The sequence below is a fragment of the Scyliorhinus torazame genome, chromosome 5 (assembly GCF_047496885.1).
Source record: "Scyliorhinus torazame isolate Kashiwa2021f chromosome 5, sScyTor2.1, whole genome shotgun sequence".
NCBI lineage: Eukaryota > Metazoa > Chordata > Chondrichthyes > Carcharhiniformes > Scyliorhinidae > Scyliorhinus > Scyliorhinus torazame.
Window position 1 is genome coordinate 112,052,893 of NC_092711.1, and position 72,089 is coordinate 112,124,981.

Below are 72,089 nucleotides of genomic sequence, written 5' to 3' on the forward strand. Positions count from 1 at the left end.
ATCTTTTACCTATACTAGTTGTATTTGAAATACTTGGCTTCTACAACCTTCCCATTATCATTGAGTTCCAAGTACCTTTCAATACACCTCCTCACCCTTAAACACACCCCCTCATCTGCCAATAATCCCATGTCCATTCTCCAGGGTGGACGCTGTTCTTTTTCCTCCCCTATCTCCAGGTCCACCCAATGTGGAGCGTGATCCGAAATAGCTATAGCTGTGTACTCCGTCCCCGTCACCTTCGGGATCAGTGCCCTTCCCAAAACAAAAAAGTCTATCTGTGAATAAACTTTGTGGACATAGGAGAAAAATGTAGACTCCTTACTCCTAGGTCTACTAAATCTCCTGGGGTCTACTCCTCCCAACTGCTCCATAAAGTCCTTAAGCACCCTAGCTGCAGCCGGCCTCCTTCCGGTCCTGGACCTCGATCTGTCCAGCCCTGGGTCCAGCACCGTATTAAAATCTCCACCCATTACCAACTTCCCCACCTCTAGGTCCGGGATACGTCCTAACATACGCCTCATAAAGTTGGCATCATCCCAGTTCGGGGCATATACGTTCACGAAGACCACCGCCTCCCCTTGCAATTTGCCACTCACCATCACGTATCTGCCCCCACTATCCGCCACTATGGTCTTTGCCTCAAACATTACCCGCTTCCCCACGAGTATAGCCACCCCCCTGTTTTTTGCGTCTAGCCCCGAATGAAACACCTGCCCCACCCATCCTTTGCGTAGTCTGACCTGGTCTATCAGTTTCAGATGCGTCTCCTGCAGCATAACCACATCTGCCTTAAGTTTCTTTGGGTGTGCGAGTACCCGTGCCCTCTTTATCGGCCCGTTCAGCCCTCTCACATTCCACGTGATCAGCCGGGTTGGGGGGCTCTTTACACCCGCCCCCCCCCCCTGTCGACTAGCCATCTCCTTTTTCAATCCAGCTCCTCACCCGGTTCCCATGTAGCCGTATCACCCCCCAACGGCGCCCTCCCGCCCCGACCACCCCACCCCATACCAGCTTCCCCTTCTCCCTAGCAGCAGCAACACAGTTAACCTCCCCACCCCCCCTTCTCCCTAGCAGCAGCAACCCAGTTAACCCCCCCCCACCCCGCTAGATCCCTCACTAGCGTAATTGCACCCCCCATGTTGCTCCCAGAAGTCAGCAAACTCTGGCCGACCTCGGCTTCCCCCCCGTGACCTCGGCTCCCACTGTGCGAGGCCCCCTCCTTCCTGCTTCCCTGTTTCCGCCATGATTACCATAGCGCGGGAAGAAAGCCCGCGCTTCCCATTTGGCCCCGCCCCCAATGGCCGGCGCCCCCAGCTCCTCATCCTCCCCCCCTCCCCCACGACATGGGGAAGAGAGAAAAGTTACAGGGTCGCAGGATTAACAACTTGGGAAATCATCTCTTCCCCCTTTTCCCCCCCTCTTCACCCCACATATTCGCCCCACCACTTTGTCCCAAACGTTCTTTTTCTAGCCCGCTTATTCCAGTTTCTCCTCGACAATAAATGTCCACGCCTCTTCTGCCGTTTCAAAGTAGTGGTGTTTCCCTTGATGTGTGACCCACAGTCTTGCCGGCTGCAGCATTCCAAATTTAACTTTCCTTTTGTGCAGCACCGCCTTGGCCCGATTAAAGCTTGCCCTCCTTCTCGCCACCTCCGCACTCCAATCTTGATATATGCGGATCACCGCGTTCTCCCACCTACTGCTCCGAGTTTTCTTTGCCCATCTGAGGACCATCTCTCTGTCCTTATATCGGAGAAATCTCACCACTATGGCTCGAGGAATTTCTCCAGCCCTCGGTCTTCGTGCCATAACTCGATAGGCTCCCTCCACCTCCAACGGGCCCGTCGGGGCCTCCGATCCCATTAACGAGTGCAGCATCGTGCTCACATATGCCCCGACGTCCGCCCCTTGTACACCTTCGGGAAGACCAAGAATCCTTAAATTCTTCCTCCTCGCATTATTCTCCAGCACTTCCAGCCTTTCCACACACCTTTTGTGTTGTATCTCGTGCATCTCTGTCTTCGCCACCAGGCCCTGTACGTCGTCCTCATTCTCAACAGCCTTTGCCTTCATGACCCGAAGCTCCTGCTCCTGGGTCTTTTGCTCCTCCTTTAGCCCTTCAATCGCCTGTAATATCGGGGCCAACAGCTCCTTCTTCATCTCCTTTTTAAGTTCTTCCACGCAACGCCGCAGGAACTCTTGTTGGTCAGGGCCCCATATTAAACTGCCTCCTTCCGACGCCATCTTGCTTTGTGCCTGCCTTCCTGGCCGCTGCTCTAGAGGATCCACCGCAATCCGGCCACTTTCCTCTCCTTTTTCCATCCGTGTCCAGGGGGGAATCCCTTCTGGCTTACCGCACAGTGTTTTTAGCCGTTACAATTGCCGCTGGGGCTCCTATCAAGAGCCCAAAAGTCCTTTCCACCGGGAGCTGCCGAAACGTGCGACTTAGCTGGTCATCGCCGCACCCGGAACTCAAGACTAATCCAGTTTGATGGACAAGTTGTCTCCATTCTGAACAATGGGGAACAAGCTCCTCCCACTCATTGAAACATCGCCCCGACAAAGATGACAAACGCGCATGCGCCCCGATTCACATCCAATAAAGATGGCGGCCGTTAACCCGAGCCGAAGATGAGGAGCTACAGCTCCGCTCGGTACAAACGGGGTCCCGTAAACCTTTCCGAGATTTGCGATTTCAACAACTTTACACAACGTTTCCGCCCACTCCCGCGATCTCTCGCTCCCTCCATATTGTTAAACGCCTCTCACCAATTTCTGATCAGAAAAAATCGTCCTTCTGCATCGCCATTACCCACACTGCGCATGCTTCAATCACAACAGGCCCGCCCCTCATTCACTCCGATTGGTTGGAGGACGAGCTGCTCCCGGTCGGTCCTCCAGCCCCGCGCCTCCTCTTTCTATTGGTCCGGATCTGCCGTCAATCACCCGGGCATTCTGAGGCAGATTTCAGGCTGACTCGCTGATTGTTCAATAATCCCAGGTTAAAGTCCAACATGTTTGTTTCAAACACTAGCTTTCGGAGCACTGCTCCTTCCTCAGGTTCTTCATGTTGAACTTTAACCTGGTGTTGTAAGACTTCGTCCTGTGCTCACCCTCGTCCAACGCCGCCATCTCCACATCATGTTCAATAATCATAGAGGTACAATCATAGAATTTACAGCGCCGAAGGAGGCCATTAGGCCCATCGAGTCTGCAACGGCTCTTGGAAAGAGCACCCTACTTAAACCCACACCTCCACCCTATCCCTGTAACCCATCAACCCCATCTAACATAAGGGCAATTTAGCATGGCCAATCCACCTAACCTGCACATCTTTGGACTGTGGGAGGAAACCGGAGCACCCGGAGGAAGCCCACGCAGACACGGGGAGAACGGGCAGACTCCGCACAGGCAGTGACACTTTTGTTGGGAGTCGCTGATTTTGGTCTTTTATTTTGACTGGACCACATGCTTGGGGAAAGCAAGAGAGGAAAGAAGGTTCAATAGAAACTAGAATGATCTGTTGTGAATTTCTATCCCATTCTTACAGTGATCAGTTTTGTAACCTTTTTCAGGCATTAGAACGGGAGGATTGGCAGCCTGGCAACTCGAACCAAATATAACATCGAGATCTGACAGTCACTCAATTCATTAGGATCTAAATATCACAAACTGTCAATGTGCTTGTCTGTTCTGACTGTGGGAAGAGATTTCAAACATCAGTGTGACTGGAAAAGCCCCGAGACACACACACACCTGAGTGAGTGTTCCAGTGAACTGACTGTGGAACCATTTACACAACCTGAAAAATCATCTTGTTTCCTCTTGTGGGAGAGTCTAGTACCAGAGGGCATAAGCTAAGCATAAAGGGTCTCAAATTTAGGACAGAGATGAGGAGACATTTCTTTTCTCAGAGGGTAGTGAATCTGTGGAATTCTTTAGCTGGCATTCTGCCTCTGGAGTTTACAAAAAAAATGGCTAAGCTAAAGGTGTCTTAACCCGGGTAGGCCGCTTGGTGGCGCAGTGGTTCTTTCGCTGAGGGACCTTGAGTTCAGACACATCCCAGACAGGACTGGTGAGAAATATCTGTCTGGGAAAGGGGAGAAAACTGTGTAATCGGGGAAATGGGGCAGTGCCGATGGACCTTAGAGAAAGGAGTTCAGCAAAGCCTTACTTTCTTCATTTTTCATTCAATATTTATTAAAATTTCAGAGAAAATATTACACAAAAATTTATTTTGAAGTTAACAAAAGGGAACATAACGATTGAGGGTCACAGTAAGAACAGAACACATGCCCTCTGAGCTGCCAACTGTATGTACAACTGTAACAGACACCAGAAAGAGAGGACAGGAGCTCAACATAAAGGGAAGGCAACAGTTGCAAATAAGGTACGAGATAAGTTACTTATTTAGGCATAACATTTCGGGACATGATTAGCTACAATTACATAACAGCCAAAATTATCTCGTACATTTTAAACTGAAAACCGAAATACTGCCCATGATTGTCTCAGTTACAGATGCAGAATAATAAACTGAGAGAATTTTACTGTTAGAGTCACCAAGAGGAGATATTGTATTTGTGTCACACACAGATCATAATAAACAGCTGGGGAAAATCTACAGCGTCCGAAAGTCAACCGATCACTTGATCTGTAAAAGAGAGAGAAAATTATGAAGCAGATGTTTATGATCGGGGACATTGATGTTAGAGTTTTTAATCAATCAAACATTTAGAGATTTTTGAAACGGCTTCCGTCAGTTTGAAGTGTGAGTGGATTGAATCTTCTCACCTTCACCAGAGTGACTGCAGCGCTGTAGGAAATGCTCAGGAAGAACAGGGTGATGAATGTGGAAGCGGTTGTCCAGATGTTCCCGTTATCATCCTCATCGTCTTCAGTCCAGGTGTGGTCTGTGGTATCTACGAGGATAGAGCCGAATAAATATAATTAGATTGTTTATTAATCCAGGATATATTTTTAATATTCTCGTTTCATTTTCTCCCGCTGCTAATTGAGTCTTTAATATATTTGTCATTGTATATCTACTGTTGAGTTCGTGACACTCAGAAATCGATCTGTGTTACTTAATTTTTCCAATTAAGGGGCAATTTGGCGTGGCCAATACACCTACCCTGCACATCTTTGGGTTGTGGGGGTGAGACCCACGGGTCACGGGGAGAATGTGCAAACTCCACTGGGACAAAGACCCACGAGTGGGATCCAACCCAGGTCCTTGACGCTGTGAGGCAGCAGTGCTAACCATTGCGTCACCGTGCCGCCCTTGCCTGCCGTTTGTGTTTGTTCTTTTTCTTTTGTGTCTGTGTAGATGCGAAATTCGTGTTTAGCTTTACTCTTCTTTTGTCTGTCCCGATGTCTTCATAAGTGTCATTGTGTGTGTTCATGTGTCAGTTAGCATTGATCACTGTATTTGTACGTCAGCGCCTGCATGTGAACTTTGTTTATCTTCTGTCAATGTGTACATATGAGTGTTTTACTGTGTGTGTTTGTGTGTTGAAGTCTATGTTTATATATTAATGCCTGTGTTAATATAAGTTTATACTTCCCTGCCCAGTAATAAAAGTGTGTCTTTTTGTGTTCAACATGCATGTCAGTGTCTTAATGTTTGTGTCTGGATAAGTGCGTTTGTGTGTGTGTGTTTGTTGATGTGTGTCGAACGAGGCCATTCGGCCCATTGAGTCTGCACCGACCCCCAGAAAGAGCATCCGACCGGTGCATGCCCCTCCCTAACCCCAGTACCCCGTAACCCCACCTAACGTTGTGGGCACCAAGGGGTAATATAGCATGGCCAATCCACCTAATCTGCACCTCCTTGGACTGTGGCAGGAAACCGGAGCACGCGGAGGAAACACGGACACGGGACAACGTGGAAACCCTACACCGACAATCACCCGAGGCTGGAATTGAACCCAGGTTTATGGTGCTGTGAGGCAGCAGTGCTATTTATGCGTTGATGGTTGTTTCTATCTATTGATGTGTATTGATGACTCTATGTGTATTCTTGTGTGTTCGTGTTAATGTGTGTACGAGTCTGCTAATATGTGTCTACGTGAGCCCATTAGTGTGTCAATGTGGATTATTGTCTCTGTTTGAATGGACATATTTCTGTCATCTGAAATTATGCTAATGTACATGTTATTGGTTACATTTGTGTTTCATATTCTACTGTCAGCCTGCTTGTCTGGTTTTATATGTTTGTGTATCTGTGTGGACATGTGGGGTTGTATGTGTCTGTTTGTGTAGCCGCTTGTGTGTGTGGATTTCTGTGTGGATGTGCCCGTGTGTCTGTGTGTGTATAAACATGTGCTTTTTTGTGTTTATGTGCATGTTTGTGAATTTTTGCGCACGTTTAGATTAGTGTCTGATTGGCTGAAGCTGCCCCCACCCTAATTGCTGAGAGGCAGTTATCTGGCAGTCACCTGAGGCCTGTTAAGGGGCACAAAGGTACACATTGCTTTCTTCTCTTTGAAGTTTTAGTGTGAGTCATCCTAAAGTCTGTATAAGACAGACAGAAAGTGCACATTAGTAAGCATTGCGCAGGTCAAGGACACACAGCCTGAGTGAGAGAGATACAGACCGAGTGAGAATTTGGTAATTTGGTGCAGTGAGGTAATTCAGTGAAGAGTGGGAGAAGGTGCTTTTTCCCTACTGTTTTGTTCTCTCTCTTTCTTCGGGCCTAATTTCGGGAGCCGTTCGGAGGAGGAGGAGCAGTCTCTGTGAGTATAAAAACCTAACGGTAACTTCCTGTTTTCCAGTAGTTTTTTTTTTCCAAAAGTGACGTCAGAGGGAAGCTGTGATCTGAGTGGTTGATAGCAAATCTGCCCCAAACTAAAAAAAAAAAACACAGCTAAACTCATAAACTTAAATTAAACTAATTAATTAATTAGCTGGTCAGGTGATGTGCTTGAGCTGCTTGATGTGGGAGCTGGCAGATCCCATTGCGAGCTGCAGCGACCACATCTGCAGTAAGTGTTGGCTGCTCGAAGAGCTCCGGCTCAGAGTTGATGAGCTGGAGTCTGAGCTTCAAACACTGAGGCACATCCGGGAGGGAGAGACTTACCTGGACACTGTGTTTCAGGAGGCAGTCACACCTGTCAGAGTAAGTAGTTTAAATCCTGCCAGTGGCCAGGGACAGCAGGGTGTGACTGCAAGTCAGGCAGGTAAAGGGAACCAGCAGTCAGGAACTCAGGAGCCTCAGCCCTTGACTCTGTCCAACAGGTATGAGGCACTTGCTCCCTGTGTGGATGGCGAACAGGGCTGCAGGAAGGATGAGTCAGCTGACCAAGGCACCATGGTTCAACAGGCCATTCAAGGGGAGGGAGCAAATAGGCTAGTTGTAGGGGATTCTATTATCAGGGGGATAGATAGTATCCTTTGTGAGCAGGATAAAGAGTCCCGCATGGTATGTTGCCTGCCCGGTGCTAGGGTGCGGGACATCTCTGACCAGCTTGAAAGGATACTGGAGAGGGAGGGGGAGGATCCAGTTGTTGTGGTCCATGTCAGTACCAACAACATAGGCAAGTCTAGGAAAGAGGACCTGTTTAGAGATTATAGAGATTATAAAGAGCTTGGATTCAAATTAAAAAACAGGTCCTCAAGGGTCATAATCTCCGGATTACTGCCCGAGCCACGTGCAAATTGGCATAGGGAGGCAAGAAAAAGGGAAGTTAACATGTGGCTGAAAGAGTGGTGTGGGAAAGAGGGGTTCCTTTTCATGGGACACTGGCATCAGTTTTGGGACAGGGGGGACCTATACCGTTGGGATGGTCTCCACCTGAACCGAGCTGGGACCAGTGTTCTGGCGAAAAGAATAAATAGGGTGGTCAATAGCACTTTAAACTAAAGATTGGGGGGGAAGGGAAAGTTAGGGAACCAAGAGGTGAAGTAATCAGTGGGAAGCGTAGCTGCTTAGGAATACAAAAAAGCACGAAAAGACAAAACTCAGGAGAGGTTACGATAGTCCCCATCCCACAAAATATGACAGTGTATGGAAAGGCTCAGTAAACCAAGGTCCACCACACTAAGAAAACAAAAAGGGACGGTCAATAGAGAATTAAAGGTGCTATATTTAAATGCGCGCAGTGTACGGAACAAGGTAGATGAGCTTGTGGCGCAGATTGTGACTGGCAGGTATGATGTGGTAGGCATCACAGAGACATGGTTGCAGGGTGTTCAGGCCTGGCATTTAAACATCCAGGGATTCACAACCTATCGAATAGACAGGGAGGGGGGCAGAGGGGGAGGGGTTGCCTTGTTAATTAGGAATGAAATTAAATCAATAGCACTAAATGACAGAGGGTCAGATGATGTGGAGTCTGTGTGGGTAGAGTTGAGGAACCACAAAGGCAAAAAAGAAGGTAGAATCAGATGTAAAGGTGTTACAGTTAAATAAAGGTAACTACAGGGGCATGAGTGAGGAACTGACGAAAATCGAATGGGAGCAGAGCCTAGTGGGAAAGACAGTAGAACAGCAATGGCAGGAGTTTCTGGGAGTAATTGAGGACACAGTACAGAGGTTCATCCCAAAGAAAAGAAAGGTTATCAGAGGGGGGATTAGGCAGCCATGGCTGACAAAGGAAGTTAGGGAATGCATCAAAGCAAAAGAGAAAGCCTATAATGTGGCAAAGAGTAGTGGGAAGTCAGAATATTGGGAAGGCTACAAAAACAAACAGAGGATAACAAAGAGAGAAATAAGGAAAGAGAGGATCAAATATGAAGGTAGGCTAGCCAGTAACATTAGGAATGATAGTAAAAGTTTCTTTAAATACATTAAAACCAAACGGGAGGCAAAAGTAGACATTGGGCCGCTCCAAAATGACGCTGGTAATCTAGTGATGGGAGACAAGGAAATAGCTGAGGAACTAAATAAGTATTTTGCGTCAGTCTTCACAGTAGAAGACATGAGTAATGTCCCACCAATTCCGGAGGGTCAGGGGGCAGAGTTGAATATGGTAGCCATCACAAAGGAGAAAGTGCTAGAGAAACTAAGAGGTCTAAAAATTGATAAATCTCCGGGCCCAGATGGACTACATCCTAGAGTTCTAAATGAGATAGCTGAAGAAATAGTGGAGGCGTTAGTTATGATCTTTCAAAAGTCACTGGAGTCCGGGAAAGTCCCAGAGGATTGGAAAATTGCTGTTGTAACCCCCCTGTTCAAGAACGGAACAAGGAAAAAGATGGAAAATTATAGGCCAATTAGCCTAACCTCGGTTGTTGGCAAGATTCTAGAATCCATTGTTAAGGATGAGATTTCTAAATTCTTGGAAGTGCAGGGTCAGATTAGGACAAGTCAGCATGGATTTAGTAAGGGGCGGTCGTGCCTGACAAACCTGTTAGAGTTCTTTGAAGAGATAACAAATAGGTTAGACCAAGGAGAGCCAATGGATGTTATCTATCTTGACTTCCAAAAGGCCTTTGATAAGGTGCCTCACGGGAGACTGCTGAGTAAAATAAGGGCCCATGGTATTCGAGGCAAGGTACTAACAGGGATTGACGATTGGCTGTCAGGCAGAAGGCAGAGAGTTGGGATAAAAGGTTCTTTTTCGGAATGGCAACCGGTGACGAGTGGTGTCCCGCAGGGTTCAGTGTTGGGGCCACAGCTGTTCTCTTTATATATTAACGATCTAGATGACGGGACTGGGGGCATTATGGCTAAGTTTGCCGATGATACAAAGATAGGTGGAGGGGCAGGTAGTATGGAGGAGGTGGGGAGGCTGCAGAAAGATTTAGACAGTTTAGGAGAGTGGTCCAAGAAATGGCTGATGAAATTCAACGTGGGCAAGTGCGAAGTCTTGCACTTTGGAAAAAAGAATAGAGGCATGGACTATTTTCTAAACGGTGACAAAATTCATAATGCTGAAGTGCAAAGGGACTTGGGAGTCCTAGTCCAGGATTTTCTAAAGGTAAACTTGCAGGTTGAGTCCGTAATTAAGAAAGCAAATGCAATGTTGTCATTCATCTCAAGAGGCTTGGAATATAAAAGCAGGGATGTACTTCTGAAGCTTTATAAAGCATTAGTTAGGCCCCATTTAGAATACTGTGAGCAACTTTGGGCCCCACACCTCAGGAAGGACATACTGGCACTGGAGCGGGTCCAGCGGAGATTCACACGGATGATCCCAGGAATGGTAGGCCTAACATACGATGAACGTCTGAGGATCCTGGGATTGTATTCATTGGAGTTTAGGAGGTTGAGGGGAGATCTAATAGAAACTTACAAGATAATGAATGGCTTAGATAGGGTGGATGTTGGGAAGTTGTTTCCATTAGCAGGGGAGACTAGGACCCGGGGGCACAGCCTTAGAATAAAAGGGAGTCACTTTAGAACAGAGATGAGGAGAAATTTCTTCAGCCAGAGAGTGGTGGGTCTGTGGAATTCATTGCCACAGAGGGCGGTGGAGGCCGGGACGTTGAGTGTCTTTAAGACAGAAGTTGATAAATTCTTGATTTCTCAAGGAATTAAGGGCTATGGAGAGAGAGCGGGTAAATGGAGTTGAAATCTGCCATGATTGAATGGCGGAGTGGACTCGATGGGCCGAATGGCCTTACTTCCGCTCCTATGTCTTATGGTCTTATGGTTTGCGTGTGTTTTTGTGCCAAAATATGTGTGGTTCATTGTGCCTGGGTGTATGTTTATGCATGTGTTTCTGTGTGTGTGTCTAGGTGTGTGTTTGTGTCTACTTGTGAGCGTGTGTACGTTTGTCGGTCTGTGTGCATGTGTGTGGCGTGTTTGTGTCTTTATCTGTCTGTGTATTTGTATCAGCTGCCTGTAGCGTTGCCATTTGTGGGTATTATTGATACCGATGTAGAATATGTTGAACTTTCTGCTATAAATGTGTTTTCTGTGAGGTGCAAGCTGCCATCAGGTGACCTAATGCAAAAATACAAGGAGGTGCCTCAGGAGAGAACAGTGAAAACCCAGGAAGAATTCAATCACCAGTCTGGATTTGGATTTTGGGGAATCGGTTTTAGCAGGCGGATAAGAGGAACAAGGCTGCTGAAAAAATACATCTTTATCATGATGGTCTTTTAAACCCTTCAGCCAGTAAGCTACATGCCTTCTTGTAATGTCAGTAACGGAGTTCTTAGTCCAGAGAACCGTTTACTTCCAAACTCCCTGCTTGGAGGCTGGGAAGATATTGAGTTAATAATCTCCCTCTCTCTGGTCAGCTCAGCAAATTGCCTTTGGGTTCTCCCTGCTGGAGGTGGAGATACAGAGAGTTCACTCATCACCTTCCTCCTCGTTTGGTCGGGAAAGTGGAGGTAAAATGGCTCAGTGTTGCCCCTTTGCTCTCTTTGTTGGGGAAGTGTGGGTACAGTGGATTAAATAATGGCCCTCCACTCATTGTTGGAAGCGGGTGTACAGTGGATTAACTCAGCCCCCACCGTCTCTTTGTTGGGGAAGTGGGGGCACAGTGTGCTAACTGATGCCCCTCCGCCTCTCTTTGTTGGGGAAGTTGGGGCACAGTGTGTTAACTAATACCCCTCCGCCTCTCTTTGCTGGGGAAGTGGGGGTACGGTGCATTAAGTGATGCCCCTCTTCCTCTCTTTGTCGCGGAATTGGGTTACGGTGGATTAACTAATGCCCCTTCCCCCTCTCTCTGTTGGGGAAGTGGAGAGACAGTGGGTTAACTAATGCCCCTCCCCCTCTCTTTGTTCGGGAAGTGGGGGGGGGGAGCAGCGTATTAAATAATGCCCCCCCTCTCTTTGTTTGGGGAAGTGGGGAGACAGTGGGTTAACTAATGCCCCTCCCCCCCTCTCTGTTGGGGAAGTGGGGAGGCCGTGGGTCAACTAAAGCCCCTCCCCCTCTCTCTGTTGGGGAAGTGGGGAGATAGTGGATTGACTAATGCCCCTCCCCCCTCTCTTTGTTCGGGAAGTGGTGGGACAGTGTATTAAATAATGCCCCTCCCCCCCCTCTGTTGGGGAAGTGGGGAGGCCGTGGGTTATCTAATTCCCCTCCCCCTCTCTCTGTTGGGGAAGTGGGGAGACAGTGGATTAACTATTGCCCCTCCCCTCTCTCTGTTGGGGAAGTGGGGAGACAGTGGATTGATTAATGCCCCTCCCCCTCTCGGTTGGGGAAGGGGGAGACAGTGGATTGATTAATGCCCCTCCCCCCTCTCTGTTGGGGAAGTGGGGAGGCTGTGGGTTATCTAATTCCCTCCCCCTCTCTCTGTTGGGGAAGTGGGGAGACAGTGGATTGACTAATGAAAATGAAAATCGCTTGTTGTCACAAGTAGGCTTCAAATGAAGTTACTGTGAAAAGCTCCTAGTCGCCATATTCCGGCGCCTGTTCGGGGAGGCTGTTACGGGAATTGAACCGTGCATGCTGGCCTGCCTTGGTCTGCTTTCAAAGCCAGCGATTTAGCTCTGTGCTAAACAGCCCCTCCCCCCTCGTTGTTGGGGAAGTGGGGAGACAGTGCGTTAACTAATGCCCCTCCCCCTCTCTCTGTTGGGGAAGGGGGAAGACAGTGGATTGATTAATGCTCCTCCCCCTCTCTCTGCTCGTGAAGTTGGGGTATAGTGGATTAACAATTTGACTTTTTCCTCTCTTTGATGGGGATTGCTGGTCCATGTTTCTGTGTGACCTTCAATTCAGTTCCCAGTGGGTGTGATGCAGCAACTTAAATCTGACATTATTTTTAAAGGGATGGACAATGATAGAAGCAGGAACACCGAGGTCTAAATATGATGTGTTTGTTTGCCTGAAATGGGAAATTGTCTGATTTCTTCTCAGAGGGGATAGTCAGTGAAGATATTTTGCTGAATTCTGTGATGAATGAGTTTTGCTCTGTCTCTAACCCAGGGTGTATCTGAGCTGGGAGCACTGGTTGTATCAGACTTGGGGCCGAGACCTGTAGAAATCCGGGTCTCATTGAACCAATCTGCAAAGTGGAAGCTCCATTAATTAAGCGGCTGTGCATTTAAATCACAATTGGAGGAAAAATACTTTATTATTTTTATTTCAGTTAGACGTGTAACCCATAGATTCTCATTGACATGAATTAACGGTGTCCATCAGAGCGAGGGAAATGTTCAGGAAACTGGGTTTACCGCTGGATTTATCAACCGTTCTGTTGATGATCTTCAAGGGGATGGCTTCATGTCCCACCACACAGGAGTAAGAAGCGCCGCTGGCCCACTCCTCCGCTGCAATGGATAACAGGCTGTACATGAAGAAGGAGCTATTGCCGTTCTCCGCCATCACCTCGGTGTTCTTGTAGTTCCCGGGATTCACCTGCTTGTCATTGACGGTCCACTTGACGAAGATCTCTCGGGGGGAGAAACCTCTCACTAAGCAGCTGAGGGAGACGAATCTCTGAGCGGAGACGTCTTCAGCCGAGGGCAGGAGGACAGAGACGGACGGTTCCCGCGGGTTGGGATCTGCAGAAAATGTACAATAAACGTCAGTAAAATGGGGAATTCCGGAGACAATGGAACCGCGGGTTAGATGTGAGAGAAATGTGTTTTGTGTTGGATTTTAAAGGTTTCCATTTCCCAGTTTGGGATCTGTCCGGTTTCCCAGCTCGGAGCTGAGGTGGACACAAGCCTTTACCCTGAGAATTTACGGATATTGAATTCGAAATTTTCAGAAAGTGTACAGCAGGGAAACAGGCCATTCGGCCCGCCTGTTCTGTGCTGGTGTATAAGTTCCACTCCAGACTCCCCCCACCTTACCCCAAGAGGATTGGGGAAACTGCCAATGCAACTCCCTTATTCAAAAGGGGAGGGAGACAAAAACAGGTAACGATAGGCCAGTGACCTTAACATCTGTCAGTGGGAAACGGTTCGAGTCCATTATAACGGATCCAATCGCTCAGCATTTAGAAATACTCAATATAATCAACAGAGTCAGCGCGGCCTCGTGAAGGGGGAATCATGCCTGACAAATGGATTGCCCTTATTTGAGGTGGTAACGAGAAGGCGAGAGAGAGGGGGGCCAGTAGATGTAATTTCCATGAATTTCAAAATTAATAAATGAATGTACTATTCCCACGTTTGCAGATGACAAAAAATAGAAAGACTGGAGAAAGCTGAAGTAACGGGGGATTGGGGGTCCTCGTGCAGAAACCACACAAAGAAAGTTCTGCAGGTAATATGGAGACAAATTGAATGTTGACATTTATTTCAAAGGGAATAGAATATAAACATGGGGAAGTCTGGCTAAAACTATCCAAGGCACTAGTTAGTCTACACCTGGTATACTTTGCATAGTTTTGGTGCCCTTATCTAAGGAAGACAAATTGGTTTTGAAGGCAGTCCAGAGAAGGATCACGAGGTTGATCCCGAGTATGGAGGGATTTTCTTATGAGCTGAGGTTAAGTAGGCTGGGCTGTACTTATTGGAGTTTAGAGGAATGAAGGCGGCCTAATCGAGACATGAAAGATTCTCAGGGAGCTTCTTAGGATAGACGCTGAGGGGGTGTTTTCCTCTGTGGGAGCAGCTAGGAGCAGCGTGCAGGATCTCTGTGGGAGCAGCTAGGAGCAGCGTGCAGGATCTCTGTGGGAGCAGCTAGGAGCAGCGTGCAGGATCACAAAGTGAGGGTTCGCCCATTTCAGACAGAGACGAGGTGGAATTTCCTCTCTGAGAGTAGTGAAGCTCTGGAATTATGTAACCCGGGGGGCTGTAGATTCTGGGTGGTTCAGTATGTTCAAGGTTGAGGGAGACATATTTTAAATCAGTAAAGGCGTCAAGAGATATGGGGATAAGTCGGGAAAGAGGAGTTGAAGATTATCACGTCAGATCAGTCATGACCTCACTGCAGGCTGGACCGCTGTTGATGGGCCCAGTGGCCAACGTCTGTTCCTAAGTCTTGTGGTCTATGGTCTCGCTCCATCTAAACCCAACATCACTGTTTTCAATTCATTGTTCATTCATCTGCATATCAATTTCCCCCTTAAACTCTAAACGCCCAGAGTATTTAGTTAGTGGAATTACCAATCAGAATGGACCATAAATACACTGAATGCTAACTACTGACCGCTGCACTGACACTAGAAATAGACACAATGACTCACTTATTGCTTCAGTCTCACCGCTCACCTATTTTTCTGTGGATTGAAATTCTGAAGGGAGTTGGCAGGTCCTGATGGCTCGTCACACAGTCAAACACAGCCCCACTCAGCCAGGCTTGTGTCGAGATGTTTAATTTGCTGACCACACTCTCAGTATCTGCCCCAGGCTGGTCGGCAATCTCTGATTTCAGCGGCTTCTTTGCTTCACTCCAGGACACGTTGACTCCATAAGGAGCATTCGAAATGATGCAGGTTAAGGTTACAGTCGCCTCCAATAAGACCTGTTCTATTTGTGGTGGCAGTATTGTTACTGAGGCATATTTGCAACCGGAAAAACCTGCGACTGAAAAAAGTGGAAATCAACCCAAGTTTGATCTTCAGAATCAGGACAGCAGTATTCAGCCTGAACTCTAAATAGGAATAAATCAACTTCGAAACATCAACCTCTAAATAATCAACTTCGAAACATCAACCTCTAAAGACCGCCTTTAATCTTCTATCGGCAATGGAAAATCAGTTTGGTTTGTGAAAACTATTCTCATTGTGAAATACAGTCAGCCCCGATATCATTCTAACAAATCAGTATTTCAGCATTCCCAATACAAATATTCCATTCCTGATCTCAGGAACGAAGTACTGAAGGCTGATCCATAAATAGGTTGGATGAACTTTCCAACACTTGCCCCCGGAGCTGTTATCAGTTAAGTGTTTGAGACACCCACTGACTCTCAAATATAATCAGCTGTCTCAGGATAAAGCTGGTATCAAGTCCACCAGGGGCTGGTTTAGCACGGGGCTAAATCGCTGGCTTTTAGAGCAGACCAAGGCAGGCCACCAGCGCGGGTCCAGCCTCCCCGAACAGGCGCCGGAATGCGGCGACTAGGGGCTTTTTCATTTGAAGCCTACTTGTGACAATAAGCGATTTTCATTTCATTCATCCAACTCACTCACTAAATGACTTCAAATTATAGGGATACATTTATTTCTATATTCATAAAATCGTGAATGATTAGCAACCCTCATGCAGCTCTTACATCAGAATGAAACACAAACTACATGGCAGTAAATTAGAAATTGTTCTGTGCTTTGTACTAACTTCAGTAAATTCCTGATTTGGATTAACATCAGAGTGCAGGATGATTTATTGTTTCCTCTGTTTGTGTCTCTTACCAGACGCGGTGATGTTTTGACTTTGGGTGCCCTCTTGATGAGTAACCTGGCAGGTATAGACCGCATTGCTGAACCATTCCCCAGCGGAGACTGTCAGCCGACTGGTCGCCGAGAAGTTCCCGTTCACGTCACAGGGGGGAGAGGTGACAAATCCTGAACCCATGGGTTGTCCATTCTTCAGCCACTTTACCGCAATTGACTTTGGATGGAAATCGTTGATTGAACAGACCATGGTTGCAAATTTCTTGCTTGAGATTTCTTCATTGGAACTCACGGTGAGGAGAACATTTGGAGTGTTGACAGGTGGAGGGCCTTCAAGAAACACAAGTTAGACATTTCTTGAAGAAGATGTTGTAACAAATAAAATGACTATATTTGAACAGTTTCTCTGTGGTCACTGTTTCTCGCAGGAATCAGAACTATGCAGAGAACCATAAATGTGTTATGACCAAAGATGTAAATAAAGTAATCAAAGCGTCTGTTTCTCACAGATTCCACAACACTTACATTTCATTCCAATGCTCTTGTCTGAGCCGCTGTGTCGAACCTCACAGCTGATTTCGCTGCATCCCCCCTCTGACTCGGTGATGGTTAACTGGCTGCTCAGGGTGTAGGTTCCCTTCTTGTTTCTCACCGACGGGTATTTCTTAACTCCAGTGGTGATCAGCTGCCCATCTTTCTTCCAGGTAAGTCTGGAGATTTCTGGGGAGTAGTCCATCGCCAAACAGCCGTAGGTCACGGAGCCGTCGCTGTTGTGTTGCTGACAGGAGGAGGCCAGGCTGTAGAGAGTGGGCGGAGACGGTGTTGCTGGGAGAGAATGGTCCATTCAACAAGTTAGACTCTGTTATTTGTGATCTATAAGTTACCAAGCACATCAAAATGTGACGATGCATTTATCCTAACATTTTCTCATTAACTGCTACATCCACATTTCAGCATCTATTAGTTCTATGATTTAAGAATCACGATCTCTTTGCCCCCTCATTAGAAACCCGCATCCCTTTCTCCGTTTCTAACACATACAAAAAATAACATTTGATGCCGCCTGAATGATGTAACTGTCATTGGATTGAAGGAGAGGAGCAGAGAGTTTCCCCCATTATTTCAGCCACCATGTAAAATAAAATAGAAATGTCGCCATGGTCCCGGAGACTGCCCTTTCCTTCTGAGAGCTGACTCGTGGTGATTTAACCTGAGGGTCACCACACCGCAGGCGAGGGGCAAGGTTGAGAATGGGGGTCTTTATGAATAACCTCAGCCGGTCCAGCAATTGAACCCGTGCTGTTAGGATCGCTCTTCATCACGAACCAGCCATCCAGCTAACTGAGCTGTGTACGTCACAATCCAGCTAACTGAGCGGTGTATGTCAGAATCCAGCTCACTGAGCTGTGTACGTCACAATCCAGCTAACTGAGCTGTGTATGTCACAATCCAGCAAACTGAGCTGTGTACGTCACAATCCAGCTAACTGAGCTGTGTACGTCACAATCCAGCTAGCTGAGCTGTGTACGTCACAATCCAGCTCACTGAGCTGTGTACGTCACAATCCAGCTCACTGAGCTGTGTACGTCACAATCCAGCTAACAAAGCTGTATACGTCACAATCCAGCTAGCTGAGCTGTGTATGTCACAATCCAGCAAACTGAGCTGTGTACGTCACAATCCAGCTAACTGAGCTGTGTATGTCACAATCCAGCAAACTGAGCTGTGTACGTCACAATCCAGCTAACTGAGCTGTGTACGTCACAGTCCAGCTAACTGAGCTGTGTACGTCACAACCCAGCTAACTGAGCTGTGTACGTCACAGTCCAGCTAACTGTGCTGTGTACGTCACAATCCAGCTAACTGAGCTGTGTACGTCACAATCCAGCTAATTGAGCTGCGGAGGTCACAATCCAGTTAACTGAGCTGTGTACGTCATAATCCAGCTCACTGAGCTGTGTACATCACAATACAGCTAACTGAGCTGTGTACATCACAATCCAGCTAACTGAGCTGTGGACGTCGCAATCCAGCTAACTGAGCTGTGTATGTCACAATCCAGCTAACTGAGCTGTGTACCTCACAATCCAGCTCACTGAGCTGTGTACATCACAATCCAGCTAACTGAGCTGTGTACGTCACAATCCAGCTAACTGAGCTGCGGAGGTCACAATCCAGCTAACTGAGCTGTGTACGCCACAATCCAGCTAACTGAGCTGTGTACGTCACAATCCAGCTAACTGAGCTGTGTACGTCACAATCCAGCTAACTGAGCTGCGGAGGTCACAATCCAGCTAGCTGAGCTGTGTACGTCACAATCCAGCTAACTGAGCTGTGTACGTCACAATCCAGCTAACTGAGCTGTGTACGTCACAATCCAGCTAACTGAGCTGTGTACGTCACAATCCAGCTAGCTGAGCTGTGTACGTCACAATCCAGCTAACTGAGCTGTGTACGTCACAATCCAGCTAACTGAGCTGTGTACGTCACAATCCAGCTAACTGAGCTGTGTACGTCACAATCCAGCTAGCTGAGCTGTGTACGTCACAATCCAGCTAACTGAGCTGTGTACGTCACAATCCAGCTAACTGAGCTGTGTACGTCACAATCCAGCTAGCTGAGCAGTGTACATCACAATCCAGCTAACTGAGCTGTGTACGTCACAATCCAGCTAACTGAGCTGTGTACGTCACAATCCAGCTAACTGAGCTGTGTATGTCACAATCCAGCTAACTGAGCTGTGTACGTGACAATCCAGCTAACTGAGCTGTGTACGTCACAATCCAGCTAACAGTGCTGTGTACGTCACAATCCAGCTAACTGAGCTGTGTACGTCACAATCCAGCTAACTGAGCTGTGTACGTCACAATCCAGCTCACAGAGCTGTGTACGTGACAATCCAGCTAACTGAGCTGTGTACGTCACAATCCAGCTAACTGAGCTGTGTACGTGACAATCCAGCTAACTGAGCTGTGTATGTCACAATCCAGCAAACTGAGCTGTGTACGTCTCAATCCAGCTACCTGAGCTGTGTACGTCTCAATCCAGCTACCTAAGCTGTGTACGTCACAATCCAGCTAACTGAGCTGTGTACGTCACAATCCAGCTCACTGAGCTGTGTACATCACGATCCAGCAAACTGAGCTGTGGACGTCACAATCCAGCTAACTGAGCTGTGTACATCACAATCCAGCTCACTGAGCTGTGTACATCACAATCCAGCTAACTGAGCTGTGTACGTGACAATCCAGCTAACTGAACTGTGTACGTCACAACCCAGGGAACTGAGATGTGTACGTCACAATCCGGCTAGCTGAGCTGTGTACGTCACAATCCAGCTCACTGAGCTGTGTACGTCACAATCCAGCTCACTGAGCTGTGTACATCACAATCCAGCTCACTGAGCTGTGTACGTCACAATCCAGCTAACTAAGCTGTGTACGTCACAATCCAGCTAACTGAGCTGTGTACGTCACAATCCAGCTAACTGAGCTGTGTACATCACAATCCAGCTAACTGAGCTGTGTACGTCACAATCCAGCTAACTGAGCTGTGTACCTCACAATCCAGCTAACTGAGCTGTGCACGTCACAATCCAGCTAACTGAGCTGTGTACGTCACAATCCAGCAAACTGAGCTGTGTACGTCACAATCCAGCTAACTGAGCTGTGTACGTCACAATCCAGCTAACTGAGCTGTGTACGTCACAATCCAGCGAACTGAGCTGTGTACGTCACAATCCAGCTAACTGAGCTGTGTACGTCACAGTCCAGCTAACTGGGCTGTGTACGTCACAATCCAGCGAACTGAGCTGTGTACGTCACAATCCAGCTAACTGAGCTGTGTACGTCACAATCCAGCTAACTGGGCTGTGTACGTCACAATCCAGCGAACTGAGCTGTGTACGTCACAATCCAGCTAACTGAGCTGTGTACGTCACAGTCCCGCTAACTGAGCTGTGTACATCACAATCCAGCGAACTGAGCTGTGTACGTCACAATCCAGCTAACTGAGCTGTGTATGTCACAATCCAGCTCACAGAGCTGTGTACATCACAATCCAGCGAACTGAGCTGTGTACGTCACAATCCAGCTAACTGAGCTGTGTACGTCACAATCCAGCTAACTGAGCTGTGTACGCCACAATCCAGCTCACTGAGCTGTGTACGTCACAATCCAGCTAACTGAGCTCTGTACATCACAATCCAGCTAACTGAGCTGTGTACGTCACAATCCAGCTAACTGAGCTGTGTACGTCACAATCCAGCTAACTGAGCTGTGTACGTCACAATCCAGCTCACTGAGCTGTGTACGTCACAGTCCAGCTAACTGAGCTGTGTACGTCACAGTCCAGCTAACTGTGCTGTGTACGTCCCAATCCAGCTAACTGAGCTGTGTACGTCACAGTCCAGCTAACTGAGCTGCGGAGGTCACAATCCAGCTCACTGAGCTGTATATGTCACAATCCAGCTAACTGAGCTGTGTACGTCACAATCCAGCTAACTGAGCTGTGTACGTCACAATCCAGCTAACTGAGCTGTGTATGTCACAATCCAGCTAACTGAGCTGTGTACGTCACAATCCAGCTCACTGAGCTGTGTACATCACAATCCAGCTAACTGAGCTGTGTACGTCACAATCCAGCTAACTGATCGGTGTACGTCACAATCCAGCTAACTGAGCTGTGTACGTCACAATCCAGCTAACTGGGCTGTGTACGTCAAAATCCAGCTAATTGAGCTGTGTACGTCACAATCCAGCTAACTGAGCTGTGTACGTCACAATCCAGCTAACTGAGCTGTGTACGTCACAATCCAGCTAACTGAGCTGTGTACGTCACAATCCAGCTAACTGAGTTGTGTACTTCACAATCCAGCTAACTGAGCTGTGGACGTCACAGTCCAGCTAACTGAGCTGTGTACATCACAATCCAGCTAACTGAGCTGTGGACGTCACAATCCAACTAACTGAGCTGTGTACGTCACAATCCAGCTAACTGAGCTGTGTACGTCACAATCCAGCTAACTGAGCTGTGTACGTCACAATCCAGCTCACTGAGCTGTGTACATCACAATCCAGCTAACTGAGCTGTGTACGTCACAATCCAGCTCACTGAGCTGTGTACATCACAATCCAGCTAACTGAGCTGTGTACGTCACAATCCAGCTAACTGATCTGTGTACGTCACAATCCAGCTAACTGAGCTGTGTACGTCACAATCCAGCTAACTGGGCTGTGTACGTCACAATCCAGCTAATTGAGCTGTGTACGTCACAATCCAGCTAAATGAGCTGTGTACGTCACAATCCAGCTAACTGAGCTGTGTACGTCACAATCCAGCTCACTGAGCTGTGTACATCACAATCCAGCTAACTGAGCTGTGTACGTCACAATCCAGCTAACTGATCTGTGTACGTCACAATCCAGCTAACTGAGCTGTGTACGTCACAATCCAGCTATCTGAGCTGTGTACGTCACAATCCAGCTAACTGAGCTGTGTACGTCACAATCCAGCTAACTGAGCTGTGTACGTAACAATCCAGCTAACTGAGATGTGTATGTCACAATCCAGCTAACTGAGCTGTGTACGTCACAATCCAGCTAACTGAGCTGTGTACATCACAATCCAGCTAACTGAGCTGTGGACGTCACAATCCAGCTAACTGAGCTGCGGAGGTCACAATCCAGCTAACTGAGCTGTGTACATCACAATCCAGCTAACTGAGCTGTGTACATCACAATCCAGCTAACTGAGCTGTGTACGTCACAATCCAGCTAACTGAGCTGTGTACCTCACAATTCAGCTCACTGAGCTGTGTACGTCACAATGCAGCTAACTGTGCTGTGTACGTCACAATCCAGCTAACTGAGCTGTGTCCATCACAATCCAGCTAACTGAGCTGTGTCCGTCACAATCCAGCTAACTGAGCTGTGTACGTCACAATCCAGCTAACTGAGCTGTGTACATCACAATCCAGCTAACTGAGCTGTGTCCGTCACAATCCAGCTAACTGAGCTGTGTACATCACAATCCAGCTAACTGAGCTGTGTACGTCACAATCCAGCTAACTGAGCTGTGTACGTCACAATCCAGCTAACTGAGCTGTGTACGTCACAATCCAGCTAACTGAGCTGTGTACATCACAATCCAGCTAACTGAGCTGTGTCCGTCACAATCCAGCTAACTGAGCTGTGTACGGCACAATCCAGCTAACTGAGCTGTGTACCTCACAATTCAGCTCACTGAGCTGTGTACGTCACAATGCAGCTAACTGAGCTGTGTACGTCACAATCCAGCTCACTGAGCCGTGTACGTCACAATCCAGCTAACTGAGCTGTGTACGTCACAATCCAGCTCACTGAGCTGTGTACGTCACAATCCAGCTAACTGAGCTGTGTACCTCACAATTCAGCGAACTGAGCTGTGTACGTCACAATCCAGCTAACTGAGCTCTGTACGTCACAATCCAGCTAACTGAGCTGTGTACGTCACAATCCAGCTAACTGAGCTGTGTATGTCACAATCCAGCTAACTGAGCTGTGTACGTCACAATCCAGCTCACTGAGCTGTGTTCATCACAATCCAGCTAACTGAGCTGTGTACGTCACAATCCAGCTAACTGATCTGTGTACGTCACAATCCAGCTAACTGAGCTGTGTACGTCACAATCCAGCTAACTGGGCTGTGTACGTCAAAATCCAGCTAATTGAGCTGTGTACGTCACAATCCAGCTAACTGAGCTGTGTACGTCACAATCCAGCTAACTGAGCTGTGCACGTCACAATCCAGCTAACTGAGTTGTGTACTTCACAATCCAGCTAACTGAGCTGTGGACGTCACAGTCCAGCTAACTGAGCTGTGTACATCACAATCCAGCTAACAGAGCTGTGGACGTCACAATCCAACTAACTGAGCTGTGTACGTCACAATCCAGCTAACTGAGCTGTGTACGTCACAATCCAGCTAACTGAGCTGTGTACGTCACAATCCAGCTCACTGAGCTGTGTACATCACAATCCAGCTAACTGAGCTGTGTACGTCACAATCCAGCTAACTGATCTGTGTACGTCACAATACAGCTAACTGATCTGTGTACGTCACAATCCAGCTAACTGGGCTGTGTACGTCACAATCCATCTAATTGAGCTGTGTATGTCACAATCCAACTAACTGAGCTGTGTACGTCACAATCCAGCTCACTGAGCTGTGTACATCACAATCCAGCTAACTGAGCTGTGTACGTCACAATCCAGCTAACTGATCTGTGTACGTCACAATCCAGCTAACTGAGCTGTGTACGTCACAATCCAGCTAAATCGGCTGTGTACGTCACAATCCAGCTAATTGAGCTGTGTACGTCACAATCCAGCTAAATGAGCTGTGTACGTCACAATCCAGCTAACTGAGCTGTGTACGTCACAATCCAGCTCACTGAGCTGTGTACATCACAATCCAGCTAACTGAGCTGTGTACGTCACAATCCAGCTAACTGATCTGTGTACGTCACAATCCAGCTAACTGAGCTGTGTACGTCACAATCCAGCTATCTGAGCTGTGTACGTCACAATCCAGCTAACTGAGCTGTGTACGTCACAATCCAGCTAACTGAGCTGTGTACGTAACAATCCAGCTAACTGAGATGTGTATGTCACAATCCAGCTAACTGAGCTGTGTACGTCACAATCCAGCTAACTGAGCTGTGTACATCACAATCCAGCTAACTGAGCTGTGGACGTCACAATCCAGCTAACTGAGCTGCGGAGGTCACACTCCAGCTAACTGAGCTGTGTACATCACAATCCAGCTAACTGAGCTGTGTACATCACAATCCAGCTAACTGAGCTGTGTACGTCACAATCCAGCTAACTGAGCTGTGTACCTCACAATTCAGCTCACTGAGCTGTGTACGTCACAATGCAGCTAACTGTGCTGTGTACGTCACAATCCAGCTAACTGAGCTGTGTCCATCACAATCCAGCTAACTGAGCTGTGTCCGTCACAATCCAGCTAACTGAGCTGTGTACGTCACAATCCAGCTAACTGAGCTGTGTACATCACAATCCAGCTAACTGAGCTGTGTCCGTCACAATCCAGCTAACTGAGCTGTGTACATCACAATCCAGCTAACTGAGCTGTGTACGTCACAATCCAGCTAACTGAGCTGTGTACGTCACAATCCAGCTAACTGAGCTGTGTACGTCACAATCCAGCTAACTGAGCTGTGTACATCACAATCCAGCTAACTGAGCTGTGTCCGTCACAATCCAGCTAACTGAGCAGTGTACGTCACAATCCAGCTAACTGAGCTGTGTACCTCACAATTCAGCTCACTGAGCTGTGTACGTCACAATGCAGCTAACTGAGCTGTGTACGTCACAATCCAGCTCACTGAGCCGTGTACGTCACAATCCAGCTAACTGAGCTGCGTACGTCACAATCCAGCTCACTGAGCTGTGTACGTCACAATCCAGCTAACTGAGCTGTGTACGTCACAATTCAGCGAACTGAGCTGTGTACGTCACAATCCAGCTAACTGAGCTCTGTACGTCACAATCCAGCTCACTGAGCTGTGCACGTCACAATCCAGCTAACTGAGCTGTGTACGTCACAATTCAGCTAACTGATCTGTGTACGTCACAATCCAGCTAACTGAGCTGTGTACGTCACAATCCAGCTATCTGAGCTGTGTACGTCACAATCCAGCTAACTGAGCTGTGTACGTCACAATCCAGCTAACTGAGCTGTGTACGTAACAATCCAGCTAACTGAGATGTGTATGTCACAATCCAGCTAACTGAGCTGTGTACGTCACAATGCAGCTAACTGAGCTGTGTACATCACAATCCAGCTAACTGAGCTGTGGACGTCACAATCCAGCTAACTGAGCTGCGGAGGTCACAATCCAGCTAACTGAGCTGTGTACATCACAATCCAGCTAACTGAGCTGTGTACATCACAATCCCGCTAACTGAGCTGTGTACGTCACAATCCAGCTAACTGAGCTGTGTACCTCACAATTCAGCTCACTGAGCTGTGTACGTCACAATGCAGCTAACTGTGCTGTGTACGTCACAATCCAGCTAACTGAGCTGTGTCCATCACAATCCAGCTAACTGAGCTGTGTCCGTCACAATCCAGCTAACTGAGCTGTGTACGTCACAATCCAGCTAACTGAGCTGTGTACATCACAATCCAGCTAACTGAGCTGTGTCCGTCACAATCCAGCTAACTGAGCTGTGTACATCACAATCCAGCTAACTGAGCTGTGTACGTCACAATCCAGCTAACTGAGCTGTGTACGTCACAATCCAGCTAACTGAGCTGTGTACGTCCCAATCCAGCTAACTGAGCTGTGTACATCACAATCCAGCTAACTGAGCTGTGTCCGTCACAATCCAGCTAACTGAGCTGTGTACGTCACAATCCAGCTAACTGAGCTGTGTACCTCACAATTCAGCTCACTGAGCTGTGTACGTCACAATGCAGCTAACTGAGCTGTGTACGTCACAATCCAGCTCACTGAGCCGTGTACGTCACAATCCAGCTAACTGAGCTGTGTACGTCACAATCCAGCTCACTGAGCTGTGTACGTCACAATCCAGCTAACTGAGCTGTGTCCCTCACAATTCAGCGAACTGAGCTGTGTACGTCACAATCCAGCTAACTGAGCTCTGTACGTCACAATCCAGCTCACTGAGCTGTGCACGTCACAATCCAGCTAACTGAGCTGTGTATGTCACAATTCAGCTAACTGAGCTGTGTACGTCACAATCCAGCTAACTGAGCTGTGTACGTGACAATCCAGCTCACTGAGCTGTGTACGTCACAATCCAGCTAACTGAGCTGTGTACGTCACAATCCAGCTAACTGAGCTGTGTACGTCACAATCCAGCTAACTGAGCAGTGTACGGGACAATCCAGCTCACTGAGCTGTGTACGTCACAATCCAGCTAACTGAGCTGTGTACGTCACAATCCAGCTAACTGAGCTGTGTACGTCACAATCCAGCTCACTGAGCTGTGTACGTCACAATCCAGCTAACTGAGCTGTGTACCTCACAATCCAGCTAACTGAGCTGTGTACGTCACAATCCAGCTAACTGAGCTCTGTACGTCACAATCCAGCTCACTGAGCTGTGCACGTCACAATCCAGCTAACTGAGCTGTGTACGTCACAATTCAGCTAACTGAGCTGTGTACGTCACAATCCAGCTAACTGAGCTGTGTACGTCACAATCCAGCTAACTGAGCTGTGTACGTGACAATCCAGCTAACTGAGCTGTGTACGTGACAATCCAGCGAACTGAGCTGTGTACGTCACAATCCAGCTAACTGGGCTGTGTACGTCACAATCCAGCTAACTGAGCTGTGTACGTCACAATCCAGCTAACTGAGCTGTGTACGTGACAATCCAGCTATCTGAGCTGTCGATGTCACAATCCAGCTAACTGAGCTGTGTACGTCACAAACCAGCTAACTGAGCTGTGTACGTCACAATCCAGCTAACTGGGCTGTGGACATCACAATCCAGCTAACTGAGCTGTGTACGTCACAATTCAGCGAACTGAGCTGTGTACGTCACAATCCAGCTAACTGATCTGTGTACCTCACAATTCAGCGAACTGAGCTGTGTACGTCACAATCCAGCTAACTGAGCCGTGTACGTCACAATTCAGCTATCTGAGCTGTGTACGTCACAATCCAGCTAACTGAGCTGTGTACATCACAATCCAGCTAACTGAGCTGTGTACGTCTCAATCCAGCGAACTGAGCTGTGTACGTCACAATCCAGCTAACTGAGCTGTGTACGTCACAATCCAGGTAACTGAGCTGTGTACGTCACAATCCAGCTCACTGAGCTGTGTACGTCACAATCCAGCTAACTGAGCTGTGTACGTCACAATCCAGCTCACTGAGCTGTGTACGTCACAATCCAGCTAACTGAGCTGTGTACCTCACAATCCAGCTAACTGAGCTGTGTACGTCACAATCCAGCTAACTGAGCTCTGTACGTCACAATCCAGCTCACTGAGCTGTGCACGTCACAATCCAGCTAACTGAGCTGTGTACGTCACAATTCAGCTAACTGAGCTGTGTACGTCACAATCCAGCTAACTGAGCTCTGTACGTCACAATCCAGCTAACTGAGCTGTGTACGTGACAATCCAGCTAACTGAGCTGTGTACGTGACAATCCAGCGAACTGAGCTGTGTACGTCACAATCCAGCTAACTGGGCTGTGTACGTCACAATCCAGCTAACTGAGCTGTGTACGTCACAATCCAGCTAACTGAGCTGTGTACGTGACAATCCAGCTATCTGAGCTGTCGATGTCACAATCCAGCTAACTGAGCTGTGTACGTCACAAACCAGCTAACTGAGCTGTGTACGTCACAATCCAGCTAACTGGGCTGTGGACATCACAATCCAGCTAACTGAGCTGTGTACGTCACAATTCAGCGAACTGAGCTGTGTACGTCACAATCCAGCTAACTGATCTGTGTACCTCACAATTCAGCGAACTGAGCTGTGTACGTCACAATCCAGCTAACTGAGCCGTGTACGTCACAATTCAGCTATCTGAGCTGTGTACGTCACAATCCAGCTAACTGAGCTGTGTACATCACAATCCAGCTAACTGAGCTGTGTACGTCTCAATCCAGCGAACTGAGCTGTGTACGTCACAATCCAGTGAGAGGGTGTGTGAGTGAGCTGTGTGAGTGAGGGTGTGTGAGTGAGGGTGTGTGAGTGAGGGTGTGTGAGTGAAGGTGTGTGAGTGAGGGTGTGTGAGTGAGCTGTGTGAGTGAGCTGTGTGAGTGAGGGTGTGTGAGTGAGGGTGTGTGAGTGAGGGTGTGTGAGTGAGACAGTGTGTGTGAGGGTGTGTGAGTGAGGGTGTGTGAGTGAGGGTGTGTGAGTGAGGGTGTGTGTGTGAGGGTGTGTGAGTGAGGGTGTGTGAGTGAGGGAGTGTGAGTGAGGGTGAGTGAGTGAGGGTGAGTGAGTGAGGGTGTGTGAGAGAGGGTGTGTGAGTGAGGGTGTGTGAGTGAGTGTGTGTGAGTGAGGGTGTGTGAGAGGGTGTGTGAGTGAGGGTGTGTGAGTGAGGGTGTGTGAGTGAGGGTGAGTGAGTGAGGGTGTGTGAGTGAGGGTGTGTGAGTGAGGGTGTGTGAGTGAGGGTGAGTGAGTGAGGGTGAGTGAGTGAGGGTGTGTGAGTGAGGGTGTGTGAGTGAGGGTGTGTGTGTGAGGGTGTGTGAGTGAGGGTGTGTGAGTGAGGGTGTGTGTGTGAGGGTGTGTGAGTGAGGGTGTGTGAGAGAGGGTGTGTGAGTGAGGTTGTGTGAGTGAGAGTGAGTGAGTGAGGGTGTGTGAGTGAGGGTGTGTGAGTGAGCTGTGTGAGTGAGCTGTGTGAGTGAGGGTGTGTGAGTGAGGGTGTGTGAGTGAGGGTGTGTGAGTGAGGGTGTGTGTGTGAGTGTGTGTGAGTGAGGGTGTGTGAGTGAGGGTGTGTGAGTGAGGGTGAGTGAGTGAGGGTGTGTGAGAGAGGGTGTGTGAGTGAGGCTGTGTGAGTGAGGGTGTGTGAGTGAGGGTGTGTGAGTGAGGATGTGTGAGAGGGTGTGTGAGTGAGGGTGTGTGAGTGAGGGTGTGTGAGTGAGGGTGAGTGAGTGAGGGTGTGTGAGTGAGGGTGTGTGAGTGAGGGTGTGTGAGTGAGGGTGTGTGAGTGAGGGTGTGTGAGTGAGGGTGTGTGAGTGAGGGTGTGTGAGTGAGGGTGTGTGAGTGAGGGTGTATGAGGGTGTGTGAGTGAGGGTGTGTGTGGGTGTGTGTGTGAGAGAGGGTGTGTGAGTGAGGGTGTGTGAGTGAGGGTGTGTGAGTGAGGGTGTGTGAGTGAGGGTGTGTGAATGAGGGTGTGTGAGTGAGGGTGTGTGTGTGAGGTTATGTGAGTGAGGGTGAGTATGTGAGGGTGTGAGTGAGGGTGTGTGAGTGACGGTGTGTGAGTGAGAGTGTGTGAGTGTGGGTGTGTGTGTGAGGGTGTGTGAGTGAGGGTGTGTGAGTGAGGGTATGTGAGGGTGTGTGTGTGAGGGTGTGTGAGTGAGGGTGTGAGTGAGTGTGTATGAGTGTGTGTGTGTGAGGGTGTGTGAGTGAGGGTGTGAGTGAGTGTGTATGAGAGTCTGTGTGTGAGAATGCGTGAGTGAGTGTGTGTGAGTGAAGGTGTCTGATTGAGGGTTGAAGAGTTAGAGTGAGTGAGTGTGGGTTGCGGAAAGAGGGTGAGTGAGTGTGAGCGAGGGTGGGTGGGTGAGAGAGATTCAGGGAGGGCGAGTAAGTGAGGGTAGGTGAGTGAGTGAGGGTGGGTGAAACAGGATGTGTGTGAGTGAGTAAGAGTGAGTGAGTGAGAGTGAGTGAGTGTGGGTGAGTGATCATTCCCAGGTGCTCCCAGCCCATTAGGACGACATTTCTCTGGCTGATTTTCCACTCAGGCTCAGCTTCCTGTTGCCAGTTGTCCACAGCCGAGCTGGGGGCTCCTCCGTTCGGCTCCACCACTCCCACCTCCTCCTCTTCCTCTGCATCGATCCTGTCCTGATTCTCCACATTGATCAGCTTTCAGTAACCCTGGCTGTGTACAGTCAGACAGCAGTGTAGATCACTGGGCAGCTGCTTTAATACTTTCAGTAACACCGGCTGTGTACAGTCAGACAGCAGTGTAGATCACTGGGCAGCTGCTTTAATACTTTCAGTAACACCGGCTGTGTACAGTCAGACAGCAGTGTAGATCACTGGGCAGCTGCTTGAATACTTTCAGCAACACCGGCTGTGTACAGTCAGACAGCAGTGTAGATCACTGGGCAGCTGCTTTAATACTTTGAGTAACACCGGCTGTGTACAGTCAGACAGCAGTGCAGATCACTGGACAGCTGCTTTAATACTTTCAGTAACACCGGCTGTGTACAGTGAGACAGCAGTGTAGATCACTGGGCAGCTGCTTTAATACTTTCAGTAACACCGGCTGTGTAAAGTCAGACGGCAGTGTAGCTCACTGGACAGCTGCTTTAATACTTTCAGTAACACCGGCTGTGTACAGTCAGACCGCAGTGTAGATCACTGGACAGCTGCTTTAATACTTTCAGTAACACAGGCTGTGTAACAGTCAGGCAGCAGTGTGGATCACTGAGCAGCTGCTTTAATACTTTCAGCAACACCGGCTGTGTACAGTCAGACAGCAGTGTAGATCACTGGGCAGCTGCTTTAATACTTTCAGTAACACGGGCTGTGTACAGTCAGACAGCAGTGTAGATCACTGGGCAGCTGCTTTAATACTTTCAGTAACACCGGCTGTGTACAGTCAGACAGCAGTGTAGCTCACTGGACAGCTGCTTTAATACTTTCAGTAACACCGGCTGTGTACAGTCAGACAGCAGTGTAGATCACTGGGCAGCTGCTTTAATACTTTCAGTAACACCGGCTGTGTAAAGTCAGACAGCAGTGTAGCTCACCGAACAGCTGATTTAATCCTTTCAGTAACACCGGCTGTGTACAGTCAGACAGCAGTGTAGCTCACTGGACAGCTGCTTTAATACTTTCAGTAACACCGGCTGTGTATAGTCAGACAGCAGTGTAGATCACTGGGCAGCTGCTTTAATACTTTCAGTAACACCGGCTGTGTACAGTCAGACAGCAGTGTAGATCACTGGGCAGCTGCTTTAATACTTTCAGTAACACCGGCTGTGTACAGTCAGACAGCAGTGTAGATCACTGGACAGCTGCTTTAATACTTTCAGTAACACCGGCTGTGTACAGTCAGACAGCAGTGTAGCTCACTGGACAGCTGCTTTAATACTTTCAGTAACACCGGCTGTGTACAGTCAGCCAGCAGTGTAGATCACTGGGCAGCTGCTTTAATACTTTCAGTAACACCGGCTGTGTACAGTCAGACAGCAGTGTAGATCACTGGGCAGCTGCTTTAATACTTTCAGTAACACCGGCTGTGTACAGTCAGACAGCAGTGTAGCTCACTGGACAGCTGCTTTAATACTTTCAGTAACACCGGCTGTGTACAGTCAGACAGCAGCGTAGGTCACTGGACAGCTGCTTTAATACTTTCAGTAACACCGGCTGTGTACAGTCAGACAGCAGTGTAGATCACTGGGCAGCTGCTTTAATACTTTCAGTAACACGGGCTGTGTACAGTCAGACAGCAGTGTAGGTCACTGGGCAGCTGCTTTAATACTTTCAGTAACACCGGCTGTGTAAAGTCAGACAGCAGTGTGGATCACTGGGCAGCTGCTTTAATACTTTCAGTCACACCGGCTGTGTACAGGCAGACAGCAGTGTAGATCACTGGGCAGCTGCTTTAATACTTACAGTAACACCGGCTGTGTACAGTCAGACAGCACTGTAGATCACTGGGCAGCTGCTTTAATACTTTCAGTAATCCTGGCTGTGTACGGTCAGACAGCAGTGTAGATCACTGGGCAGCTGCTTTAATACTTTCAGTAACACCGGCTGTGTACAGTCAGACAGCAGTGTAGATCACTGGGCAGCTGCTTTAATACTTTCAGTAACACCGGCTGTGTACAGTCAGACAGCAGTGTAGATCACTGGACAGCTGCTTTAATACTTTCAGTAACACCGGCTGTGTACAGTCAGACAGCAGTGTAGATCACTGGGCAGCTGCTTTAATACTTTCAGTAATACCGGCTGTGTACAGTCAGACAGCAGTGTAGATCACTGGGCAGCTGCTTTAATACATTCAGTAACACCGGCTGTGTACAGTCAGACAGCAGTGTAGATCACTGGACAGCTGCTTTAATACTTTCAGTAACACCGGCTGTGTACAGTCAGACAGCAGTGTGGATTACTGGGCAGCTGCTTTAATACTTTCAGTAACACCGGCTGTGTACAGTCAGACAGCAGTGTCGATCACTGGGCAGCTGCTTTAATACTTTCAGTAACACCGGCTGTGTAAAGTCAGACAGCAGTGTAGATCACTGGACAGCTGCTTTAATACTTTCAGTAACACCGGCTGTGTACAGTCAGACAGCAGTGTAGATCACTGGGCAGCTGCTTTAATACTTTCAGTAACACCGGCTGTGTGAAGTCAGACAGCAGTGTAGATCACTGGGCAGCTGCTTTAATACTTTCAGTGACACCGGCTGTGCACAGTCAGACTGCAGTGTAGATCACTGGACAGCTGCTTTAATACTTTCAGTAACACCGGCTGTGTACAGTCAGACAGCAGTGTAGATCACTGGGCAGCTGCTTTAATACTTTCAGTAACACCGGCTGTGTACAGTCAGACAGCAGTGTAGATCACTGGAAAGCTGCTTTAATACTTTCCGTAACACCGGCTGTGTACAGTCAGACAGCAGTGTAGATCTCTGGGCAGCTGCTTTAATACTTTCAGTAACACCGGCTGTGTACAGTCAGACTGCAGTGTAGATCACTGGACAGCTGCTTTAATACTTTCAGTAACACCGGCTGTGTAAAGTCAGACAGCAGTGTAGATCACTGGGCAGCTGCTTTAATACTTTCAGTAACACCGGCTGTGTACAGTCAGACAGCAGTGTAGATCACTGGGCAGCTGCTTTAATACTTTCAGTAACACCGGCTGTGTACAGTCAGACAGCAGTGTAGATCACTGGGCAGCTGCTTTAATACTTTCAGTAACACCGGCTGTGTACAGTCAGACAGCAGTGTAGATCACTGGGCAGCTGCTTTAATACTTTCAGTAACACCGGCTGTGTACATTCAGACAGCAGTGTAGATCACTGGGCAGCTGCTTTCATACTTTCAGTAACACCGGCTGTGTACAGTCAGACAGCAGTGTAGATCACTGGGCAGCTGCTTTAATACTTTCAGTAACACCGGCTGTGTACAGTCAGACAGCAGTGTACATCACTGAGCAGCTGCTTTAATACTTTCAGTAACACCGGCTGTGTACAGTCAGACAGCAGTGTAGGTCACTGGAAAGCTGCTTTAATACTTTGAGTAACACCGGCTGTGTACAGTCAGACAGCAGTGTAGATCACTGGACAGCTGCTTTAATACTTTCAGTAACATCGGCTGTGTAAAGTCAGACAGCAGTGTAGATCACTGGGCAGCTCCTCTAATACTTTCAGTAACCCTGGCTGTGTACAGTCAGACAGCAGTGTAGATCACTGGGCAGATGCTTTAATACTTTCAGTAACACCGGCTGTGTACAGTCAGACAGCACTTTAGATCACTGGACAGCTGCTTTAATACTTTCAGTAACACCGGCTGTGTACAGTCAGACAGCAGTGTAGATCACTGGAAAGCTGCTTTAATACTTTCCGTAACACCGGCTGTGTACAGTCAGACAGCAGTGTAGATCACTGGGCAGCTGCTTTAATACTTTCAGTAACACCGGCTGTGTACAGTCAGACAGCAGTGTACATCACTGGGCAGCTGCTTTAATACTTTCAGTAACACCGGCTGTGTACAGCCAGACAGCAGTTTAGATCACTGGACAGCTGCTTTAATACTTTCAGTAACACCGGCTGTGTACAGTCAGACAGCAGTGTAGATCACTGGAAAGCTGCTTTAATACTTTCCGTAACACCGGCTGTGTACAGTCAGACAGCAGTGTAGATCACTGGGCAGCTGCTTTAATACTTTCAGTAACACCGGCTGTGTACAGTCAGAATGCAGTGTAGATCACTGGACAGCTGCTTTAATACTTTCAGTAACACCGGCTGTGTACAGTCAGACAGCAGTGTAGATCACTGGGCAGCTGCTTTAATACTTTCCGTAACACCGGCTGTGTACAGTCAGACAGCAGTGTAGATCACTGAGCAGCTGCTTTAATACTTTCAGTAACACCGGCTGTGTACAGTCAGACAGCAGTGTAGATCACTGGGCAGCTGCTTTAATACTTTCAGTAACACCGGCTGTGTACAGTCAGACAGCAGTGTAGATCACTGGGCAGCTGCTTTAATACTTTCAGTAACACCGGCTGTGTACAGTCAGACAGCAGTGTAGCTCACTGGGCAGCTGCTTTAATACTTTCAGTAACACCGGCTGTGTACAGCCAGACAGCAGTGTAGATCACTGGACAGCTGCTTTAATACTTTCAGTAACACCGGCTGTGTACAGTCAGACAGCAGTGTAGATCACTGGGCAGCTGCTTTAATACTTTCAGTAACACCGGCTGTGTACAGTCAGACAGCAGTGTAGATCACTGAGCAGCTGCTTTAATACTTTCAGTAACACCGGCTGTGTACAGTCAGACAGCAGTGTAGGTCACTGGAAAGCTGCTTTAATACTTTCAGTAACACCGGCTGTGTACAGTCAGACAGCAGTGTAGATCACTGGACAGCTGCTTTAATACTTTCAGTAACACCGGCTGTGTAAGATCAGACAGCAGTGTAGATCACTGGGCAGCTCCTCTAATACTTTCAGTAACCCTCGCTGTGTACAGTCAGACAGCAGTGTAGATCACTGGGCAGCTGCTTTAATACTTTCAGTAACACCGGCTGTGTACAGTCAGACAGCAGTGTAGATCACTGGGCAGCTGCTTTAATACTTTCAGTAACACCGGCTGTGTACAGTCAGACAGCAGTGTAGATCACTGGGCAGCTGCTTTAATACTTTCAGTAACACCGGCTGTGTACAGTCAGACAGCAGTGTAGATCACTGGGCAGCTGCTTTAATACTTTCAGTAACACGGGCTGTGTACAGTCAGACAGCAGTGTAGATCACTGGGCAGCTGCTTTAATACTTTCAGTAACACCGGCTGTGTACAGTCAGACAGCAGTGTAGATCACTGGACAGCTGCTTTAATACTTTCAGTAACACCGGCTGTGTAAAGTCAGACAGCAGTGTAGATCACTGGGCAGCTGCTTTAATACTTTCAGTAACACCGGCTGTGTACAGTCAGACAGCCGTGTAGATCACTGGGCAGCTGCTTTAATACTTTCAGTAACACCGGCTGTGTACAGTCAGACAGCAGTGTAGATCACTGGGCAGCTGCTTTAATACTTTCAGTAACACCGGCTGTGTAAAGTCAGACAGCAGTGTAGATCACTGAGCAGCTGCTTTAATACTTTCAGTAACACCGGCTGCGTACAGTCAGACAGCAGTGTAGATCACTGGACAGCTGCTTTAATACTTTCAGTAACACCGGCTGTGTACAGTCAGACAGCAGTGTGGCTCACTGGGCAGCTGCTTTAATACTTTCAGTAACACGGGCTGTGTACAGTCAGACAGCAGTGTAGATCACTGGACAGCTGCTTTAATACTTTCAGTAACACCGGCTGTGTACAGTCAGACAGCAGTGTAGATCACTGGGCAGCTGCTTTAATACTTTCAGTAACACGGGCTGTGTACAGTCAGACAGCAGTGTAGATCAGTGGACAGCTGCTTTAATAATTTCAGTAACACCGGCTGTGTACAGTCAGACAGCAGTGTAGATCACTGGGCAGCTCCTTTAATACTTTCAGTAACACCGGCTGTGTACAGTCAGACAGCAGTGTAGATCACTGGGCAGCTGCTTTAATACTTTCAGTAACACCGGCTGTGTACAGTCAGACAGCAGTGTAGATCACTGGGCAGCTCCTTTAATACTTTCAGTAACACCGGCTGTGTAAAGTCAGACAGCAGTGTAGATCACTGGGTAGCTGTTTTAATACTTTCAGTAACACCGGTTGTGTAAAGTCAGACAGCAGTGTAGATCACTGGACAGCTGCTTTAATACTTTCAGTAACACCGGCTGTGTACAGTCAGACAGCAGTGTAGATCACTGGGCAGCTGTTTTAATACTTTCAGTAACACCGGCTGTGTACAGTCAGACAGCAGTGTAGATCACTGGGTAGCTGTTTTAATACTTTCAGTTACACCGGCTGTGTAAAGTCAGACAGCAGTGTAGATCACTGGACAGCTGCTTTAATGCCGATATAATTTCATTTTCCACAAAACAATTTAGAACTGGGACAATTAACATTCCTGCGACTTAACGGATTTTCATTTTGCAAATGGGATTTTTGTGCCCGTAAAAGTCTTGTCATATTGTGTCAGAGAGAGTGTGTTGTGTTTATTCATTCTTGTGATGGAGGCTCCGCCTCCATTTATCTCCCATCCCTCATTGACTTTGAGAAGGTGCTGAGCTTCCTTCTTTAACCATTGCAGTCCATGTGGTGTTTCCCCGAGTCCGATACATGATTTTGAACCAGCGGCAGTGCAGGAAATGTGATATATTTTATAGTCATGATGGCGAATGGTGAGGAGGGGAACTTCCAGTTGGTGATGTTCCCATGTGTCTATTGTCCTTGTCCAAATGGCCGCTGTCATCGGTTTGGAAAATGCTGCCTACGGAGACACGATGAGCTTCAGCTGCGGATCTTTAGATAGTGGACAGGCTTTGGGGAGTCAGAAGATGGGTTTTTCACCTTTGATCTGTTCTTTTGGCCTCAAAATTTCTATGACTCACCCAGATCACTTTCCGGTCCATGTTAATCACCAGGAGGATGTTAGTGGGGATTCAATGATGGTAATGCCAGTGAATGTCAAGGGGCGGTGGTTAGATCCGTTCTTACTGGAGGTGGGCATTGCCTTCAATTGGGTGACTTGACTGTTACTTACCACTTGTCAGCCAGAACCGGATAGAGCCTCCATGTTGCTTTATTTACAGGTTTATTCAGTGACTGCACAGTTGCAAATTGTGCTGAGCATGGTGCAATCATCTGCCATCAACCCCTGTTCAGATCTGATGATGGAAAGAAGGTCATTGATGAACAAGCTGAAGATGGTTGGACCTGGGACACTGCCCTGAAGAAGTCTCGCAGTGATGTCCTGGAACTGAGCTGATTGGCCTCCAGCAATGGAATCCATCCACCTTGGTGCTGGTTGTGACTCCAACCAGCGGAGATTCTTCCCCTGATTCCTATCCATTCATTCTTTGGTTGGGCTGCTTGAGGTCACACGTTTCAATGCTGCCTTGATTTGGCGGAACGGCAGCACAGTGGTTAACCCTGTTGCTTCACAGCGCCAGGGGCCCGGGATCGATTCCCACTTCGGTCATTGCCTGTGCAGAGTCTGCACATTCTCCCGGGAGTCTGCGTGGGTTTTATCCGGGTGATCCGGTTTCCTCACACAAGTCCCGAAAATCGACCTGTTAGGTGGTTTGGATATTCCGAATTCTCCCTCTGTGTACCCGAACAGGCTCCAGAGTGTGGTGACTGGGGGCTTTTCACAGTAACTTCATTGCAGTGTTAATGTAAGCCTACTTGTGACAATAATAATGATTATTATTATTGATGTTAGTTCAGTCGCTCTCACCTGTGTATCTGAAAGTGTGTGCGTGTCTGTGTGAGTGTGCGTGTGAGGGAGAATGTGGGTATGTGTCTGAGAGCATGTGTCTGTGTCTATGTATGTGTCTGTATGCATGCGTGTGATTCTGTGAGAGATGGATCAAGAGAGTGGGAGAGAGAGAGAGTACACGCGTGAGTGTGTGTGCGAGAGAGTATCTGTGTGTGAGGGAATATCTGTGTGTGAGAGAGTATCTGTGTGTGAGAGCGCGATTGTGTGTATCTGTGCGAGCGAGAGGATATCTGTGTGTGTGAGGCAGCAATATAGTGTGCACAGGAGAGAGACTGCATGTGCAAAATTGTGTGTATGAGAGAGCATGTTGTGAAAGAGTGCTTTCACAAGAGAGCATGTGTGTGAGAGAGCATGTATGCACCAAAGCATGTGAGTGAGACAGCATGTATGTGAGAGAGCATGTGTGTGAGAGATCATGTGTGTGAGAGCGCATGTGTGTGAGTGTAACAGACAATATGTGTGAGAGAGCATGTGTGTAAGAGAGCATATGTGTGAGAGAGCATGTGTGTTGGAGAGAACGTGTGCATGAGACAGCATGTGTGCAAAAGAACATGTGTGTGAGAGCGCATGACTGCGAGGCAGCATGTGTGAGAGAGCATGTGTGCGAGAAATCATGAGTACGAGAGAGAGCATGAGGTGTGTGAGAGAGTGTATGTGCAAGAGAGAATGAGAGAGTGTGTGTGTGTGAGAGAGTGTGTATGTGAGAGAGCAAGTGTATGAGAGAGCATGTGAGTGAGAGGGCATGTGTGTCAGGGAGCGTGTGTGCAAGAGAGCGTGAGTGTGAGAGATATGTGATTGAGAGCGTGTGTGTGAGAAAGCATGTGTGGGAGAGTACATAGGTGTGAGAGCATGTGTGCAACAGAGCAAGTGTGCGAGAAAGCATGTGCGTGAGAGAGCATGTGTGTAAACGAGCATGAGTGTAAGTGAGCAAGTGAGTGAGAGAGTGTGTGCGAGAGAGTGTGAGTATCAGAGCGCATGTGTATGAGAGAGCATGTATGCAAGAGAGGATATATGTGTGAGCGAGCAGGCGTACAAGAGAGCATGTGTGAGCGAGAGGCCGTGTGTGTGAGAGAGCATGTGTGTGAGAGAGCGTGTGTGTGAGAGCATGTGTGTGTGAGAGCATGAGAGAGCATGCATGTCAGAGAGAGTGTATGTGTGAGAGAACGGATATGTGAGAGAGCCTGTATGTGAGAGAGCGTTTTTTTGTTGGAGAGATGTGTGTGACAGGGCATGTGTGTGAACGAGCGTGTGTGCAAGAGATAATGTGTGCGAGAGTGCATGTGTGTGAGAGTGTGTGTCTGTGAATGATTGTGTATGTGAGTGAGATTGGTAAAACGTGTAAGAGAGAGTGTGTGTGAGAGAGTGAGTGATAATGTGCCTGTGTATGAGAGAGAGCGCGTGACAGTCTGTTGGTGTGTGAGGGAGAGTTGGAGAGAGAGAAAGTTGGAGACAGAGAGTATGTAAGAGAATGAGTGTGTGAGGCAGTGTGCGTGTGACCGAGTGTGTGTGTGAGAGAGACTGTGTGTTTTTGAAGAGCTATTGTGTATGTGAGAGTCTCTGTGAGAGGGAGTGTCTGTGTGTTTGAGGAATAGTCCAGGTTTCTGGGAGAGAGGGAGTGTGTGAGGGAGAAACAGTGTGCGGATGAGAGCCTACCTAGTGTGTCAAATTTCACTCTGAAACACAGGGGAACGAATCATTCAAACCGCTTGATTCTAATTGATAAATGGTCAACTTACGACAAATGAAATTAATAACCTCTTTGAAATTAAACTGATATTAATTTCAAACTCCTTTCGCCTTTCAGCTATTTCTTCTGTCTGAACTGGGCAGAATGTATTTTCACTGAGAATGAAGACATTAAATATAACAGATTGAGGGGAGTTTAATGTCTGTGACAGAGATCCAGTGTTTGATAAGAAATAAACAAACCAGGAAACATTCGCATTGGAAACTGATTACCTGATTTGATCCAATGTCTTAATTAAATACAATCAACAAAACAATGGAGGCGGGCCACCTCATCAACCGGAGCAAATAAATGTATTGTTTTCTAAATTATTTTCAGTACAATTAAACATTCTCCAATAGCTTTGATATCACACGCCAATATGCTACTCAATTGTAGCTGTTAATTTATGTTGAATTAGTTAGTACTAATGTCGCATTGCAAGTTATTGCCAATTGTCAATTAGTTGACCTGTCAGCTGATTTGTACTCTATAATATAAATAATAAAACATGGTTCTCTGTAATTCAAAAGCTGCTCCTGCCTGAAATTTGATAAATAATTTGGAATTACTTAAACATTAAACTTCAAATTATCGGATGGAATAATTCAGACATGTGTAATATCTCATCTGTTTGTTAAAGCGGTATTCCCGAATTGATAAACTGTTGTAACTCGAAACTATATATATAACAATAAAGTCCTTGGTAGTTTGTGATCAATAAAGTGTTTCTGAGATTTAATCATTCAGGCAATTCGATTAACTTTATTATTGAAAATATTGCTTAAGAAAAGGAGATCCAAATTAATCAGCGCAAAAAATAATGAAAATAATTCATTCAGATCCTCCACAGCCCTGAAACATAATGAGAAAATGATGGAGAAATGTTCTTGTTCAATTTATGAGTTAAGAAGAAATAAGCTTGAGGCTCAGATATAATCTATTCTTCGATTGTATAATTTGTTTTATTTCTATAATGTTATATTGTGTACAGCACAGCTCTGCGAAACAGGATGTTATTATTTTTTGCAAAGCTAATATTCTCCTTTTGTAATTAAATTAATCTGTTTGAATTTCAAGCTTTTACTTGTCAAGCTCCAGCCCTGTGCAGTCTGAACATTCCTACAATTCAGATAAAATCATAAGAACAATTGCTGCACTGTCAGCGACTTCCACCTCTGAGAAAACTCTTTATGATTAGGTTAGAGACAACTACAAATGTTGAAGAGATAATATTCTTGCTGCTGCACATAAATAATACAATAACCGGCTACATAAATTGCCAAACTGCAATATAAAACTCCTATTTAAGTAACTGCAAACGTAATCAGGGAAATAAAAATTAATTCAAATATATCTTGTGTAATTGAACAGTGCTGTAGAATCAGTATGTTATTATTAAAACAGTTTCATAAATAATCACAAAATATTCCCAGCCTACAAACTTTTCCGGTCATGCTAATGGTGTGCCGAGCACAGCAGAATTGTGGAAGGAGATTGATGATTAATGATATTAATATGGAAACATATTTGGATAATATGGTGATAATACCGCATTATAATTGTTTAAGTTATATTAATTTTACTCACGAATTTGAAAATGTTTTAATTAAATAGTTTCAGACTGCAGTAACGAATTGCGTTCTTAATGACGCCCTGGTTTAGTTTAATCAGTAATCATTTGGTAAAATTTAAAAATGTCTATCAAATCTTTAATTCCTTTCTTTATTTTCGAAACCGGCCACGTCTACTCCCCACAATTGTGTTAAGAAGATTCAAACGCGCAAACCTTTTTACATATAACCAGAAAACGTGTAACTGCTCAATGTCACCCAGTTTGAACAATGCAGAAACAACGTAGAAACAGAAAACCGCTTCACAAATTGTACTTATTCAAAGTCACCCAGACACACCATCTCCTCAGCAGCAAAACACCAAAACTCACCGTAAGGACTGAACCCGTTTCATTGAGAAGCAGCTTAATTCTACATTCAACAGAATCAAACGTAACATTTCAAAAACATCTGAATATCGAATCCAGCAAATCAGTTCGACACCAAATGTATGAATTATCAAACTAAATAGAAATACAGAATAACAGTATATCAGTGTGAGGATGTGGGGTATGTCTAAAATATATTTGAAACTTTACCATATTTTATTCATGTTGGACCATATTTCAAACGCATTTAAACAGTTGACAGGAGAGATAAAAGCTGCATCCATCAATCCCACCAAGATGGAACATTGAAGAAAAGCCAGGCTGTGATTGCAGGAACAAATTATGTTCGGAAAGAGCATTTTAAACTGTGGCTTAGTTTAATCTGCAATCATCAATTTTAAAAAAACTCTAAAATCCTGACCGTTTTCCACCCACAATCGTGTGCCAAGCAGTTTCAAACACGTGTCTTATTTTCATTCAATTACAAAACATGGAAACGCTCAGTATCACCGAGTTTAAAGAATATAGACACGCCAGAACCGTTTCACAAACTTTACTCATTCAAAATCACCCAGACACAATCTCCTCAGCAGAAAAACACCAAATTACATCACCGAGGGGCTGAAACTCGTCTCATGGAGAACCAGCTCAATTCTACAAACACTTTCAACAGAATCAAACAGCATTTCAAGAAAATTTATATCTAGAACCCACCAAATCCGCCTTTCAGCAAGTGAATGAACAATTAAAACAAACAGAAATATGGAAGAATATCATCAGCATTGTCAATACGCGGGAAGTGTTCAATAAATTGACACAGATACTTCAGCATATTTTGTGAATATTGGGTGGATTTCTAACACTTGTGCAGGAGGCGCTAAAATCTGCAGCCACCAGGTGTCACCGAGATTAAACATTGCAGAAATACCAAACTGTTTAACAGGCGTTAGGTATTTAAAGTAACCCAGCCACAGTATCCTCAGCAAATAAACATCAAATTATAACAACCAGGGACTGAATCCCTCAGCAGAACCTTTTGTCAAGAGGCAGAATAATTCCTTTTCCAGCAGAATCACATAAAACATGACAACAAAATCTCAATACAGAATCCAGCAAACCCGCAATTCAGTGAACGAATGCATAGTTAAAATAGAAAAATAAATAAAACAAAGACTCAAGTAAAACAGTTCATAAATAATTGAATGATTCTTACCTGCAGTCACCGTCACCATGGTGCCTTGTCCCCAGTAGTCCATAGCGTCACAGTGTCACATTCCCTGAGCAGCTCCGTACAATAACCGGACCTGCACAAAATAGACAGAAATCCACCATTATTTTAAATATTCACAAACCAGAGACAAGGTAAAATCGCGGTACATTTTCATTAAACTAGAATTGTACTTGTGGAGATCGCTTGCTGTTCAGAAATGACCCTAATGTTTTATATTTCAGAGTAACATCTGATCATGTTCTTGAAATCACCAACTAACGAGTGAATAATTGTCACAGATTTCCGTATTAATTATTGTCATTTTGTCAGTGCTGGACATGAATAATACTTCACTGTAAATAAAGTTGGATTGTAAAAGCGATCACTGAGCCAGCCTCAGTTAATTGGTGCTGAGGGGCTTTTTGTATTGACAGTAACTGCTGTGCCCCAGTTATCACAGTGAGACACAGCGTATCAAATACTGCGGCAGACTGTTAACTGTAAAATACAGAGATTTAATTTCACTGCGCGTTCAAAAAACTCTGTCTCTTCCAAGAGCGAATCTGAGTTATTTCAGCTTGTCCTGGTCATTACATTTATAAAGAGGATCGGAACACTTTTAAACTCTCTGGGCACATTTAGCGTGTCGGTCCACAGAGATAAAGTGGAAGATTGTTGTACCTTTTCACAAACTAATATTGTGTTTTATTTAAGCCTCATTTACGTTGACAATCCTGCTGTGGCCCTGATCACCAATTTGGACAAACTCTTTCACTGAGGTTTTTGTGTGAGGATGTCGCTGTGCACAGCACCGTGACCCCCTGTAGTCACAGTGACAGACACCCGCACAAAAACTGCACTCACTCTCTGTTCAGTCCTGCCGCTCAATATTCACTTCAAATAGACGATTACTTCTGATCGAATTTACAATTTAGACAGCAGTTCATAAAACGCAATGCACATAGACTTTCTCCAAGTATCAGAAATAATACAACGATGAGTATATCCAGGCCTGTAATTACTGAAACTGTTAACAGTAAACATCAACAGACAAAAGCTAATACTTGCAGATCGATTGGTTTGTTCGGTTTTACTGTTTAATTTTCCCTGTGTCAGTTATGTAAGAAGCAGCTTGTGTTTTGACTGATCACTGACATCAATATTACATTTGAGTCAAGTACTGACCTTCAGGTTAAGGTGTAAGTTGCTGAACTCCCTCTCGAGCTGTTCTTGTGCGGGTCCAGCCCTGGTTCCTCTCGCTGTGGTGTCTTGCACAGTAATAGATGGCGGTGTCTTCGGTCTTCAGGTTCGTCATGGCCAAAGAGAAGATGTTGTTTGAAGTGTCTTTGGACGCAGTGAATCGATCTTTAATTGCTGGGGCGTAGCTGTTGTCTGATGAACTATAGTAATATACCAACCACTCCAGCCCCTGCCCGGGAACCTGTCGGACCCAGTGCATGTAAGCGGTGCCAAGATTGAACCCGCTGGTTTTACAGGTCAGCCTCAGGGAGCCTCCGGGATGCCCGGTCTCTGCCTCCGGCTGAGGCACCACAACATCCGACTGGACACCTGTAAAAATATATCAAAAAGCCCGAGGATTAATGCTGGTGAAATGATTGGTGACTCTGGGACATTCCAGAGAGAGACTAACACTGAGACAGTAACAGTGAGAGACTTGGACAATAAAAACTACTCACGGGATAAGAAAGTCAGCAACAAACTGAGAGAAATGGCCCACCTCATCCTTCTGGTCATTTGGGGGAAATGGTTGTGTCAGGAACTCAGTGAACAAACCAGCTCCCGGACTGTTGGATTCGGGTCCCAGTGAGCGGCATTTAAATACCCGGCAGAAGGGGGCGGGTTTCCAGGCGCCGCCTGTTGATTCCCTGGTGGAGGCGGCGGCTGGATCCACGTCCCACCTTCCACCCCCCCCCCCCCCCACCCCAACAGAATGGACCCAGAGATTTACTATGGGTTATTATTAAATAGACATTTATCTGTAACGGGATATTTGTTTCCCTGAATTGATTCTTTATAATGTCCCCATTGCGAAATTACTTTTGCTCATCTGTGAAGAAAAGAACTATTCCATTGCAAATTCAGTCCCTTTATTTCTACTCCAATATATTGAGGTGATCTTAAAAAGACTAATTATTTTGTTAGGGAATAGGTTGTGTGTCAGTCTGATTTGCAACACTCCGGGTCCCCATTCCATTTGTAAAAATACATCATTTATCAGAGGAATTGTTGACGATTTATGTCGGAATGCGGGAATGAACAAGATGATTCCATTTGCAGTGCGGATGGCTATCACTGAGCATTGCGGGTCTGCAGACAAGGCTCCTAACATTACACAATGTCTCTCCTTACATTTCTGAAACTGCCCCTGAGCCTCAGACAGTCCTGTGAAAATAGGCGGTAAAAGAAACCCGCTTGCAAACATAAAATTGACATTAACATTTGACAGAATGAATCAGAACGGACAGGGCGATCAGCAAAGTTATCCTTCAGCATCCAAATCAATGCCGCTAATTTCACTGACCATCGACTGTCTAACATTCGCTATGTTGGGAACACAGGATATCAGGATTTTGCGGAATATTACACAATATCACAAGAATAAATGTTTTATCTTCCACTGAAGCAGGTCATGAACTGGTCATTTCTCCACTCATTGGCAGCAATGAGAGGGACTGTTAAATAATAATGGAAATCAGCACAAATTAAACTGTACAGAACACGGTGTTAATCAGGTATAAGAGACGCCTCCGTTTAAATGAAGTCAACAACTCGGAGAATATTCCAGGAATTCAGGCGGGTTCAAGGCAGTTTTATGATTTTATTTAAGTACCTCGTCTTATTGGGCTTGTGGATTGGGTCCATCAACACCACTCACAATCACTTCCTTAGGTTCTTAACAAACGGACTTAAATAACTATAGTGACCTTTACTCGGAACTAATATAAATTAAATAGCATCTGGTCAGTTTACAATGTTCCGATCGCGTCTAACCTCAGATTGATCACAGCATTCACTGAACATATTTATTTAGATGGAACACCATTTAAAACGTTTACTTCATGTGAGACTGAAACATTTATTGTTTGAATGGATAAATCCCATTTTGTCCATTCATATTCAGGCTAATCTGCCCCACACAGTATTTGGCAGCAATCCAGCCGCTTGCAGCAGGCAGGCTCGAATGTTCAAAGTTGTTTACAGGAAACATCTGGATTTTTTTTCAAAGATCTGTTTCCTCAGTACTGACCGTTTGGCTGCAAGCCAACTACAAACTCTTAACATTGTCAATGAGGACTATTTATGAACAAATCTACCCAGCAACAGTACTGGAGATCATTTTACGTTTTAAATTGCGAACCTATCTGAACTGTTCCCATCTCAGGAAAGGAGAGTTATCCAGCTTTTCTTGTCCCTCTTAGCAACAACAGCCGGCTGGAGATCTCTCCCACATCTCATAACATTGTGATGATGGATAGAAATACAATTAGTCTATCAGACAGGGGCCCATTTGTAACAGATCAACATGGATATTCTGTCTTTTTTCCTACATGCTTCCATGGAATGTGGGACTCACTGGTCAGACCACCATGTGTTCCCTGTCCCTAATTGCTGTTGAACTGAGTGGTTTGCTGGGGCAGCTCAGAAGGAACTGAAGAGTCAGACATGTTGCTGTCTGACTGGAGCCACATGTAGGTGAGACAAGGGAGGGATGTCACATTTCCTTCATTGGTGAAGCAGAGGGAATTCCATGGACACAGTTAGTCTATATTCCAGATTTATTAATTGAACTCAAATTCCCCCACCGGCCATGGTAGGATTTGTTCGCGAGTTCCCACAGAATTAGCCTGAGCCTTTGCATCATTGGTTCAATGGCATTAATACTCCCCCACCACCACCCAACCAAAAGATAAAGGGATGACTGCTTTGATGTAGGGATGGATGTTGGTTGGATGCCTAAATATGTTGATTGAGGAATCAGTGAATGGGGTTGATGGATGGATGGATAGATGGTCCTGAAAGATGCTGTTCTACATTCTCAGTTTTGCGCTTGATGACTTCACAAATTAAAGCTGGTCCTTTATAATTTGCGTCAGAATGATACAATCGGTGGCTCAAGATTTTCTGGGTGAATTCCATCCCCAGACTATTGGGAACAGACCAGCTGGGCGTTACTAGGAGGAAACTGGAGATACTCCTGTGGTGCTGGTGTTCTTCTCTGCTGATGGTGAATCTTCATCTCAATGACAGAAAGCGGGAACATGATTACGTTGAGGAGGGACGGTAATATTTGGAGCATGTGGTCATTTCATGTACAATAAGTCACTCAAGATGTCCTCACCCAAATTAATGAAGACACCAGACTAAAAACATATTAATGTGAATACAGAAATACCGTGAAACTCAGTGGACAGCTGCAGACTTTGAATTACTTTCCAAAACAGTGTGATAACAAATCGGGATTTAAAGGTGCAATAACGTCACATTAGGTACAGACATTTTCATTTTTACCGTCACCACCTGGATATTCCGCTCCAAATCACTGACTATCCTGACTTGGAAATATATCGCCGAATCTTCGCTGTCGCTGGTTCAAATGACTAGAACTCCCTCCCTAACAGCATCGTCGGTGTGCCTGCACCAGAGTGACGGCAGAGGTTCAAACACGCAGTTCACCGCCACTTTGTGAAGGGTAATTAGCGATGGACAATAAATCATGGCCTAGCCTGCGACGCCCACACCGTATAACTTAATTTAAAACTGTTGTAATCTTTGTGAAACGATGGTAGTTGGTGAATCTAATTATTTATATTCATAAATAAATGAAAAATGGTGAATATAATTACTATGTTTCTGAACATTTATGGCCTTCTCCTTCTCTGCTGGAAGATATAACCCATCCCACAGGAGATTCATGATGCAAAATCACAACCAATATGTGAAAGCAAAGTGGACAGAGGAAACTGCAGCAACTATTGACATATCTCACTCATAGCAGCACTGGGAAGGCCTCTGCACTCTGCAAGTGTTTCACACTTTCAACACTTCTTCTGCTTGCAGGCCGAATGTAGCTGGAAGCAAGTTGCGGTATTCATGTCGCAAGATTTACTCTGGACACGATCTGCTCCCTCTGCCACATGTCTACCTCTTCACCTTACTTTCATCAATCTCAATAAACTTTCGACACCGTCAGCAGAGCAGGGACTATAAGATTTGGAGACATTTGGCTGTCTGCTAAAGCTCCACTGTTTCATTCACTCTTTCCATGGCAAAACACTGTACAGATGGATGATTCCACTTCCGACAGATTCTAAGTGAATAATTGAATGAAAGAGGGCCGTGTTCACACCCAACTTTATTGGACAGCATCCTGCTGATCTTCGCCTTCCCTGAAGATATGGATGAAGTCCACTTGCACACTAGGCCAGCCTGCAACCTCTACAACCTTCCAGTCATCAAAACGGAGACATAATCACAATACATCCTCCACAGAGAATTCCTCTACGCGGAATCATCCAAACAAAACATCATCTACAGAAACTATGTCTCCGGTGACTGTAATTTGTTCTTCCTTACCAATGAGTAGTATGAGGAAAACCGTGGTCGTGGGACAAGGTGTTGCACTTTCGCCAATGGTCACGCAAAATAAGAGCAGGCGATAATTTCTGCTGCCGAGTTTCCGCGCTGAGAGGCTGCCTTGAAGTAGAATGTGATGCTGACATGGAGAAAGCAGATCCGAACTTTGTTTTACTCATTGAATGTCCATGGAATAACATCAAGCTGACCCTTTGGAACAAGCTGATGGTTTATAAGGCCTGAGCTCTCAGAACCTTGTTGTATGGCTGTGAAACAAAGACTTACAGCTGTCAAGAAAAATAGCTCAGCCAATTTCATCTTTGTTGTCCGCAATGCATTATGGATATTTACTGGCGGGACAAAATCAGAAATGCGGCAGTTCTCTCAAAGACAGAGCTTCCAAGTCTCTCCAAGACAATTAAAAATAGGTGGTTTGCACATTTCCAGTATGGTCCCTAAATGTGACATGGTCACACGACCAAGGAATTTCCACGTTGCGAAGTAGCCGGAGCCACGCACCCAGTGGGAAGCCCGATATTCTGCTTCAAGGATTCTTCCAAGTGTGACATAATGTCCCTAAACCTAAACATTGATCATCACACTTGGGTGTCACCAGCTGCAAACTGAAAATAATGGCGACACCTCCGGCGGGCTGGTGTGAACCACCAGGACCAGTGGATTTAGCAGCTTTGAAATAGACACAAACCGAGAAAATGACAACCCAGAAGACAATTGGGAGCTTCAGGTGCAACATTTGTGGAAATATTTGCTGTGTATCTATTGGAAATAGAAGGATGCCGTGGCCTTTGTGAAATGTAGTTGTACGCAACATGTGTTTCACACAAATACACACACACACACACACAGTCTCTCACACACGCATTCTCTCTGTCTTACACGCACATCCACATTTCACCTTTAAAATTAAAATCCCATGTTAACTTCCTGGGAACCTTCGGAGACAATGACCCCAACCATTTTCCAGGTGGTATAATGAATCAATAAACTCTCCCCAACACTATGTTTGTTAGATGAATGTTACATTTCCCATAGACTCCAGACAACGCCCAGGTAAACATTTCTCTATTTAACAAAGATGAACAAAAATGCCTGACCAGGAATTGAGCCGCTTTGCTCTGGTGCTGATCTCAATGTGGGAGAATCAGCCAGCGACACCTGCAATTAGTTACACTTTAAATGTTGGCACCTCCCGCAGAAGGCGATGTGATATTACATTTGTGGAAATGGATTATGGATACATCAACATCATAGATTATACCTGACAGCGACATTTTCACAGTAACTGCAATTGCAAATTTTGGCCAGCAGATGGAATTTAAATCGAGATGCCTTGCATGACCATTGCCTCAATAATTACTGCTGTCTCTGCTAATTTTAAATTGGACTTCCTCTGCATTTTTGTCAGACTAGACTCTGTCTTTGTTTATAATACACAACAGTCTGTTTAAATTAATATTGCACCAGTACTTGTCAATGTTTATATCACACAATCAATGTGATCCTATTTTCAATATACAGGATCTATCTCTGCAGTTTTGCCACATCCAGTCCTGAATATTAATGAATAAATAAACAAAAAGCCGGCATAGGAGCCTCAATAAAATCCCCCTCTTCAATGATGGGGGACCCCAGCACGTCAGAGCAAAAAACAAGACTGAAAGTTTCTGCCAGAGGTGCCGAGAGGATGATCCATCTCGGCCTCCTCCGGTGGTCCGCACCATCATGGGTGTCAGTCTTCAGGAAATTTGATTCACTCCACACGATATCAAGAAATGGCAGACGGTGCTGCAAATGCATTAGCCCTGGCAACATTCCAGCAACAATGTTGAAGGTTTGTGCTCCAGAACTGGCTGCACCCCAGACAAGTTCCTCCAGTACAGGTACAGCACTGGCATGTACCCAACAATGTGTAACATTGCCAAACATGACCCGTCCACAAAAGGCATGAAAAATCCAACCCGGCTAATTATTTCCCTGTCAGTCCGCATTCGATCATCAGCAACTTCATGAGAAGTGTCAAGGATCACCCTGTCACATATGGTCTCCATAGCATAATGTCCCCGGCCCTAGCTTCTCAATTCATCATAAGGTCAGAAGTGGGATGTTCGCTGATGATTACGAAATGTTCTGCACCATATTCGACTCCTCTAATACTGAAGCAGTCTGTCTTCATATACAGCAAGACTTGGACAACATTCAGGCTTGGGCTGACAAGTGTCAGGCAATGGCCATCCCAAAAAGGGAGATTCTAACCATCTCCCCTGGATTTTAAATGACACTACCATGATTGAATCCCCTACTATCAGCATCCTCTGGATTATCATTGATTAATAACTGAATTGGAAGACTCTTTTAAATAATATGGCTACAAGAGCAGCTCAGTGGCTGGAAATTCTGCGGTGAGTTTTAACCTCCTGACTTCCTAAACCAGATCCATCATCGTAAGGCAGAAATCGGGAGTTTAACTGAATGTTCTCCATTTGTCTCACATGTGCCCCTCAAGCAACACGAGAGAATCGCGACGCCATCCAGGACAAAGCAGCCGTCTCGACAACACCCCATCGACCAGCTTAAACATTCACTCCCTGAATCACGGGTGTACAATTCTAGCAGCGTGAACGATATTCAAGAATCTATTGCAGCAACTGCCTCCTTCTATAGCACCTTCCAAACCCACAAACTCAGCCATCTAAAAGGACCAGGCCCCGACCGATGCATTGCAACAGCAGGCCTTGCAAGTTCCCCGCCAAGTCACACACCATCTTGATGGGAACTATGTTTCTGTTCCTTCACTGTCACTGGTCAAAATCCTGGAATCCCTTCCTATCAGCACGGTGGGTGCACTTGCTCAGGATGGGATGCAATGGTTCAATAAGAGGGTTCAACACCACATTCTCAAGGGCAATTAGGAATTGGCATCAAATGTTGACGTTACTGGTGACGCCAAGATCCTATTAAATCATTTTAAACATATCGCTCAGCTTACATTCACCTAGCCCCCGCCTCGGTTTAAAGTACACTCGGCCGTGTCTCTATCACATTGCAACAGGCTCTCTCTCAGTTTTCCTGCACTCGGCTGAATATCAGTTGTTAATATACCAGCCCACACCCTGTTTATATTACAAATCATTAATTATGACGGCACTGACCCATGTCTGGGTTAATCTGGCAAGAAATGCGTCACAATCGTTATTGCATCAGAACGTTTATCTGTGCATCGTAAACTGGAACAACATTCTGTTTGCATCACATGTGGTTCTGTCTCAGTTATTACTCTACTAGATAGTTAGATTCTAATAAAGTAAATCCTGCTTTAGTTAATGCTGCACCTGCCCATGTCCCTGTTTATATAACTCTAGGCCCTGCATGTTATTCTTGTATTGTACAATATCCTTCTTATTGCTGCATTGTTTATGTCTGAATTTGTATCAGTCGACACTCCGCTAGAGCAGAACTCAGTTTAGATTGCACTAGACCCAGTCTCTGCTTATGGTGCCGGCAGCACGGTGGCACAGAGGTTAGCACTGCTGCCTCATAGCTCCAGGGTTCAATTCTTGACTATCGTGCCGAGATTGCACTTTCTCCCTGTGTCTGAGTGGCTTTCCTCCGGGGTGCTCCGGTTTCCTCCCATAGTCCAAAGATGCGTCGGTTAAGTTTATTGGCCATTCAAAATTGCGCAGGTCACGGTGCAAGGGCGGGGGATGGGGGAGGGTGATCTTTCATAGGTAGGTGCAGATGCTATGGACCGAGTGATCTTCTGCCCTATAAGGATTCTATATTTGATCCTGAATTTGCCTATTTTTTCCGAGAACTGCTCACTTTTATTAATGCACCAGATGATGCCTCTGTTTTTAGCTATGGGCGCATTATTCCACATGTCTTTGAGATGGAAATATAATATATTAAGTACATATTTTGGACAAGAAATCAGTATATGGCAACAGCTTGAAACGGGATGTATAGTGTCTACAGTGTGTGCGATGCAACATTTGATATTCATTTTCAGTGCAGTTAGCGGAATTAGATTTCAGTTAGAATTTCTTCTTTTCCAATGCCCAAGACCAATTTCTGCCCCAGAGAGCTGTATGTGTAGGAGGATGCAGAGCATTCTGTTCCCATGAGCTTGCTGCCCTTGTGATTCTCGGAGGTCTCGGGTATGGAAGGTGCTGTTGAAGAATTCTTGGCGAGTTGTTGCAGTGCATCCCGTCGATGTTACACACTGCAGCTACTGTGTGGCAGCTGTGAAGAGAATAAATGTTGCTGTAACATTAAGTACTCAATTATTTATCTAATGGTCCTTTGCTTATGTTGCACAATTACAACTGGTCCATTCCCTTAGTTTATTGCACTAGGCCCAGGCAATAGAAGTTAAGTTGCACAATTTGAAATGGCTGCAAGAAGATCAGGGAGATCTGCGGTTGTATGTACACACAGCTCGAGTGCTGACAAGACAGATGGCGACGTTTATCTGGGCATAGATCAGCATTGCTCGCTGAAGAATTTTACATTATTACTGTTAACTCAGTTTTTCTTTATCTTCACAATTTCCACCCAAGCCACTTTCAACATTATTGTGCATGGTTTACCGCAGCAAATACTGAGGCCGGGCCCAATGTAATATGAACAGAGATATGGCCCAATGCAGAACTGAGGCTGTGTCTAATTTAATACAGAGACAGGTTTAAATTAATAGAAACAGAGTCAGGTTCTAGGTTAATGTAAACAGAGACAAACAGGTTCCATGTGTCCATAAGATATAGGAGCAGAATTAGGCCATTCGACCCATCGAGACTGCTCCGCCATTAAATCCTGGCCGATATGTTCCGAATCCCCATTCTCCTGCCTTCTTCCAATAACCCCTGAACTCCTTATTGGTCAAGGCATGTCCTCTAATTGGTGGCCTAGTTTAATATGAACAATCAGAAACAGATCCTTATTGAATATAAACTGACACGGGTACGAGGTAGTATAACATAAACAGAGGTGGGTTCACGGCCTGGTACAATACAGAGGCAGGGCCTACTGACCCTTCAAACACTCGCAGGACAGTTGCATCATTGGTTGGAGGCAAGATGTCGCCAGGACTTCTTCAATCATACTGTCCCCATCAAACATTCCCAGAGCAGCTGCAGATTGCATGAGGGGCTGGTTTAGCACAGCGGGCTAAATAGCTGGCTTGCAATGCAGACCAATGCCAGCAGTGCGGGTTCGATTACCATACCGGCCTCTCTCAACAGGCGGTGGAATGTGGCGACTTGAGGCTTTTCACAGTAACTTAATTGAAGCCTACTTGTGACAATAAGCGATTATTATTATGTGGAATGAAATTCCCTCTGCATAACTCGCTTAGACACATTAAAGGCCTGGAAATCAAGGGTTCTATACCAGGTAAAAGCTCTTCTGCACTCTTCCTTCAGAGATCCCCAAGGCAGGTTGACAGTAGGGTTAGTTACTTGGTAAAGAAACCTCTGCATTTTTCCATCAAACTCACCCAGGTCAGGTCGAGCAGAGTTCAGATACGGAGTAAATCTCCCTGTGCACATTCATAACAAACACTCACAGGGCAGGTTTAGTGCAGGTTACATGCAAGTAAAGCTTGCTCCACCCTGGGCAAACAAATGCTCCAAGGTCGCGGCAGCTTGGTGAAGTACAAGGAAAGATTCTCCGGCCCTGCCACATCAAATCCTCGCCACCAGGTGCAGCCCAGATCAGACATAGAGTAAAATTGTCCTACAGTTCTCATTAAACACTCCAAGATCATTGAATGCTCCAACCACATTTTAGAGTTAAACTCCCTCTACGTATTCCAATTCATTGGATTCAATCCATTTAGTTGGAAACCAATGGGGTGCAATTGGGCTGAGAGAATGTATTCGCCACATGTTGACTCCATGTTGTCGATTAAGCACAATGACCCATCGTGGAGAGTTATGAGAAAGGCACAGAGAGAGATAGGATACAGGAAAACTCTACGAACACATTTTGCAGGTCCTTATATTTAGAGATTAGAGGGAATCTTTCCTAATTCTGAACATGGATATCATCATGAAATTTTTCTCATATAACTGATGAATAAAAAATGTCGAAAAACAAGCATTACTGGAATCCGTTGATCTATTTGCATCCTTGCCTCTATTTCAGTGTTGTGTTGTTGGGGAAACATTTGTTTTGTTTTTCTCAGTCCACAATCTAAACTGGGACTTCTATTTCTGTGTTTATTTACCTAAACACCTCACTGGTCACAATTAAGTGTGCATTTCAGCAAAACGAGATAAACATATTCACGTATTGATTAGTTTCAACTCCAAATAGTGGTTTATTTTAAGAATATTGACAGTTGGTTAAAGTGAATAGAAACTTCCATTAGAACAGATGTTACTTAATTGAAAGAAAAATAGATTTAAATTAAGTATTCATTCTGAAAGTTATGAAGCCTCAATTAATAAAGCACCTTTAACCAGCTACTTTTCCACTGAATGTTACTTTGATTGAAATATTAACCAGTTTAAAGTATTTAAATTAAAACGTAAGGCAGAGGAGTGATCTATTGTCACATTAATCTCAGACCATTCGGCATGTTACAACTTGCAGTTTAAAATGTAAACATTTGGAAAGAGCTTGCTTTTGTAAAACGCTTTACCCGATCTCAGGTCATCCCAACGCCCTTACAACTCACTGATATATTTTTGCTGAATTTAGTCACTGCTGTAATGTTGGAAACAGAGCAGGGAATTTGTGCACAGCAAGCTCCCACAAACTGAGATGTGATAAGTGACCAGCTAATCTGTGATTTTAGTTGAAGAACGGACATTGGTCTAGCATACTGGGAAAAGCAGCTCTGCTCTTTAGAATTATGTCAATGAGGTAATCCACCTGAAATGTGAATCTGTTCCTCTCTCTGCTGATGCTCACTGACTTGCTGAGCAGCCTTTTTTGTTGTTTTAGTTTTAGATTTCCAGAACCTGCAGCACTTTGAACAGTTTTGGATTCATTTTCGCCATAAGGCCATCAATGACAGTCAGCATTAACTGTCCACCCTGAGGAGCTGGATGGGAACCACCTTTTTGATAAGGTGCACTTCGGGCGGTTTAATTCACATTTGACTTTCTGTAGCATCGTCCCATCAACTGACCTGCTTGCTCGGCAATATCGGAGATAGTTAATAGTCAACCCATCGTTGTTGAACTAGAGTTACATATAGGGCAGAGAGATTAAGGAGGGAAGCTTTCTTCTCCTGAAGGACATTGGTGAATCTGCTGGGCTTGGCGAAATTCCGATAGCTTCATGAGTATTATGAATGACACGATGATTTTTATTTCTGATTTATTAATTCATTCAATTGCTATTTCCCCCAGCTACCATAAAACTATAAGAGGGAGGAGCAGATGTTGGCCATTCAGCTGATGGAATATGATCTGCCATTCAATGAGATCGTGGCTGATCTGATAAAATTCACAACTGCTTCCGGTTGTGGCTATGCGGAGCTAAGCTGCACGATTCGGCAGCTCCCGCTACCACGGACTTTAGGGCTCGCTAGAGGAGCCCCAACGGAACTTTTTTTGACGTCAACCCGTGGGGAAGGGAAGAGAGAGGTCCCCCTCCAACTTCTATGAAAGGGACCAGAAGTGTAACGGCCAAAAAATCGGCACTGGAGCAGCGGGAGAAGCGAGGGAAAGAAAACAAAATGGCGGCGGCCAGAGACAAAGGGGAGCTGCATGAGTTCATCAAGCGCTGCTTCGAGGAGCAGCGCGAGGAGATGCGCAAGGAGATGCTGGCGCCTATGCTTTCGGCAATTGAAGGACTCGGGATCACCCTGAAGGCCCACGAGGTTAAGATTCAGGAGGTAGAGAAAAGAGTCAGTCAGAACGAGGACGAGCTCTTGGGCCTGGCGGTGAGAGTGGAGCAGCACGAGGCGCCACACAAGAGGTGGGCGGGAAGACTCGAAGACCTGGAGAACAGGTCGAGGAGAAAGAATCTGCAGATCCTAGGTCTCCCTGAAGGATTGGAGGGGGCCGATGCCGGGGCACGATGCTCGGGGCGATGATGGGCAAGGAGGCCCCTTTGAGGCCGCTGGAGTTGGATGGGGCACACCGGGTGCTGGCGAAGAAGCCCCAGGCAAATGAGCCGCCAGGGCGATGGTGGTGAGGTTTCACCTGTTCACGGACAGAGAGTGGGTCCTGAAATGGGCCAAGAAGGAGCGAAGCAGTAAGTGGGACAATGCAGAGATCCGAATATACCCGGACTGGAGCACGGAGGTTGCAAAGCAGAGAGCGGGTTTCAACTGGGCCAAAGCGGTGCTGCACCGAAAAGGAGTGAAATTCGGAATGCTGACTGTGGGTCACATACAAGGGCCAACACTATTACTTCGAAACGCCTGAAGAGGCATGGACCTTTATTCAAACCGAAAAGTTGGACTCTAACTGAGGGTTTGTGATGGTAGGGGGGATGTTTGAGGTTTGATGTGTGATGGTTGGTGTATATAGGGGGTCAACCACGTGCAGGATTGTTACATGGCCTGGGGGAGAGAGACAAGGCCGCGACAGGAGCTGCGCCAGAGGGGGCGGAGCGGGCTGTGGAAAGCGCGGGGCTTTTCCCGCGCACGGGAAGAAAGGCGGGAAGGGGAACGAAGGAACGCAGATAGATTGGGGGACACCCACACGGGGAGGTCAAAGGGACGGCGGGGGAAGCCGGGGTCAGCAGGTGTCAGCTGACTTACGGGAGTGACATGGGGGGAGCAAAAAAGTTAGACAGGGGTCTAGCGGGGGGGAGGGGAGGGGGGAAGGGGGGTTGAAGGATTGCTGCTGCACTGGTCGAAAGGGAATGTGACACAGAAGAGGTGGTCGGGCGGGGGTCCCCCGTCTGGGGGACTGGAGGGTGAGGGAGGCGTGGACATGGGACTGGCCCAGAAAAGGAGATGGCTAGTCGGCGAGGGGGGGGCGGGGTGAGAGCCCCTCCAATCCGGCTGATAACGTGGAACGTGAGGGGCCTGAATGGGCCGGTGAAGAGGGCTCGAGTGTTCGCGCACTTCAAGGGACTGAAGGCAGACGTGGCCATGCTCCAAGAGACACACCTGAAGGTGGCGGACCTTGTCAGGCTAAGAAAGGGATGGGTAGGACAGGTATTCCACTCGGGACTGGACGCGAAGAATAGAGGGGTGGTAATATTGGTGGGAAAGCGGGTGTCATTTGAGGCCAAGACTATTGTAGTGGACAATGGAGGGTGATATGTAATGGTGAGCGGTAGGCTGCAAGGGACGTGGGTGGTGTTGGTAAACGTATACGCCCGAACTGGGATGATGCAGGATTCATGAAGCGCATGTTGGGGCGCATTCCAGACCTGGAGATAGGAGGCCTGATAATGGGAGGGGACTTCAATACAGTGTTGGATCCAGCACTGGACCGCTCCAAATCAAGGACTGGAAAGAGGCCGGCGGCGGCCAAGGTACTTAGGGGGTTTATGGATCAGATGGGGGGAGTGGACCCATGGCGGTTTGCAAGGCCGCAGGCCAGGGAATTTTCTTTCTTCTCCCATGTACACAAAGCCTACTCACGGATAGATTTTTTTTGTTCTGGGCAGGGCGCTCATCCCGAGGGTGGAGGGGACGGAGTATTCGTCCATAGCCGTTTTGGACCATGCCCCTCACTGGGTGGAACTGGAGCTGGGAGAGGAGAGGGACCAATGCCCGCTGTGGTAGCTGGATGTGGGACTGCAGGCGGACGAGGTGGTGTGTGGGTAGGTGAGGTGGTGTGTGGGAAGGTGAGGGGGTGTATCGAAAGATACTTGGAGGCCAACGACAATGGGGAGGTGAGGTTGGGGGTGGTATGGGAGGCGTTGAAGGCGGTGATCAGGGGAGAGCTAATCTCCATTAGGGCCCATAGGGAGAAGACAGAGGGCATGGAAAGGGAGAGGTTAGTGGGGGAGATTTTGAGAGTGGACAGGAGATACGCAGAGGCCCCGGAGGAAAGATTACTTGGGGAAAGACGACGGCTCCAGACGGAGTTTGACCTGTTGACCACAGGGAAGGCGGAGGCACAGTGGAGGAAAGCGCAGGGGGCGACCTACGAGTATGGGGAAAAGGCTTGTCGGATGCTGGCACACCAGCTCCGTAAGAGGATGGCAGCGAGGGAAATAGGGGGAGTCAGAGATGGAAGGGGTGCCACGGTTCGGAGTGAGACGAAAATAAACGAGGTATTTAAGGCCTTCTATGAAGAGCTGTACAGATCCCAGCCCCCAGCGGGGGAAGAGGGGACGAGATGATTCCTAGACTGGCTGAGATTCCAGAGTGTGGAGGAGCAAGAGGTGGCTGGTTTGGGGGCACCAATTGGGTTGGAGGAGCTGAGCAAGGGTTTGAGGAGGCCGATTTGGGTTGGAGGAGCTGAGCAGGCGGGGAAGGCCCCGGGACCGGACGGGTTCCCGGTGGAGTTCTACAGGAAGTACGTAGACCTGTTGGCCCCGCTATTAGTGAGGACCTTTAATGAGGCAAGAGAGGATGGGACACTGCCTCCGACAATGTCGGAAGCAACAATTTCTTTGATCCTAAAGCGGGACAAGGACCCACAGCAATGTGGATCGTACAGGCCGATCTCGCTCCTTAATGTGGATGCAAAGTTGCTGGCAAAAGTGCTGGCCATGAGGATCGAGGACTGTGTCCCGGGGGTGATCCATGAAGACCAGACGGGATTCGTAAAGGGCAGGCAATTAAATAGAAATGTGCGGCTGCTCTGAAACGTGATGATGATGCCATCGGTGGAGGGAGAGGCGGAGATAGTGGTAGCTATGGACGTGGAGAAGGCCTTTGACCGAGTAGAGTGGGAGTACCTCTGGGAGGTGCTGCGTAGGTTTGGGTTCAGGAGAGGGTTTATCAGTTGGGTTAATCTCCTTTACAGAGCCCCGGTGGCGAGTGTAGTGACGAACCGGCAGAGGTCGGAGTACTTTCGACTGTACCGAGGGACGAGGCAGGGGTGCCCCCTGTCCCCCCTGTTGTTCGCATTTGCGATCAAACCATTTGCCATGTCATTGAGGGAGTCTAATAAATGGAGTGGGGTGGTCCGAGGGGGAGAAGAGCATCGGGTGTCGCTATATGCGGATGACCTGTTGCTGTATGTGGCGGATCCAATGGAGGGGATGGTGGAGGTCATGCAGACTCTAAGGGAGTTTGGGGACTTTTTGGGCTATAAGCTCAATGTAGGGAAGAGTGAGCTCTTTGTATTACAGGCGGGGGACCAAGAAAGAGGGATAGGGGACCTACCGCTGAGGAGGGCGGAGGGGAGCTTTCGGTATCTGGGGATCAAGATAGCCAAGAGTTGGGGGGCCCTACATAAACTGAATCTGACCAGGCTGGTGGAGCAAATGGAGGAGGATTTCAAAAGATGGGACATGTTACCGCTTTCACTGGCGGGTAGGGTGCAGTTGGTCTAAATGGTGGTCCTTCCGAGGTTGCTGTTTGTGTTTCAGTGCCTTCCCATCGTGATCACTAACGCCTTTTTTAAGAGAGTAGGTAGGAGTATTATGGGGTTTGTGTGGGCGAACAAGACCCCGAGGGTAAGGAGAGGGTTCCTGGAACGCAGTCGGGACCGAGGAGGGTTGTCGCTGCCAAACCTGGGGAGCTACTACTGGGCAGCAAATGTGGCGATGATCCGCAAGTGGGTTATGGAGGGTGAAAGGGCGGCATGGAAGAGGATGGAGATGGCGTCCTGTAAAGGAACGAGCCTGGGGGCGTTGGTGACGGCACCGCTGCCGCTCTCGCCATCAAAGTATACCACGAGCCCGGTGGTGGCGGCAACGCTAAGGATCTGGGGCCAGTGGAGACGGCACAGGGGTGCAATGGGAGCATCGGTGTCGTCCCCGATCAGGGGTAACCACCGGTTTGTCCCAGGGAAGATGGACGGGGGGTTCCAGAGCTTGCATCGAGTGGGGATTAGAAGAATGGGGGACCTGTTCATTGACGGGACATTTGTGAGTCTAGGGGCACTGGAGGAGAAGTTCGAGTTACCCCCGGGAGACGCCTCTAGATATATGCAAGTGAGGGCTTTTGTGAGGTGACAGGTGAGGGAGTTCCCGTTGCTCCCGGCACAAGAAATTCAAGACAGGGTGATCTCGGGTGTATGGGTCGGGGAGGGCAAGGTGTCGGAAATACACCAGGAGTTGAAAGAAGAGCGGGAAGCGCTGGTAGAAGAGTTGAAGGGTAAATGGGAGGAGGAGCTGGGGTAAGAGATCGAGGAAGGTTTGTGGGCTGATGCCCTAGGTAGGGTTAATTCCTCCTCCTTGTGTACCAGGCTCAGCCTGATACAATTTAAGGTGGTTCACAGAGCTCACATGATGGGGGCGACGTTGAGCAGGTTCTTTGGGGTAGAGGACAGATGTGGAAGGTGCTCGGGGAGCCTGGCGTACCATGTCCATACGTTTTGGTCATGTCCGGCATTGGATTGGTTCTGGAGAGGAGTGGTGGGAGCAATATCACAGGGCGGAAGTCCGGGTCAAGCCAAGCTGGGGGCTACCACTATTTGGAGTAGTGGATGAGCCGGGAGTGCAGGAGGCGAAAGAGGCCGGCATTCTGGCCTTTGCATCCCTAGTAGCCCGACGAAGGATCTTGCTAATGTGGAAGGAGGCGAAGCCCCCGAGCGTGGAGGCCTGGATAAATGATGTGGCTGGGTTCATAAAGTTGGAGAGAATTAAGTTCGCCTTGAGAGGGTCTGCGCAGGGGTTCTACAGGCGGTGGCAACCGTTCCTAGACTATCTCGCGGAGCGTTAGAGGAAGGTCGGTCAGCAGCAGCAGCAACCTGGAAGGGGGTGCGGGGTGCGGGGGGGGGGGGGGGGACACGCCCTGGGAGGGGGGGGGAAGGGGGGACTGCCTGGGAGGGTGGACGAGCAAGAGATAACATGAAGGGTTGGGGAAACTGGTACGTACGGGAGAGAGCCAGTGTACAAGCTATGTAAATATATCATCTTGTCATGTATATATCTTGGTCCACGCGATTTCTTGCTCTTTTGTTAGCGGGGTAACGTGCCGGTCATTTCAGACGAGGATGAGGAGGAATTTCTTCTCTCAGAGGGTAGTGATTCTATGGAATGCTTATTGTTATTGTTTGTAAGGGAGAAAAATTGTGTTAAAAAACTTTAATAAATATATATATTTTCAAAAATCCACAACTCCACTTTGCCGCCTCATCCCCATAACCCTTGATTGCCTTACTGATGAAAAATCTGCCTGCCTCAGCCTTGAACGTATTTATTGATCAGGCCAACTCTCTACGGCAAAGCATTCTTTAGAATCGCTACACTCTGAGAGAAGAAATTCCTCCTCATCCTCGTCTGAAATGAGCGACACCTTACTCTGAGATTGTGGCCTATGGCCCTAGACTCACCCACAAGCCGAAACAACCCCTATAGTCTCCACTGTCAAACCCCTTAAGAACACTATATATCTCAGAAAGTTCACCACTCATTCTTCTAAACTCCAATGCGTGTCGGCCTAACCGACTTAAGCTCTGCCAATGTCAGTCTCTGAAGTGCAATTGGTCAGCGTGTTTGGCTGTTCACCGAAAGGCCTGTGATTGAAGGCCAGATTCTTCTTTTTCTGCTGACAGGTAGAGTAACGATGGGCCGAAAGGCCTCTTTCTGTGCTGTGAAATGCTACCTAGCTTTGAAAATCCCTCCATACTCGGGCTTAACCTAAAGAACCTTCTCTGGACTGCCTCCAAAATATCTATCCTTATATAAGGAGACCAAAACTGTTCACAACATTACAATATGCCCTGGTGGAATTTGTACTCCTGTGTCTGGAGTATTAGTTCAGACCTCCAGATTACCAGTTTTGTAATAATATTGCGAGACTATCCCAAAGACTGTAATATCATCACATCTAAAAGGTGGAACTATTGAACATTAAACACTGGATCACAGGTCTGGATCCTGTGCTCAGGTATCTGTTGTGGGAGGTGATATTGATTCTACTGAGACAAGACTGTTAACCTTCCATGGTTTGTTTTTTGACATTCTGAAATATTGCTCGAGGAATCTAAAGTTCAAACTCAGGGTCCAGTCTTACATGGGTCAATTTAATTTTCAGAGGCTGGTCTTTTATTAGTCTTGGGTCTTATGCTGACATGATGCTAATGGTGAATCGGATTCCATTGGCTCCATACAAAATATCAGTTATTCCAAAAATAGAGCAAGGCAGAAACATAAGTACAATTTGATCTTCCCACTGCATGAGCTGCACGATCAGAGCGGTTGGAAGCTGGGATTGTTTTCCTTTAACCGAGCAGGTTATGGCCAGGCCTGGTAAAAATGTTCAAAATTAAGAATTGTTTTGGTTGATTAATTAGGACGAAACTTGATTCACTGGCAGGAGGGTCAGAAAAAGAGGACACTGATTAATTAGATATTAATTAATCCCCCCCCCCCTCTATTTATAAACCGATCAAATTGCAACAGGACTAGACAGGGCGGATACAGAAAGGATGGTCCTGATGGTGGGGGAAGCTAGAACGAGGGGTCACCGTCTAAGAATACGAGGTAAACCATTTAGGATTGTGATGAGGAACAATATCTTCACCCTGGGAGCCGTGAATCTGTGGAATTCTCTACCATAGAACGAAGTTGAGTCGAAAGTATTGCATGTTTTAAAGAAACAGTTAGACATAGCTCTTGGGGATCAAAGCTCTAAAGGGACCAAATGAAACGGGGAAAAGCGGAGCAGGCTCGAAGGGCAGAATGGTCTACTCCTGCTCTATTTTTTATGTCACTGTATTACATCAAATCCGTTCTCAAGCCGAATGAGGCCCTGTCTTTATTTAAATTAAAGTAAACCTTGTCCCTGTCTATGCTACACTGTTCTGTTTCTGTTATACGCAATTAATACTACATTAGGCCATGCATAGCATTATATTACATTAAGTTCCGCCTCTTTTATGTTCCACAGGAATTTGTCTCTTTACATCACACTCGGGCCTAACTCTATTGATATTTTACCGGGCCATGTTCCTGTTGCCTGTCTCGATATAACGAATGATTGTATATATTTGCATGTTTGTACGAGTACAATCATTGTTGATTTGGAGATTATATTCATTTTTGTTAATACCTATAAGTAGTTCTATGAAATTTGTATTTGCTCTGCTATCATGTGGGTAATATTGAGTTTAATATTTTACCAACGTCCCAGTAATGAACTGGGCTTGAGGGACAGGTCTACATATGAACACCGGTGCACAGCACTTTCCAAAAGTTAATGGAAATCTCTGTTTTGTTCAAAATGTTGAATTTACTCTTGTGTTACACTCTACCATTGGAAAGTTGTTTTATGGCGAGGATAATTTTCCTGCCTCGTTTTATATTCACCAATCATCTGATACACTGGCAATGTTAGACAGATCAGTGGTCTCACAGAATCCCCAGATTGGCACCCACAGGATAAATGTCCACCCAATCATAGAACTCTCACCTGGCTAAGAAGAGCAAGTGAATTCTTTGCAAAAAGGTATTGACCGTTCGTGTAGGTGTTTATATAAAATATTGTTCTTAAGTTTTGCAACTGTAATCGATCATGGCGTAATGTTTTATTCAGAATTAATTGTTTCACTTTGCGATGTCTTCATGCATCTCGGCCCTAATCTCTGGTATGCATTCCGTACTCCTCCTTACCTCAATTCCTTTAATAAAATCATCCAATATAATCTGCCTCGTCGACCAAGTTTTTAATCATCTGACCTAATAAGTCTTTACACGTATATTAATCCAGACCCTACAGCAAGAATGACTGCACTTGAGCCTACCTCAGTTTATAATATTCCAGACCCTGAATCAATAATCACTGCTCGATATCCTATATCATTTAAGGGTAATCAACCTTTGTATCAGTGATTTCTGCACCAGAACCTGTCTCGGTTTATGCTAGTCTAGACCTTGCATCAGTAATCACTGCAATAGATCCAATCTCAGTCGCACTGTTGCTTCACATCGCCAGAGTCCCAACTGTGCACGTTCTCCCCGTGTCTGCGTGGGATTCCATCAGGTGCCCCGGTTACCCTCCACAAGTCCCGAAAGATGTGCTGTTCGGTAATTTGGACATTCTGAATTCGCCGTCTGTGTGCCCAAACAGGCGCCGGAATGTGGCGACTAGGATTTCTTCACAGTAACTTCATTGCAGTGTTAATGTCACCTTACTTGTGACAAAAATATTATTGGATTAGTTTAGGTTAATCTCCACCCTATATGAGTGATAATCGTTTCAGACCTTGTCATAGAGTCATGGAGAATTAGCGGTTTACAATACAGAAGGATGCCCTTCACCCACCATATCTGTGATGGCAATCAAGCACCTATCTATTCTAAGATCGTCCAGAGATGGTCTTCCTACCATAAAACCATAAGACACAGGAGCAGAATTCGACGACTAGACCACTCGAGTGTGCTGCGCATTTAATCACGACTGTTATGTTTCTCATAGCCTATTTACTGCCTTCTCGCCATAACCCCTGATCCCCTTATTCATCAAAAATCTATCTATCTCTGTCAGACTGGTTAGATAAAGGGAAAGATCCTTCGGCACTGCCACATCAAATGCTCACCACTCTGTGCAGCTCAGGTTAGATACAGGGTAATTTTTTTCTCTACAGTTCTCATTAAACCCTACAAAGTAATTGAATACCCCAACCACATTTTAGAGTAAAACTCCCTCTATATATTCCAATTAATTGGATTCGATCCATTTAGTTGGAAGTCAATGGGGTGAGATTGGGCTGAGAGAATATATTGGGCGCATGTTGACTTCAAGTTGTCGATTAAAGGCAATGGCCCATCGTGGAGAGACATGAGACAGAACCAGTTCGGAGAAAGACACAGATATCAGATACAGGAAAACGCTACGCACACATTTCGCATGTCAATATATTTCGAGATTAGAAGGACACTTTCCTAATTCTGAACATGGATGTCATCATGAATTTTTTCTCATATAACTGATAAAGAAACAAATGTCCAAAAACAATCACTACTGGAATCCGTTGATCTATTTGCATCTTTGCCTCTATTTCTGTGCTGTGTCGGTGGGGAAAAAGTTGTTATGTTTTTGTCAGTCTATAATCTAATCTGGGACTTCTATTTCTGTGTTTATTTACATAAACACCTCACTGGTCACAATGAAATGTCCATGACAGCAAAACGAGATAAACACAGTCACATTGATTAGTTTCAACTCAAAATAGCGGTTTATTTTAAGAATATTGACAGTTGGTTAAAATGAATAGAAACATCCATTAGAACAAATGTTACTTAATTGAAATAAAAACTACATTTAAATTAAGTATTCATTCTGAAAGTTCTGATGCCTCAATTAATGAAGCATCTTTAACCAGGCTGTTATTCCACTGAATATTAATTTGATTGAAATAGTCACCGATATAAACTAGATAAATTAAAACATCAGGCAGAGGAGTGACCGATAGTCACAGTAATCTCAGATCTTTCAACATATTACAACTTGCATTTTAAAATGTTAACATTTGGGAAGAGCTTGCTTTTGTAAAACGCTTTACCCGACCTCATGTCATCCCAACGCCCTTAAAACTCACTGATATATTTTGCTGAATTTAGTCACTGCTGTAATGTTGTAAACGGAGCAGGGAATGTGTGCACAGCAACTCCCACATACTGAGATGTGATAAGTGACCAGCTAATCTGTGATTTATTTTCAAGAACGGACATTGGTCGTGGATACCGGGAAAATCAGCTCTACTCTTTAGAATTATGTCAATGAGGTAATCCACCTGAAATGTGAATCTGTTTCTCTCTCTGCTGATGCTCACTGACCTGCTGAGCAGCCTTTTTTGTTGTTTTTGTTTTAGATTTCCGGAATCTGCAGCACTTTGCACAGTTTTTAACATTCATTCTCAGCCTATGACCCTCACTGGCAAAGTCAGCATTAACTGTCCATCCTGAGAAGCCGGATGTGAACCACCTTTTAGATAAGGTGCACATTGGACGGTTGAATTCACATTTGACTTTATGTAGCAGCTTCTCTTCGGCTGACTTGCTTGTTCGGCAATACCAGAGGTAGATAAGCGTCAACCACATCACTGCTGAACTAGTCAGATATAGGCCAGACAGGGTAAGGAGGGAAGATTTCTTCTCCTGAAGGATGTTGGTGAACCTGCTGAGCTTTGGGGAATTTCGATAACTTCATGAGCATTATGAATGACACGACGATTTTTATTTCTGATTTATTAATTAATTTAATTGAAAGTTCCCCCAGGTGCCATAAAACCATAAGAGGGAGGAGCAGCAGTAGGGACATCACGGTAGCACACGTGGATCGCATTGTGGCTTCACAGCGCCAGGGTCCCAGGTCTGATTCCCCTCTGGGTCACTGTCTGTGCGGAGTTTGCACGTTCTCCCCGTGTCTGCGTGGATTTACTCCGGGTGCTCCGGTTTCCTCCGACAGTCCAAAGACGTGCAGGTTAGGTGGATTGGCCATGCTAAATTGTCCGTAGTGTCCAAAAAATGGTTAGGAGGGGTTATTGGGTTACGGGGATAGGGTGGAAGTGAGGGCTTAATATGGGTCGGTGCAGACTCGATGGGCCGAATGGTCTCCTTCTGCACTGTATGTTATATGTTCATTTGGCCTGTCGGCCCATGGAATCTGATCTGGCATTCAATGAGATCGTGGCTGATCTGATAAAATCCCCAACTCCACGTTTCCGCCTTATCCACATAACCCTTGATTACCTTACTGATGAAAAATCTGACTGTCTCAGCCTTGAACATATTTATTGACCCGTCCTCTCCAATTCTCTGTGGAAAGAATTCCATAGAATCACTCCCCTCTGAGAGAATATATTCCTCTTCATCCTCGTCTGAAATGAGTGACACCTTACTCTGAGACTGTGCCCAATGGCCCTAGACTCTCCCACAAGCAGAAACAACCTCTAGCATCCACACTGTCAAGCGCCCTGAGAATATCAAATATCTCAGTAAGTTCGCCTCTCATTCTTCTAAACTCCAATGCGTGTAGGCCTTACTACTTAACCTCTCCTCCTGTCAGTCACTTTGGTGCAATTGGTCAACGTGTTTGGCTGTAATCCGAAATGTCTGTGGTTCAAGACCATCTAGGGCCGGATTCTTCTCTATTTGATGACAGGCGCAGTAACGATGGGCCGAAGGACCCCTTTCTGTGCTGTGAAATTCCAGCTGCATATGAAAATCCATCCGTATTCGAGATTAACCTAATGAACCTTCTCTGCACTGCCTCCAAAATATCTATCCTTAGGTAAGGAGACCAAAACTGCTCAAATCATTGCAGTATACCCTGGTGGAATTTGTACTCCTGCCTCTGGAGTAATAGCTCAGGTCTCCAGATTACCAGTCTAGTAATAATATTGCGAAGCACCCCTAAGATTGTAATATCATCACATCCAAAAGATGGAGCAACTGAACATAAAACGCTCCTTCTGCTTTGGATCACAGGTCTGGATCATGGGCTCAAGAACCTGTTGTGAGAGGTGATATTGATTCTACTAAAAGAACACTGTTAACCTATCATGGTTTGCATTTTGACATTACATTCTGAAATACTGCTTAGTGTATCTAAAGTTCAAACTCTTTAATTTAATTTTCAGAGGCTGGTCTTTTATTAGTCTGGTGTATTATCCTGACACGATGGTAATGGTGAATGGGAATTCCACTGGCTCCATATAAAACGTCAGTAATTCCAAAAATAGCATCTAAAAACAAGCAAGGCAGAAAAATATATACAACTTGATCCTCCCACTGCATCAGCTGCACGGTCAGAGCGGTTGGAAGCTGGGATTGTTTTCTTAAGAACCTCACAGTTTCTGGGCAGGCGTGGTAAAGACGTACACAATTCTGAAGGATTTTGTTTGATTAATTAGGAAGAAACGTCATTCACTGGCAGGAGGGTCAGAAATCAGCAGATACTATTTTCTGAAATATTAATTTCCCCCTCTGATTATAAAGCTATCAAATTGTAACAGGATTAGACAGGGCGGATGCAGAAAGGATGTTCCCGATTTTTTTTTTTTTTGGGGGGGGAGCTAGAACCAGGGGTCATAGTCTCAGGATACGGGGTAAACCATTTAGGACTGAGATGAGGAGCAATATCTTCACCCTGGGAGTCGTGAATCTGTGGTATCCTCTACCAGAGAACGAAGTTATGTCCAAACTATCGTATGTTTTCAAGAGGAAGTTCGATAAAGCTCTTGGGGATCAAAATTCTGAAGGGACCAAATGATATGGGGGAAAGTGGGAACAGGTTACTGATGATCAGCCCTGATCAGAATGAATAGCAGAGCAGGTTCGAAGGGCCGAATGGTCCACTCCTGCTCTATTTTCTATGCACTGTATTACATCAAATCTGTTTATTCTCGTGTTGAATGAGACCCTGTCTTTATTTATATTTAAGTAAACCCTGTCCTTGTCTATGCTACACTGTTCTGTTTGTGCTACACTCAATTAATACAACGCTAAACCATACATTGGATGATATTACATTAAGTTCGGCCTCTTTTATATTCCACAGGAATTTGTCTCTTTCCATCACAGCAGGACCTGTCCCTGTTCATATTATCATAGAATTTACAGTGCAGAAGGAGGCCATTCGGCCCATCGAGTCTGCACCGGCTCCTGGAAAGAGCACCCTACCCAAGGTCAACACCTCCACCCTATCCCCATAACCCAGTAACCCCACCCAATGCTAAGGACAATTTTTGGACACTAAGGGGAATTTATCATGGCCAATCCACCTAACCTGCACATCTTTGGACTGTGGGAGGAAACCGGAGCACCCGGAGGAAACCCACGCACACACGGGGAGGATGTGCAGTCTCCGCACAGACAGTGACCCAAGCCGGAATCGAACCTGGGACCCTGGAGCTGTGAAGCAATTGTGTTATCCACAATGCTACCGTGCTGCCCTCCAGACCATATTACACCAGACCATGTTCCTGTTGTCTGTCTCGATATTAAAATTATTGTATATATTTGCTTGTTTGTACAATAGAATCATTGTTGATTTGGAGATTATGTTAATTCTTGTTAATTAGTTGTATGACATTTGTATTTGCTCTGCTATCATGTGGGCAATATTGAGTTGAATATTTTACCAACGTCCCAGTAATGAACTGGGCTTGATGGACATGTCTATATGGGAAAACCGGTGCACTGCAATTTCCAAACGTTAACCGTGGGCAGCACGGTAGCATTGTGGATAGTACAATTACTTCACAGTTCCAGGGTCCCAGGTTCGATTCCGGCCTGGGTCACTGTCTGCGCGGAGTCTGCACATCCTCCCCGTGTCTGCGTGGGTTTCCTCTGGGTGCTCCGGTTTCCTCCCACAGTCCAAAGATGTGCAGGTTAGGTGGATTTGCCATGATAAATTGCCCTTAGTGACCAAAATTGCCCTTAGTGTTGGGTTAGGTTACTGGGTTATGGGGATAGGGTGGAGGTGTTGACCTTGGGTCGGGTGCTTTTTCCAAGTGCCGGTGCAGACTCGATGGGCCGGATGGCCTCCTTCTGCACTGTAAATTCTATGATATTAATGGAAATCTCTGTTTTGTTCAGAATTACGAATTTACTCTTGTGTTCAGGTGAGGAAGGAGCAGCGCTCCGAAAGCTAGTGACATCGAAACAAACCTGCTGGACTTTAACCTGGTGTTGTAAAACTTCTTACTATCCTTCCTTAGATACGGGGACCAAAACTGCTCACAATATTCCAAATGGGATGTGTCCCGAGCCTTATACATCAGAAGTGCATCCCTGCCCTTGTTTTCTAGCCCACTCAACATGAATGCCAACATGCATTTTCCTTTAAAACTGCCAATTGAACCTCCATGTTAACCTTAAGAATTTAAAAGCAAATTACTGCGGAGGCTGGACTCTGAAACAAAAGAGGAAATGCTGGAAAATCTCAGTAGGTCTGGCAGCATCTGTAGGGAGAGAAAACAGCACAGGTTTCGAGTCCAATGACTCTTTGGCAAACCATAGAGAATCCTGACCTAGAACTCCTAAGTCACTTTGTGCTTCTGATTTGCTAAGCCTTTTCCCAATAGAAAAATAGTCTATGCCCCTATTTTTCCAACCAAAGTGCACAACCTCAATCTCACACTTTTCTACGTTGCATTCCATCTGCCAATTCTTTGCCCACTTTCTTAGCCCGTCCAGGTCCTTCTGCAGCCTCCCTGCTTCCTCAACACAACCTGTCCCTCTACATACCTTTGTATCATCTGAAAACGTAGCAGCAGTGCCCTCAGTTCAATAAAAATAAAAATCTTTATCAGTGTCACAAGTAGGCTCACATTAACACATGAAGTTATGGTGAAAATCTTCTAGTCGCCATAGTACAGCACCTGTTCAGGTACACTGAGGGATAATTCAGAATGTACAATTCACCTAACAGGACATCTTTCGGAACTTGCGAGAGGAAACCGGAGCACCCGGAGGAAACCCACGCAGACACGCGGGGAACATGCAGACTCCGCACAGACAGTGACCCAAGCCGGGAATTGAAACCGGTTCCCTGGCGCTGTGAAGCAACAGTGCTAACCACTGTGCTACCATGTCGCCCTGTTCATTTATCTAGATCATTAATGCATACTATGAATAGCTGTGGTTCTAACACTGACCCTCCTTGAAAAAGACCCCTGTATCCACACTCTCTACCTTCTGTCGTCATCCAATCCTCTCTCCATGCCAGTATCTTTCCCATAACACCATGGGCTGTTATCTTATTTAACAGCCTCCTGTATCATATTGTCAAAGGCCCTTTGGAAATCCCAATTGATCACGTCCACTGGTTCTCCTTTGTCGAACTTCCTTGTTACCTCCTCAATGAATTCTAATTGATTTGTGAGGCATGATCTCCCATTGAAGAATCCATGCTGACTCAATCCTATTTTATTATGCATTTCTCAATACTCCGAAATCTCATCCCTAATTTTTAATAATAATAAATGTAGAGTATCAATTCTTTCTTTCCAATTGAGCGGCAATTTAGCTTGGCCAATTCACCTACCCTGCACATCTCTTTGGCTTATAGGGGTGAGACCCATACAGAAATGGGGAGAATGAGCAAACTCCACACGGACTGTAACCCGGAGCCAGGATCGAACACGGGTCCTTGGTGCCGTGAGACAGCAGTGCTAATCACTGCGCCACAGTGGTTCCCTCACTCTCATCCTTAATAATACTCTAAAATCTTACCAACAACCAAACTCAAGCTAACCAGCCTATAATATCCTGTCTCCTGCCTCCCTCCCTTCATAAACAGGGGTGTTACATTAACCATTTTCCAATCCTCTGGGACCGTCCCTACCGCCAGTTAATCGTGAAAGTTTACCACCAATGCCTCCACGATGTCCTCAGCGATCTATTTTAGAACCTTGGGCAGTAGTCCATCCGGTGGGTGTGAATTATCCACTTTCAGACCTTTCAGTTCCCCCAGCACCTTCTCTTTAGTGATGGCCCCTTCATTCACCCCTCTCCCCTGACTGCTGAAGGTCTGGTATCCCACTGGTGTCTTCCACTGTAAAGAAAAGTGCAAAGTACCTATTCAGTTCCCCTGACATTTCTTTGTTCCCTATTACTACATCTGCAGCCTCAGTGGTCCATTCTTGCCTCGCTTCTACCTTTTATGTATCGGGAAAAATCTCTCAGCAATATTATTATATGTTATTAGCCATCTTACACTCATATTTAATCTCTGCACCCCCCTTATTGATTTTTAGTTGCCCTCTGCTTGCTTTGAAAAGCTTCCCAATCCTCTGGCTTCCCAATAATCTTCGCCACATTGCATGCTTTTTAGTTTGCTTTCATGCTGTCATTGAATTCCCTCGTCAGCCATGTTTCCTCCGCTTTAGGATTAATTTATGTTGTCCTTGCTAATAATCCCCCCAAACTCCTCTCATTGCTGTTCAACTGTCTTCCCTGCTTGGCTCATTTTCCAATCAACTCTGGTCAGCTCCTCCCTCATAACTTCGTAGTTACCTTTAATCATCTGATTCCAACTTCTCCCTCTCAAACCGGAGGGTAGATTCTATCATATTGTGGGCACTGTCCCGAAAGGTTCCTTCACCTTAAGTTCC

The 72,089-nt window shown here is 46.3% G+C and overlaps 1 long non-coding RNA gene and 1 gene segment (V, D, J or C); one reads left to right on the forward strand and one right to left on the reverse strand.

Annotated features, from left to right (window-relative positions):
- The first annotated feature begins 10,678 nt into the window (after nucleotides 1-10,678).
- LOC140422677 (uncharacterized) lies at nucleotides 10,679-16,590 on the forward strand. The gene is made up of 3 exons (XR_011947547.1): nucleotides 10,679-11,068; nucleotides 14,026-14,113; nucleotides 16,209-16,590. It is a non-coding gene; the product is annotated as an uncharacterized lncRNA (long non-coding RNA).
- On the reverse strand, nucleotides 12,950-42,480 carry LOC140422676 (Ig heavy chain C region-like). The segment is given in 5 exon segments: nucleotides 12,950-13,404; nucleotides 15,064-15,372; nucleotides 16,206-16,517; nucleotides 16,713-17,012; nucleotides 42,382-42,480. Coding segments are annotated over 5 exon segments (1,356 nt in total).
- Nucleotides 42,481-72,089: the final 29,609 nt, after the last annotated feature.